Source organism: Macrosteles quadrilineatus, unplaced genomic scaffold (assembly GCF_028750875.1).
Source record: "Macrosteles quadrilineatus isolate MER2022 unplaced genomic scaffold, UCM_ALF_1.0 Scaffold_4__1_contigs__length_99947679, whole genome shotgun sequence".
Classification (NCBI taxonomy): Eukaryota; Metazoa; Arthropoda; class Insecta; order Hemiptera; family Cicadellidae; genus Macrosteles; species Macrosteles quadrilineatus.
The window spans coordinates 35321619-35393707 of NW_026542597.1; the positions used below are offsets into that span (position 1 = coordinate 35321619).

At 35.8% G+C, this 72089-nt stretch overlaps 2 protein-coding genes across 4 annotated transcripts in view; both read right to left on the bottom strand.

Moving 5' to 3' along the window:
• Nucleotides 1-1826: 1826 nt before the first annotated feature.
• LOC128993496 (protein shuttle craft) lies at nucleotides 1827-46453 on the bottom strand. The gene is made up of 19 exons (XM_054417444.1): nucleotides 46344-46453; nucleotides 44507-44930; nucleotides 40159-40464; nucleotides 28670-28778; nucleotides 27805-27893; nucleotides 26689-26865; nucleotides 24206-24333; nucleotides 23349-23458; nucleotides 22381-22544; nucleotides 21859-22152; nucleotides 18788-18951; nucleotides 17038-17191; nucleotides 16317-16516; nucleotides 10939-11160; nucleotides 10134-10309; nucleotides 8600-8798; nucleotides 5262-5414; nucleotides 3463-3572; nucleotides 1827-2441 (listed from the first exon to the last, which is right to left on the bottom strand). The coding sequence occupies exons 2-19, from the start codon at nucleotides 44874-44876 to the stop codon at nucleotides 2348-2350; spliced, it is 3219 nt and encodes a 1072-aa protein (XP_054273419.1). The 5' UTR covers nucleotides 44877-44930; nucleotides 46344-46453; the 3' UTR covers nucleotides 1827-2347.
• A 6970-nt stretch (nucleotides 46454-53423) lies between these two features.
• Nucleotides 53424-72089, bottom strand: part of LOC128993498 (anoctamin-4-like) — a 23089-nt gene continuing 4423 nt past the window's right edge. The window contains exons 5-18 of one of the 3 annotated variants that reach the window (XM_054417446.1): nucleotides 69639-69810; nucleotides 67945-68177; nucleotides 67080-67240; nucleotides 66500-66744; nucleotides 65830-65964; nucleotides 65055-65258; nucleotides 64298-64395; nucleotides 62252-62391; nucleotides 61652-61857; nucleotides 60992-61158; nucleotides 60022-60127; nucleotides 59409-59541; nucleotides 53880-53968; nucleotides 53424-53613 (exon numbers count right to left, since the gene is read on the bottom strand). In XM_054417446.1, the coding sequence (XP_054273421.1) occupies nucleotides 53581-53613; nucleotides 53880-53968; nucleotides 59409-59541; nucleotides 60022-60127; nucleotides 60992-61158; nucleotides 61652-61857; nucleotides 62252-62391; nucleotides 64298-64395; nucleotides 65055-65258; nucleotides 65830-65964; nucleotides 66500-66744; nucleotides 67080-67240; nucleotides 67945-68177; nucleotides 69639-69810 (2122 nt within the window). In that variant the 3' untranslated portion in view covers nucleotides 53424-53580. The other 2 variants (XM_054417448.1, XM_054417449.1) reach the window with 2 other exon arrangements.

A 72089-nucleotide genomic window follows, 5' to 3' on the forward strand; every position in this document is an offset into this window, starting at 1 on the left:
ATATCTTTACCTAATGAAAAAAAGTGATAAGTTCATTCCTCAGAACGTTACGTTATGTTTTAGTCCCAGTATGGGTATTTTTATACAACTCTTTATTTTTAGAAGAGTGTTGACTGGTCTTGAATGTCACTTTGCGTTAGCCTCATCGTATTTCGTTCAAAAATACTTTTACCTGCGTATATTCTACTGTAACATGTCAGAATAATTGAATTCTGGAAACAAGACGTGGTTTTTCTGGTTATTCTTGACTTTGTTATGAGACGTGTGGTTAAACTGCGTCATCGTGTAAGATGAATGAAGAAGGTTTAATGTTTAATTTTAAAAGATTTTGAACATTTTAGCGAATTTCCCATATAGGGAATAAGCTATTACCGTAGTACTCATGGTAAGACCTGGACCCGGGACCGATTTTTTTTTTTCGTTTTGAGGTCCCTAGAGGCCAAAAACACCATCCGTTCAAATTCATATATATATATATATATATATATGTGTCCGTTAGCGCGATAACTCGAGCAAAAATGATCCGATTTTGATGAAATTTGGTATAACCGTGTAAACCTACATTTATTCGAACGAGTTCGCGAACCAGCATGATCGGACCATGGGAACAGGGGTTTATGGGGGCTTTTATGGGGTAAAAATGGGTTTTTCCTATTTTTGACCCAAAAAACATAAAATTTTGAAATTTCTTTCCAAACTATTTTGTAGAGCTTAAAAAAAACAAATAATTTAGTATATTGAAGCGTTATAATGCGCCTAATGGTTACGGAGAAAATTCCAAAAAATTGTTAATTTAAAATTCCCATGTTATTCTTATGGAGAATAAGTAAACCGTTGTAGTGTGCTTGTTTATTAACATATTTTGCCCAAATTTGGAAAATGTTTTTATTTCTTATTAACTATTAACATTTTACATAAAAAAACACTTTTACCCTCCCTGTTGCAGCAAACCTAAGTATGTGTTAAACTGATTCTATTTAAATAGGGAATAAATGTGATATTTTTAAGGAGACATTTTAGTCTAAATCCAATCAGGCAAATGGAAATTCGCTTAGTCTGAAGGTTTGCTGCGGCGGGGGTATTTTGTAATGTTACAATATTAAGCTTGACATGATTTAGCTGTAGCTCTATTGTTATCAGTTACATACTTTTAAAGCAAACCCATATTCGGCTGATCCTCATCCCAGCAAACCTTTTTATTTTATTGTGTAATTTGTATTAGTATATTTGGTCTAAGTGTAACACATAAATTAAAAGTTTTATATATTTTACTCTCTCCCCCTATGCATAGTATACGGAGAAAGTATTGTTTTTGTCAACATTTTTAAATTTGAGTTTTGGGTGTATATAGGCCTATACATTTTGGGTCGTCCTGAACCCAAAAAAGTGGTTTTCAAAGTCAGTGATGTAGTTGTAAAACGTCAATAGTGTGAACGCTCTCTATCATCGGTGAGAGAAAAATTGAAAAAAATCAGTTTTTATCAAAAACAGCCTGAACGATTTTTAGTAAAATTTAGTATTTTATGATCCTTTTAACTCTAAACAAAATGGTACAACCCCTGATGCTGCAAAAATTATGATAATTTGGAAAATCCATTCCGCAACAAAGATGATCTATACAAGCATTTGGCGTGAGCCGGGGAGACCATCCAATGATTGAAGAAATGTTTGTATTGTTTAAAGACAAATAATATCTGTAATGTTTGTTATTGAAGTCTAATGTGAATAATTCTAAGCCTATTTATATAATAAGTTGAAGTTGCAAAGCCACTGAACGCAAAGCTATTTGTCACCTAAAGAACTAGGAAAATAAATAAACATTATACATGCCATAAATTTACTTCAAACCAAAATATCTCTTAAGTAAGTATACATCTAAATAACAATAATACCTTATACCTAAATAAAACCCACGTCTTAGCATGGTTGTAGATAAATCAAATATTACCATATTAACATAAAATAAATAACTAAACAGTTTTATTGTCGCGATCACTTTTCAATCGGAAAGAGACATTGTAAAACTTTATTTTTAGGTAAAACATTACTTTTTAAGTTACATACACCATAATCTAACCGGCTGACTTACTAATTGCAATTCTGAACATGAATTTAAGCCTGAACCATAAAATACCTAAAAAGGAGGCCCAACAAAATTATCTTACACTAGTAAAAAAATTGACAAAAGATTAAAAGTAATGGAATTTTTAAGTGAGCAGTTGCTAACTCCACTGTGCTACCATGGCATAGGATTTCTCAAATATTAGTGTAATAATATGTTTAGTATAAATGTATATAACAATTAAATTGACCCGTATGGATTGCGTCGGGACGTCAGGTGAAGCAATTAACCGTTGTAGTCGAAATAGTCAATCTGGGGAGCATCAGACACAGTAGACTTGGCTGGTTGGTTCAATGCTACTCTTACTGGGAGAACATTGCTGAAACAAGTACAAGGGTAAGAACCATGTTAAAGACAATTGAATTAAACTTGATCTTTCACACCCTGTCATATTGCGTTGAAATAGTTGACCTAAAATCTAATTGCATCACTTTGAGTATTGGATTTTAGATACTGAAATATACATCCAATCTATAATCTTTATGGATCAGCTGTCACAAACGTTTTATTGAAAAGGATCATAGTTCTGTGAGCCAGTCAAAGATTGCGCTAGTGTCTGAAATTCTATTTAATCTTGTTTTATGTTACTGAGATATTTGACGTTACATAAAATACGCTATAGCTTACAATAAGTTTGATTTGATTTAAAAGTCTGCATATTCAAAGGAAATCAGTAATTTACAATCAGCACAATCTGTCGGTGGCTCACATCAACTACCTGTATTTTAATTTGAAACTGGCGACAACTTTAACAGGGAATGGAATTTCTAGTAAATAACGTGATCAGATTCCAGATCCCAAAACAATGTGAAAACTTTAATTTTTTGCTATTGTGATGGGCCAAGGACAATCTAAAATAATTTCTTAAAAAAAAACTCACCAAAAATAAACTTTAACAAGTTTCCGTATGCTAAATGATATTGAATTAAAAAAAATAGAATCAACAGGCAACTACCCAAGCTATTACAGACGTGTAAAATTCCCTTTGTGAAAATTTCCCAATACAGTGGAAACTTGATAAGAAGACCCTCGATAACAAGTCACCCTTGATAACAAATGTCATTTTCACATCCATTTTAATTTGTTTTACCCTTAATCACATGTTATGCAAACCTCAATAAGGAGTCAACCTTGATAACAAGCCTTATTTAATAATCCCCATGAGTCTTCTTATCAAGGTTCTACTATAATTGATTGCTCCGAATAGAAGCCGGCTAGTTATGCTGCAGAATGAAACACTTCATTATATGTTTTTTGTGTAGACTTGCACAGAAAATACAAAGAAGATCCCACTATATATATTTTCTGCCAGAAAGAATTTGTTTAGCAGCAAAGCAAACCTTTGAGTGGTAGTTTTTTGGCTGGAAGAGTTGAGGTTTGGAAGAGGTACCTTCCGCAGCCCCATCTCTCTCTGTAACACTTCCATCAGACTGTAGCTCGGTAGCCAGGCCTGGAACCATTCAGTAGCGTCACTTCGTGACTTCAAAATCCGTGATACATTTGATAAGTTGATAAGGACGAAAACAATTATTTCTCATCATATCTCTATTATTTGCATTTCATGCCTATACAAGGGCATCTTAGAAGAATTACATACCCTGATGAAACATGCTATGAAAACACAAAATCTATAGTAAGTCATTTTCTTCTTTACATTTTGAACTACATTACATTTTAAACATTACAATATTTTACTTCAATTCACTAAAACATCAATAAAACATACTATGAAAACACAAAATTCTATTACAACACCAAAATTTAACGCAAGTCATTTTCTTCTTTACATTTTAAACAAATAACATTACAATATTTTACTTGAATTCACAAAAACATCACCAACTGTAACGATATAACCCCTTTTTCAAATGGATGAAGACAGAATCGTATCATCGCTATCTGTTTTTATGTAAACAAATGTAAATTTGAAAAGGTCCAGATGATTGACAACGGAATCCAGCACAAACTCTTAAATGTAAAAATGTAAAAAGGATGAAGTGCTTTCAAGGGATATCATACAAACCAGCAAAAGGCAAATATAGAGGATAAGAGCTTTTAATTGATACCCAATATGCCTATAAAAATAAATATTTAGGGTTCGATTTGCAGCATACAAAAATCCAACAAATTTTTTTAATAATATGGATAAGCTATAAAACTGTAAATGTGTATACCCAACTGGAGTATAGAAAAATGGCTTGTTAAGCCAAAACCATTGGCTACTATTCTAACTCCAACATTAAATAAGATGGAAATATTATAATTTGCATGCTTGTTCACTTTACAGATAGCAATATATTTGCATTTAAAGTTGAAATAATAGCACAATGTGCATTTTTGCAATTTTGAACCCATGTTTTTTCCATTGATAAATTAAATAGGACCTACCCCCGCTGCAGCAAACCTGACGACTAAGCAAATTTCCATTTGTCGGAATGGATTTTCAATTAAATCTATTTAAATAACATTAGGTTTAGAGAGTACCTAGGTTTGCTGCTATAAGGAATCTGGTAAAGTCCCCACTTTTTACCTTTTTAGTAAAAAAATAGCTACTTCCCTATAGGGAAATTCGTATTCTTGAGAAAATTGAGTAAATTTCTGATGGTTTAAAACTGTACTCAGCTGTTCAGGTGTTAAATAACTGTTCTAGCTAAATAAACAGCTGATTTGTCATCAACGAAGCTACACAGGCCATGTCCACTGAGCTGTAATTATAACTGGAGTCACCACTCAGTGTTTAAAAAGCTTTTGCTGGTTTTATTAAGTTTTTCGTGTTGTTACGTTGGCCTTTAGTTGGTTGGATAGCTGTCAAATTCGAACCAATCAGATGGGGTTATTTTTGACAAGTCCAACCAACCGAGACAGTGTGACCAACAAAACACAGTAACATTATTGTGTTAGCGTTAGCCACTCGACTAATTTTCACAAATAAGCTAAACCATATTCCTTTAAAAAAAATGTTACACAAAAATTCTTATGTCAATGTTGATTGTTCTTACTAAACAGTTTAGAATATAAGAACTTTACTGTACAGTAATCATGTGCATAATCAGTATTTTGCTTTACATCATCAGAGTTTTAAAGAATGTAAGCTCAAACCAAGCTGAAAAATGCAAGGCTATCAATAAAAATTACATACCTTATCTCTCTGAGCGGTTGCAACCACGTTGCGTTTAGGCTCTGCATCGTAAGCAACAGATTCACAACCAAAATGAGTGCAATACTCGTGAACAAACTGGCGCTTCTCTCTATTCATAGTCTCGAACGAATAGCTCCGACTCTTCTGCTTGGACTAAAAAAAACATATTTGTTGTAATATACCCCCGCCACAGCAAACGTGCAGACTAAGCGAATTTCCATTTGCCAGATTGGATTTACACTAAAATGTCAACTTAAAAATATAACATTTATTTCCTATTTAAATAGAAAATTAATTTTTAAATAGCTTTGAGAGAGCTTTGATGTAGTTTGCCATAAGATTATCATTATTTTACCTTATTGTGACACTATTTATGTATGTGTATAGTAGGCCTATATACAAGATAAATCAAGAAATTTGACTATGACTATGACTACGACTAAGTACTTAGGTTTGCTGCATAAGGGAGGATAAAACTGTTTTTTTTGTAAAATGTTAATAGTTAGTAAGAAATAAAAACATTTTCCAAATTTGATCAAAATATGTTCAAGCAAACTACAACAGTTTACTTGTTCTCCATAAGAATAACATGGGAATTTAAAATTTACATTTTTTTTGAATTTTCTCCGTGTGCATAATAACGCTTCAATATACTAAATTATTTGTTTTTTTAAGCTCTACAAAATGGTTTGGAAATGAATTGCTAAATTATATGTTTTTTGGGTAAAAAATGGGGAAAACCTATTTTTACCCCATAAAACCCCCTGTAAACCCCCGTTCCCATAGTCCGATCATGTTGGTTCGCGAACTCGTTTGAATAAATGTAGGTTTACACGTATATACCAAATTTAATCAAAATCGGATGATTTTTGTTAGAGTTATCGTGCTAACGGACATAAATATATATATATACCTATATAAATATATACATATATATGAATTTGACCGGAGGGTGTTTTTGGCTTCTAGACATCAAAACAAAAAAAAATCAGTCCCGTGTCCAGGTCTTACCATGAGTACTACGGTAATAGCTTACTCCTTATATGGGAAATTCGCTAAAACATGGCTTGGATTTGAGGAGTAACATTGTTTTTAGTTTAACAAACCTCTAGATAAACCTTTTGGAGTATCGAACTACACTGATGTTTCTGATTCGCTGCTTTGCTAGGAATTCACACACTGCTTCATCCACTTTGCATAAATCTCTTCATGGGACTACAGTTAGTAACAGAGCAATTATTGTTACTGCCTGTCTTTGGAATGATATTCTATTAAAACCGTTGATAGTTAGTTGTGACTGGTTTGCGATACAGTACAACTATTTGACCTAAGCCAAGAGGCTTGCATAGTTTTACATAGTAGATCTTACTGGGGTAGCGGATTTTTATCCCCCTGGAATTTTACCCCCTGGGCAAACATGACGTCACAAACCAGGGGGTAAAATTCCAGCCGCGAACTTTTGAGTTTCTCGACATCAGCTCGATGGATTAAACGCGGAATTAAACATATATTTACACGGTTGTGAATTTAATCAGAACACATCAAATTATAAAAACCTACCCCCGGAATTTTACCCCCTGGCCAGATATATAAATTAGTGAGAATGATTAATTATCTTCATTCTGTTTTAATTTAATAATAAACATTTTATTACAGTATTAAGTAGCCTATCTTAACAGCCTATTTGTAACATCAAATAATTGAACAGGTTTTTGATTTTAATTTTGGGATTAAAGTATCAGGATTCGATCTTTGAAGCCAACAGTTGATTAATATGACGTATAAAAAAACATCAGAATGGTAATTGATTCGAAGATTTCTTTAACGATTTATTATACAACCGTGGTAAACAATGTTTTTCGTTTGTATTGTAACAATAACAAAATATGCCTTATTGTTTCTTTACGAAGAAATGTTCACCCGATTATCATTTAAATGAACTACTCAGTTTATTTTACATACTTATTAACCAACAGTTGGCCCCAAACATCAAAATTAAACAGCGAATTCTGTTTACTTAGTTGAGATTACAAAATAAATAAATAAAGGTAGGCGACTAAATAAAATGAAATGTTTACAATTAATTAAAAGCAGAAATAAGAAAATCAATCATTCAATTTCTAAAATCGGCCAGGGGGTAAAATTCCGGGGGGTAAAAATCCGGGGGTAAAATTCCAGGGGGTAAAAATCCGGGGGAAAATTCCGGGGGTAAAAATCTGGGGGTAAAAATCCGGCCCGTACATTTTCAGTTGTCTAAACGCTAGTTATATGGACAGGGGGTAAAATTCCGGTTTTTATCGCTAATCTAATTAATCACGCTCTGGCTATTTTCATTAGACTTCCAAATCCGCGGGGGTAAAATTCCGGCCGCAAACAAACTTTTGGCCACTCAGGTTACTACGTCATAGTGACGTCAGCTTTGCCCAGGGGGTAAAATTCCAGGGGGATAAAATTCCGGCGACCCATCTTACTAATATTATAAATGTGAAAGTTTGTGTGTTTGTTTATTTGTTTGTTTTTTTGAAGTTCAATCACGCATTAACTACTGGATGGATTGGGCTGAAATTTGGTATGATGATATTTCACGTTCCCAATTAACATATAGATGTATTCTCATCTCAAAAATTCTTTCGGGCTCCGCCCCAGTGGCTCTAAAGTTTCCCATGTTAACCTTATGAGTATTCATACTTAAAATGAATTAAAGAATTTAATTAGCTGTCTCAACTACATAAGTTGGCTCTATGATATTCAATAGCATTATAAAGTAATAAAGTTTACCAACAGAGTGCAGCACTATTATTTTTTTATTATTTACGACAACAGCTAATTTAAACCAAGCAGCAACAAAAAGCTGTGACACACAATGAGAACTTTACTTTTTTCTATTGTTTAGGTGCAGTGGTAGAACATTTTAGCTATCTTATCTTATCTTATCTAACAGGGGCAGGCCAAGACCTTGAAGCATATTTCATCTGAAAAACAAATTATTGCGCACCCCAGACAATTGTTTTCTTGATGACCTTACAAGTTAAGGCGTCCGATGAGTGTCTGTAAGCTGAAACATTATAGCTATGGTAGATGTGCTATACTAAAGTAAGTATACCGTAAATTAAAAGAACCAAATTTTCTTAAACCGGGTCCTCTTCCATTGCAAACGCATAGCACGAATATAACTGCAATGAATATTTTATACTTATACTCCAACCCTGTACGAAGGACGGGTACTCTTCTAGTTGACTATAATGATAAAATATATTTGTTGTGTTTTTGTATTGCTATTTAAGTTTTAAAAGGACCATGAGACCCTACTTTCCACCTATCTCCACCTATTTTCTTACCTCCTTGGCCAGTTTGACAAGGTCGGTCAGCTTGTCGTGTATCTGTTGACAGAACCGAGGGTCTTTCTTGGCCCAACCTCGCATGAAGTCAGAGTATCGAGGAGTCAGCTTGGCGCTCAGGTCGGGGTTGCGGATCTGTAGACCAATGGCCAGACGACGGTTACGCTCCACCACACGACACTCTTCAGAACACTCCAGCCTAGTGGGGAGATTACATACAGGGTGTAAGGTTTAAGGTAAAGGTTAAATGATTAAGGTGATATCTATATTAGTGACTAGGATCAGCTGAGACTAGTTTCTATTAATGAGTGGCAAAACCAAATCTTGAATAGAAAAAAAAAAAAAAAACAAGTCGTTGAAGGAAGGCCCCACGCTAAGAATTTTATAAATATTAACTTAAAATTGTTAAGGAAACCCATCTGCTAAAGAAATTATTAGGGATGGACGGGATTGAATTTTTAGTTCGGGACGGGACGGGATTTTTATTTCCTTCCCGATTATCGGGACGGGATTTTTTTCTGTACATAAAAAGAAAGTCTTGAGTATTGCAGTTACCAAAAAAGACATACGAAATCAATTTTTACCGTTTGTGGCACTGATCTATAAAAAAACCAAAAAATGGGTAACAATTTACAGGTACCTATCGTCAAAATGACTCGCGGTCACGGCAATATCGTCGGTATGACTCACGATCACGGCACGATCGTCGGCATGTCTCCGCGGTCACGGCGCGATCGTCGGTATGACTCCGCGGTCACGGGGTGATCGACGGTATGACTCGCCATCACGGCATGATCGTCAGTATGACTCCGCGATCACGGCGCGATTGTCGGTAGGACTCCGTGGTCACGGCGCGATCGTTGTTATGACTCGTGGTCACGGTGCGATCGTCGGTCCATGAATCGCGGTCACGGCGCGAAAAAAAAAAAATGACTCCGCGGTCACGGCGCAATCGTCAAAATAACTCCGCGGTCATGGCGCAATCGTCGAAATGACTTCGTCTCCTGCGTTCGCGGACCTATCGCAATAGCGGCGTCATTGGCAATCGCGAAGCGGCAAAATTGCCGACGATCGGACCAAATCCCGTCCCGAAAAATTCCCGAATCAATTGTAATCCCGTCCCGATAATCGGGAATATTTTTTTCCCGAAAAATTCCCGAAATTTCGGGACACGTCCATCCCTAGAAATTATGAAATAAATAAATTATATTTTTGTTATGGTACAAAGATTAAATACTTCCTGTTAAGTCATGTGAACCATTTCTGAGTATCCAAGCAACTCTAGATTTCAATTTTCTAATGCTCTAGATGCCTTTCCACATTATACTCCTACATTAATGTTACTAGTGGCAAAAAAAAATTAACTCATTATTTTATATATTTAATATTAAAAAAAGAAGGTAGTCTATTTAGGTGAGGATTACATAGACGACAGTTAAAACCAGGCAGTAAAATGATCTTCACTTGAAACTCCAATATACATCAGATTTTCTGTAGAATTGATTAATATCCAAGCAAGTAATCTTAATCTTACGTTTTCATGGTGACTTTGCGGGAGCCTTGCATGTCAGACAGGTTGACAGAACGACCCAGTTGCACATCGGCCATCTTGGAGGCCAGCAGGGACGTGGCGATCCGCTGATACTCGCTGTTGTTCTCATAGCAAGGTCGAGACATGCTGCGGTGTCCACACTCACAGGTAACTACCACCTGTTGTAAAAAAAAACACTCAATGTTATTTCATGATTAAATAAATTAAACCAACTCGTACACAAAGTTAATTATTATATTCCTGGATTCATCAAAACTAATACGATGGTAGACTTGTAAAAATTGTAATCATAATAATCTTTAGAGTTGGGAAGTTGCGACAGTTTATGTACACATTTTGGTTTATAAATTTCAGTGTTTCAGTTACCTGAATTGAAACAACAAAACGTTAAGAGAATATAAGAAAACTGAGAGTTTGTGAGCAGATTTGAAAACACACCTGCTTGTAAATTCAAATATTTGTAGAACAATTTTTAATTCAGTTTGTATGCTTATGTGAGGATGAGGCCTAGCGTTTGACTCCGGATTTACCAGAAAAAAATAGAATATGTTTTGTTACGTAGTTAAAAACGACCAATGCTGCTAAGAAAACAAAAGTTTGCGTGCAGATTAGAAAACACTTTTTAAAATTATAATTTTGGCTTAAAAATTTGGTTTAAATGTGGAAAAAAATAGAGGTGAGATGACAGATGGCGGAGGTAAAGGTCCTGTTGAGGGATGGAAGATGCAGAGACCTTGGAACTACGGGAACCACTACATCTAAGAACACAATCTTGTAAGCGACTCACGTTCTGCTTGCACGGCATGTCAGGACACTCTCCGTCGTGACAAGGCTGGTTGCAGGAGTGACCACACAAGTCCCTGGGCTTGGTACACGGCTGACGACAGCTCGTGACACAGTCGCCCCCGTGACACGGCTGTATGCACTTGTGTCGTCCACACGGCAGCGCGCGACCACACGGCAGGCCACACGAGAACTCCTTCATGTGGCAAGGCACTGCTTTGCGCAACTGCAAAATGCATAGCTTGAGTTGTGTGTGGGTTTAAAATTACACATTTATTGCTAAGTCCCTACAAGCAAATAATAATAATAGCATAAGTCCCTAATAATATAAAACAAATTATTCCAATATTTCAACAAACTAAGAAATATATTATCTATGTGTCAGAATAGATAACCCTGTACGCCATATCTTTTGTGTAAAACACAGTTTGTTGTTAGCCTTTGTTGATTTTATTTTAAATAAATCATTTGAATCACTACATAGGTTTAACTCTGCTAAAGGCAGCAAACATATACTTGTTTGTGAATAAATACTGGTTTTTTAAGGTAGCTTTGGTTTTGTGGTTAATGGTGATAAAGATGACTTCCCTGATTGTAATTTTGGAAATTGTTTACGTCAAATATGAAAAGGCAAAAAAAAGGTATGTTGAGGTAAGCTTAGATCTTGGCTAAACCCGCTAAATTAGCATCCCTACCCAGTTAATATTTCTAAGTTTACACTCCTTTTGTTAAGGTTTAACAACATTAGACTATTATTTATATAGACTATATCTGGAAATTAGACCAATTTGTTGAGCGAAGCTCTTATACGGCGACTTTTATGCATTTCGTAATACGCAAACTCCTCCTAGACGGCTGAATCGATCGTTTTCAAATTTTGGATGGTGATAAAGACCATATCGGTGAGTGCCAACATCTATATGGCGTTAAAAATAACTCTCAGGAATCCGCCCCACTGGGTCTCAAAGTTTCAATGTAATCCTTATGGAAGCAGTATTTGACACATAAACAAAAACATATGATCAGCTGTTGACTTTTGAATACAGTAGATAAAGAAATAGCTGATAGCATTATTCCACAGATATTAGAACAAAAACGGTATGAATCATAAATATAATCAAATGACGACACTAGCTTGAGGTCCGTGACGTAGGAAATGCTAAAGGAAGTAAGGGAAGCAAGGAAGTAAGGGTGAGCAGTCTGGAGTGAGGAAACTGTTTATGACGATTAGATTTAGGTATCTGCATTCCTAAAATTCTATGGGAAGGGAGGAAAACGGGTCCGCGACGTAGGCAGTGGTGAAGGAAGTACTAAAGGTGAGCAGTCTGGAGTGTGGAAACTGTTTATGACGATTAGATATAGGTATCTGCATTCCAAAAATTATAAGGGAAGGGAGGTAAACGGGTCCGCGACGTAGGAAGTGATGAAGGTAGTAGTCAAGGCGAGCTGTCCGGAGTGTAGGAACTGCTTATGACCATTATATTAAGGTATTTCCAATCTTATGATGCTATGGGAAGGGAGGGAAACAGGTCCGTGACGTAGGAAGTGGTGAAGGAAGTACTAAAGGTGAGCAGTCTGGAGTGTGGAAACTGTTTATGACGATTAGATATCGGTATCTGCATTCCAAAAATTATAAGGGAAGGGAGGTAAACGGGTCCGCGACGTAGGAAGTGATGAAGGTAGTAGTCAAGGCGAGCTGTCCGGAGTGTAGGAACTGCTTATGACCATTATATTAAGGTATTTCCAATCCTATGATGCTATGGGAAGGGAGGGAAACAGGTCCGTGACGTAGGAAGTGGTGAAGGAAGTAGTAAAGGCGAGCGGTCCGAAGTGTGGGACCTGTTTATGACGATTAGATTAAGGTATCCGCAATCATAAAATGCTATGGGAAGGGAGGAAAACGGGTCCGCGACGTAGGAAGTGATGAAGGAAGTAGTCAAGGCGAGCTGTCCGGAGTGTGGGAACTGTTTATGACGATTAGATTTAGGTATCTGAATTCCTAAAATTCTATGGGAAGGGAGGAAAACGGGTCCCCGACGTAGGCAGTGGTGAAGGAAGTACTAAAGGTGAACAGTCTGGAGTGTGGAAACTGTTTATGACGATTAGATATAGGTATCTGCATTCCAAAAATTATAAGGGAAGGGAGGTAAACGGGTCCGCGACGTAGGAAGTGATGAAGGAAGTAGTCAAAGCGAGCTGTCCGGAGTGTAGGAACTGCTTATGACCATTATATTAAGGTATTTCCAATCCTATGATGCTATGGGAAGGGAGGGAAACAGGTCCGTGACGTAGGAAGTGGTGAAGGAAGTAGTAAAGGCGAGCGGTCCGGAGTGTGGGAACTGTTTATGACGATTAGATTAAGGTATCTGCAATCATAAAATGCTATGGGAAGGGAGGAAAACGGGTCCGCGACGTAGGAAGTGATGAAGAAAGTAGTCAATGCGAGCTGTCCGGAGTGTAGGAACTGTTTATGACGATTAGATTAAGGTATCTACAATCAAAAAATGCTATGGAAAGGGAGGGAAACAGGTCCGTGGCGTAGGAAGTGGCGAAGGAAGTAGTAAAGGCAAGCAGTCCGGAGTGTGGGAACTGTTTATGACGATTAGATTAAGGTATCTGCAATCATAAAATGCTATGGAAAGGGAGGGAAACAGGTCCGTGGCGTAGGAAGTGGCGAAGGAAGTAGTAAAGGAGAGCAGTCCGGAGTGTGGGAACTGTTTATGACGATTAGATTAAGGCATTTGCAATCCTATGATGCTATGGGAAGGGAGAGAAATAGGTCCGCGACGTAGGAAGTGGTGAAGGAAGTAGTAAAGGCGAGCAGTACGGAGTGTGGGAACTGTTTATGACGATTAAATTAAGGTATCTGCAATCATAAAATGCTATGGGAAGGGAGAGAAAAGGCCCGAGACGTATGAAGCGGTGAAGGCAGTAGTCAAGGTCAGCTGTCCGGAGTTTGGGAACTGTTTATGACGATTAGGTTAAGGTATTTGTAGGGATGGTCAAGTCTCGAAATTTCGGGAAATTTTCGGGAAATTTTAAATCTCGTTACACGAGACGAGATTTCTTTTTGGCCAAGATTTTTATCAAGACGAGAATAAAAAAAAAAAAATTAAAACGCCTGCAGAAAGTCAATGCAATACCCGCAATACAGGAGCGTGTTGTAGTTGCGTTTTCATTGCGAAGGCGTTCTTATTTAATTAATTCTTTAATTTTAAATATTACTTTAATTATTTTAATAATATTACTTTGATAACATTTGAGAAGTTTTGTAAAGTGTAAGCAGTGTGAGGAATGTTTTATTACTATAAAAAGTCAAAACAAGTAACTATTTCATAAAAATTAATATTGCTTTTATTTTATGATTTATTTTATTTTAGGATAAGTTGAACTCTATCCTAACTGATATCACTATGTTTCCTAATCGTAGGCATTTTTAATAAGTTAGGCGTAATTAATAAAAATATGTTATGCTGATGTTTTTTAATAAAAGATTGTAAATATTCTTGCCTATTATCATTATTTTTGTATTTAAACAGTCATCTAACAATGTTACAAAATCAGGTAAAAATTTTGAACGTGCATTTCCCGTTGTGTATGAGAAGGGAAATCCCGTCTCGATCTTGTCTCGAAATTTTATGAGAAATAAAAAATCTCGTCTCGTCTCGTCTCGAACTAAAAATCCAATCTCGTCCATCCCTAGGTATTTGCAATCCTATGATGCTATGGGAAGGGAGGGAAAAAGGTCCGCGACGTAAGAAGAGGTGAAGGAAGTAGCAAGGTGAGCAGTGTGGAGTGTGGGAACTGGAAACCGTTTGTAGCAGTTAGATTAATGTATCTGCAATGCTGAAATGCTATGAGAAGAGGATGGAAGCATCCCCTCGACATATAAAATGGTGAAAAAAGTAGTAAAGGCTAGCAGTGTGGAGTGTGGGAACTGTCTTTGGCAATTACATTAATGTATCTGCAATCCTAAAATGCTATGGGAAGAGAGGGAAATAGGTCCACGACGTAGGGGGTGGTGATGGAAGTAGTAAAGGTGAGCGTGTTGAGTGTGAGAATGGATTGATGTATCTGCAATGCTAAAACGCTATGGGAAGAGACTGTAGACTGTAGGTTAAAATGATTACGAAGCACGAATCGATACATATTTCGATACATGCTGTCGTTTACAATAGTAATTTACAACTGAGTTGACAACAGCAGATTTTTACTCCATAGAGGATAAAAACTATTTTTACTTCCTAAAGAGTAAAAATGTTACTTTAGACCCACAACGCATGCATTAAAAACGACTGGTATTACTGCAGTATGACCAAAACAATATAATATAAACCCTTGATGGCTCCGCTCAATTTTGTGGATGCCTCTGCGAACGCCACCTAGTATATACCAAGGCAAAAATGTGGTTGGGATTCCACTATAAACTGTAGGTCCCTTAGTTGCCATTAGCTGTATGGGCTATTAATTAACAGCTGTGTCTAAGGAACAAGTCGGCCTTAGTCACTAACATGACTACAAGATCGCGCCACTCATCCTACACTCAACTCCATTCATACTTGGCTTAAAATACCTACTTTGTATGGTCGCCATTTCATTGAAAAGTATTAAGTATTAACATTAGTGTAAAGTAAAAGCATCCCATTGACCAAACTTAACCCTAGATTTTTTCTTATCAACATTAAAAAACTACAATTAGTGTAAGTTTATGTGGTGGTGTTCCTCTTAAAGGTGCGATTGACTTTACATATTCTATCAAATTAGGCCTAATCGTTGACTGATTTTTAACTCTTGCGAGCAACATACAGTACCTTTTTAGAATCTCCAAACAATATTCTTTTTCCTCCCATTGGAACTTGTGATATTACTTACTTAATTAACAAATATATATTACCTGTACGAACCTATTCCATCTTTATTCCAGTAAAATAATTTATTTCCACATTCTATAACGTAACTAAACAGTCTTAATGATTATAGGTAATGTTATCCCTGGTTTTATATAGTACATTGCACAATTGACTGGCAAGTAAGTAATCCAAATATTAACATTGCGTACTGGCTTGATGATAAATCACGATCAGCTGTATTGAAGTAAACAAAAAGCAGCAGTAAATGGCTTATAATGCTATTCTTATAGAGAACATTTTATGATATATCTCGTTTTCTGGTAAATTTATGGAAATTCTGCTATTTTTCCCCAGTCCATGGGGTCAAGACCTTTAATTTAAGACCTCTCCCACTTTTCTGCGACTTACCAGATGTCCACAATTTTCAGGTAAAAATGTTGTCTTACAGAATTATGTATAAGGATTGATGATATTGTGGCAAAATTTAATTTCTCATATCCGGAATAACAATAAGTTGCTGCAGTATTCCTACCTCATGTTTTCCGTAGCAGTACTTGGAGGTGAGCACTCCGCAGGGAGGACAATCTGCGTAGCTGTGACACGTATGGAGCACGTCGTGATCACATTCGTGTTGTCTGGAGCACGGTTGACTACACAGGGGAGGTCTTGTACCACATGAGATGGGTGGCATCAGCACACTTGTGCCACACTCACAGTACAACTCTGTGAAACCTGTCAAATAAAACCAAATAATTTAAAATTTTAGTATTAGCAAAACACAGAAAAAAACATGTTTAATGTACCATAAGCGGTGACTGATATACTTTGTTCAAAAATTTAGGTGGTTTATGGGGAAGTATTTCTGTTCCCTCTACCTGGCCCTAAAATACAAGCTATGAAAAAACGGTTTTACAAGTTAGGTTTACAGAAGTTAATGAACTGCTCAAAAGATGGCTTTACCTGAGTTTGACATAGTAAAGAGCACTTTGCACCACGCACAAACTGACCTACATAAAATTACCATTGCTAAATAATTGGTCAAGTACCATACCTAAAAAGAAATTATGTATTTTTTTACCAATTGAAGTAGTTTTAGAATTTGCAAATATTGACGATGAAAGAGGTAGAGGTTGAATGGTTATCATTAAATCAAGATTTAAATCTTGATCAAGGATCTCATCAACGTTGTGACTGTCACCCGCAATGGTAATAATATAGCAATAACAGTACCATTACGAGACCAAGTTACATACTGGACTGCAGGCAGGGCTGACAATGGCCGCGATGACACAGCTGTTCACATCTGTGTTGGCCGCAACTCAACATGTGGTTGCAGAGTAGAGGACACACGTGGTCAACGTCAATGCAGCACAACTGGTTACACTTGTGTTTGCCACACGTACGCTTCTGTTAAACAACACAATTACAATGCAGTGGCACAAAAGTAACAAAATGGGCAGTGGAAAGTAGAAAGATCGAGAGAACCCATGGTTGGATCAGTCTTGTTACCTGAGTCAATACATGTCCGATGGTCTGCGGGTGTTATGTAAATAAAAAAAAAACTGTCCCTGTTTTTGGCAAGAGTGGTAGTATCAAGAATGATGTGGAGAGGTGAATTTTGTGGTATCAGGATCAGTGATACTTTTTATATTTCAACGCTACTACATGATCTGTATGCAAGTTTAAGCTGACTTTACAAATTAAGTGTTAGGTAGGTTTGTTAGGAGGTTTATTAAGTATAAATTTACAATTAATTTTGCACAAACCTACAAGTTTAGTAAAGATGATTAGGTGAAAATAGAGTACCGGTATTGACAAAAAACTGAAAAAAACTTTGGCCAAATCCAAGATTATGATGAATAGAGAATTAGGTAGACTAGGAATTGTATACATAATTAAACCTAAACAGTTGTAGATAGAGGCGATCAGGACAAGACATATCATCTATGTACCAGTTGTAGCCAATTTTCCATTCTATCCTACAGTTCAATGTGCTTGCTCCCAGTGTGCACTACAATCAAAATTACAGTTTCTCCCTCAGTTTTTCAGTGGTGGGGCGTAAATGATTCTGCAGATAACAAAAAGTTGTCCTGTTGGTGTAATTAACATTATAGGAGGAGCGAGTCTATAGGTAGAGCGCGGGACCATAGACAAAAAGAATGAAATATAGACTGTCAGCCGTGCTGCGGTTACCATGGTTATCATAAGTTCCGGCGCACACCGCTGTAGTTTACGTAGCGTGTACGCTGTAACTACCGTGGCGATCCCAGCGTTGTGCGCCAGAACTTATGGTAACCGCAGCACAGCTGACGGTCTATTTTTAATTCTTTTTGTCTATGGCGGGACTTAGGTTCCTGAGGTCCCCGGTTCAAATCCCACCTGCAACCACTAGGTCTGGCCTGAAGTAATGAGAATAACTATGCAAACTCCGATTCAGTGCCTTACATCATAGAATAACCAACACAAGTAGACTTCTCATCCCATTGTAAATTTTGAAGCTCGCTTTTCATGTCTAGTTCATGTCCTGACACTGATCGTTAGTGTCGACAAAATTTTGTTTCTATTATTTTAGGGTTAATTTCATGATTTGTGCTTTACTGTTTGGTTATATAACTAGGGGACGAGTTTTTGTTTAAGATTTGGTTAAACGAGGTTTTAAATTACTGAAATAACAAGAAACAAATTGTAAACGAAACACCACCTCCAAAGTCCACCAGACGGAACTAACAATAAAATTATCTTCAGCTGATCCATAAGGATGAGAAATCTAACAAGGGAGTATGTTTTATCTATGCTAACGTCCTGGGAAAAAAAACAGTCTATTTGACTATAACACACTTTGTCAGTGGTTTACTTTGACTATCTCCACTTTTTCTGAATCTGCCAACAGGTCTAGCAAAAGAATACCGTACAATATCTTCTACCAATAGTCAAAAGTAATATCTGATCTAATGATATCTCCAATGTGATATGCACTGATATCAGAATGTAAGGTTATATTACCTTGGTGCATTTCTTTTGACAGCGAGCGTCGTCAGCCTTGGTAGTGAGCTCAGTGCAGGGCAGCTCTCTGTCCATGTAGCCACACCGACATCTCACCAGGGTAGTCTGGTCACACGGAGGACACTGACCTTCATGGCACTGAGCGTTACAACTGTGTGGGCTGCCTGTAGAATAATACATGTCAGGTCAAGTGGCTGGAGAAAAGCGTTTTGGAAAAGGGATTGAGTTCGTTAGCTTACCTGAGGAAATTAGAGTCCAGGGGTAATACATACACAACAAAAAGTCACAAAACATTATTACTGTTGGAGACAGGTACCTAACATATTTAAACTTAACACGTTCGCTACCACAATTATATGGAATTTACGTTCGGATAGACCAGCGACGCAATTGTGCGTCGACTCGTTTCTCACAATAGACCACCGACGCATATTTGCGTCAGCTGGTCACATTGAAATAGACTAACGACGCACAGTTGCGTCGGTGTTCAATGTTAATAATCAGCGTATTTCTTAGCAACGGTCTATTTGAAAGCCCTGATTTTATCGTATCAGTCTAGAGGGATATCTGCCGCAAATGTGCGTCGCTTGGTCTGTGGATATGACGATTGGTTACGTCACACAACAGTTGGCAACATTGTTGTTTACATTGTGTATTCCCCGACATCACAGAACAGATGTAAACGTTATAACCTTTGCAGTTTTGGCTAGTGTTTAGTGGAGTTTCTTTATTTGTTTGTGTAAAAGCTTGAAACAACCAAATTTACAACAACACTTACGTGCGTCGCCTGGTCTATTGAAACAAAAATGTAATCTTTTTAACTGGATTTCATTAAATAGACTGACAGACGCATATATGCAGCATTTTAAAATTTGCTCAAAATGATAAATAAAAACAATATTTATTGCTTACTAATTCACTTAAGGTTAATATGAAGTCAATTAGTCCATTTAAACCATATTTCTCTTTTGGTCTGTCGGCAATGTTATTCCTATATCACTTGGTCTGTAAGCAACGTCATGATCATTCCTTTTGGTCTGTAGGAGTGACCGGACCGACGCAAATGTGCGTAGTGATGGGCGATACGGGTCAATGTATCAATACTGCGTATCGATTCGTATCGGAACGTGGTGTATCGATACGTGTATCGTATCGTATCCTCATGTATCGATTTTTATCTGTATCGGATAAAATATCGTATCGTATTGTTTATTTATAATTTTTTAAAAATTTAAATATCTCAAATATTCAAGCTGCATAGACAAATACTATGTTACTTACAAGCTTGAAAAGAGGGTTAACTTAGTGCTTGTAATCTTACCTCAGAAAAGCCGTTTCCTTCCTGTGTCTTTTTATTTGTATCAAACATGCATACATAACCTCCAAATTCCGGTAGCCTACACCCTCAAAATTGGAAAACATTTTGTTATTGTTTTCGTAGTTTTTACACAGGGATAATTAATTGAGCCAAAAAGTACTAATAATGATGGTGGGTATGCCACTTACACATAGTATAATATGGATAATGAGGGTCCTCACTTCCATTAATGGTGGCCCTAGGCACGGCCGCCTTTAACTACAGGCCGCGGCCTGGTAGAATTGGCAACATCGCAAGTGGTATGTTGTTCAGTGACTGACAGACATCCCATAAGATAACATGACAGACAGGTGACATCAGCTCATTAATTCGCACTTTAATGATTTAAATTTAAATTTATGAACATAAATTTATTAAAATATTGAAAATAAAACATACAGAATTGAAACCCAAAACAATATGAATTAAAATCTATAACTGTACATTTTTAAGCGGAGTCAATATTGTCATAGTCCAGTAACCAATCTTTCGTAAATACACAAATACCATTAGCTACTTCCAAACAAAAACAGCTGTTACAACACCACTTGCGACGTTGCCAGTTCGAAGGCTGCGGCCTGGAGTTAAAGGCAGCCGTGCCCTAGTTTTGAGGTTTTTTGCAAAACATAGCTGAAAATACATGTTTTATCAGTGTTTTTGAAGATGCTAGGGTAAAATATCAAATTTCCACTACTACCTTTGAGGGGAGGAAGATGGGAAGACAAATTTCTTACCATAAAAATAAGATTTATATTCATAAATAAACAATACGATATTCGATACGATATTGGCTATAGGTGTATCGATACAGGCATATCAATACACTCCCACGTATCGATACAAAATATAGATATTTTGAGGTCCTTGTATCGATATCTGTATCGATACGCACGTCACTAAATGTGCGTCGCTCGGTAGCGAACGTGTTAAATAAGCTACTAAAATGTTAAATCTTAATCAGAGTGGATTGAAAAATAACTATGGGTGGTCAAAAGATATATAAATTGGTTGGTTGGTGAATGAAGGATTAGAAACTCAACAATATGATATATTTTTCCTCTCTAAGCTAAATTTGTGTATTACTGGACACATTGTTTAATAACAACCTCTTTTGGTTACTAATTTAAGCACACTTCTGAGCCTACTATTTATTTCCAGAACAATTCTAGGCAATACATTTCAGTAATCTCAATTGCAAACTCAAATACAATAATATTTTCTGCTATCCTCCCACCAATACGACATGCAAAAATATGTCACCATCGATCTCCAATCACTTTTAAGTGAAAAGGTGAATCAAGTGCTTTCACAGAGAGGTAAGGTACGGAGGAAACATGCTTATGGAACGACCACACGCTCTTAGCTCTAGTATGTTGTGCCAGAAATATAGTTGTGACGAGCAAGGAAGAGCCTGAATGGCGAGCACTGTGAGAAACCCTCACAGTGTAGAGGGGTTCTCTACCGTAGAGTTGTAGTACATAAGAGCTAGGGGGGGGGGGGCAATATTGGACTTTGCATTAGACACTAACACTAGTGCTACGCACCATTTAAGTGTACCATTGGATATTTCCTCTGCACCTTTTCTGTGGTGCTTTTGTTTTAACAGTCTTACGCATTACATTTAATTGTTTGTCCAAAAACATTTATACACAACTCTCCTAAAAGGACAATCTATTTGTATTTTAAATAAGTTTTAACTTCCTACTATACATACTCGGCTGGCCACATGTCAGTGGTTTCTCGCAGACCTGTCCGCAGGTCGGGATCTCATCGAGACACGAAGTTCTCTGCTGACCCTCCCCTAGCGGAGTCTTGCCACAGAAGCAGGTGAGCACAAGTGATGGGTCGCGTACACACGTGTCGCATGGCCCCGCGTGACACTTCTGGCTACACGTGTGGTGGCCGCATGACAGCTGCTGGCCGCACAGCGCTTCACACACAAACTGCTCGCCCTCGGCCTGACTGCCATCACACAACACCTCCCTTTGCTCCTTGCCACAATAGCAGACTGGAACAGTGGACATAAACATAATTACTGCACATTCTCAATCATTCAAAACTAAGTGATGGTGTTGGATTAGAGGTAGATAAATAGTGTTGTGATAAATTAATCATATATGTACACATGCCAAGACTTGTCAAATCTCATTTTTCCTAAGTGTTGTCAAAGAAATGTCTACATAAATTCTTTACACATCATAAACTTTGAACAAAGAATAGTCTTAAGAGTCAATACCTTGTTTGATGATGACCTCGCATGGTTCACACTCCCCTACATGGCATTGCTGGGTACAATTGTGTCTGCCACACGACAGTGCCTTGCCACACACAGATCCACACACTAGAGGCTGGGTCTGGCCACACTGTACAGACTGACTGCTGGCTCCACACCCACACTTCCTGTACACAATATGGATAAGATTACAATAAATTATAAAAGGTACATCATACGGTTTTAATTGTGATTGAAATTGAACGCCTTCTAACACAAGACTTGTTAATTTATAGGTGTCTGTCTGTTGATAGACATGGAAACTCCATGTCTATTTGCTTTTTTGAGTAGCAAAATCTGTTAATTTAACGTAACCGGATCACGTTCGCAATTTTGTTGTTACCACGGTTGATGTTCACGATTCCGCCACTATGACTGGGTAAGGAGTTCACAATTTCACCACCATATGGGGAGATAATGCATACTATTGTACAACCAAAATATAGTATTACGATTAAAATTAAAATTCTTTATAAACTCAAGATATTTTTGCAGTAGGCTACACCAATTTACATGGTGAGGAGTTTCATCAATATCTATAACTATGAAACTGATTACAATTGAAGCTCATAGTAACAAGACAGTAAAATTATTTTGTACTGACAATTTGTTAAATTACACAAAGAAATACTAATCTGCTCTGTATCTAATCTGCTACCTAACCTAGAAAAACAACTCAACAGGGCCCAAGTAGTCACCAAGTAGTACACAAAGACAGGTTAACTAGGAGTCCACTGCTCATCCAACCGTCTAGCGTCCCCAGCCTTAGTCGACCCTTTTCCCAACCAACCACGGTGGCCTATATGTATTAACCCAATCAGCTACTGAGTACAAAACACTGTAAGTTCACATAATAGCTTACAAGGTCTTCAACATAGCTCGCCTAGCCTATTATCTGTTACAAGGTTTATTCTGAGGTTATCGTCACTCACCTGGTAACTAAGGCCATGCAAGGAGGACACGGACCCGGATGACACAGCACTGTGCAGCGATGTACACAGCTGTAGAACTGACTGGCTAACACCTTCGGACGGTTGCAAACCTGCGAAGCAATAATATTGTAAACTATAATATAACTCCAACCGCTTTCATATCATGATAAAGATAAAACGTTTTATCAAGCTAATTTCAGAGAGGTTTGGATTTACAAACCAAGGGTTATTTCAGGAAAAATCAAATTTTTTTAATAAACCAACAACAAACAAGATAAGTAAAACCTGGGAAGAGATAAATAGGGAGGCAACCAACAGTCGAGGTGGAGAGGAACAGTCAAAGCCCTATGCTCCAGTTGGGGTCAAAAGGAGTCAAGAGTCTGGGGTAGGCCTACAGAACTTTTTCAGATGGTACAGTATACACATTCTTTTATCTCGGATCTTGGTAGAAAATCAATAAGGTTTAATGTTAATATTTTGTACCGCAATGTGTAAAAACATGGTTAGCAATTCAATTTTACAAACACAATGGTAGAACAGGGTGTTAAACAGTAAATACAACTAGGTGCAGTATAAGCCATTGAAAACATTCATAGGTTTCAGGTACCCACAAGATTAACTTTTGCTACCAGTACCATCATAAAATGTTTAGAAAGAGGACTAGGTTAAGACAAATAATTTTAGTACAATGTATATTCAAACGATGAATTCTAAAAAAAGTTACCCAGATAAGACTAAAGCCTACTTACCTCAAAAAGTCGCTAAGTTAAATCAAAACAGTTATTAATGTTAGGAGTATATTTTCAAAAGATACTATGAAACATAAAGTGAATAATAAGCTAAGTTCAACCACTTACCTCCCCACATGAATGAGCAGTGTCGTTGCGATTCCAGTCAGGGTTGACCAGTTTTCCACAGAAACACAAATATTCTTTAGGCATTGCTACCGTCACGTTCTGACACGCTGGACATCTCCATCCGTTATCTAGTTAAAACAATTTTATCAGTTTTTAGATACGGTAATTATGGAGAAACATTAACCAATGGTAGCGAAAACAACTGAATAAAAAAGGTTATTACCTTAAGTTATTCCAATTTGCTGAAATTAAGCTGCTAAAATCTTCAATTTCGAAGTGTGAGAGTTAAAACAAGCAACACACAATGATTAACAAACAAATAATAGCCAATGATTAACAAACAAATAATAGCCAATGAAATAACAACAAGACTAGACAATTTATTCCAATCCAAAAACAAAAGGAGGTCTCCCTTTTGTCCTATCAAGAAGAAAAATTAGATAATTTTTCTATTAACCCTCCGAGTGTTATGTGTCGTAAAAGCGACTCATAACACATCCGCTGTAGTGTTATGTGTCACTTTTGCGACTCACAAACACTGTTTACGGCGATGGCTCTGGGACTGACTGAATCGGATTGAACTGGATCGAGTTAGGTATAGTTTTTTTCAGCAGATTCAGAGCTTTCTCCTGATGTTTGTTTCTATACGCTTTTCATTTTAGTTCTGAAAATATTGTAGCAGACAGCTGACGTAAGTATTTGTAAACAGCTTGGTTAATCTCGCACCGATGACTGATGTGTTTTATTACGTTTATCATTGTTTTAGTGTTAAAAATCAAAAGTAGTGATATACATGGTGCATTATAAGAAGATTTAAGTGATTTTGAAGGGCTGGTTGTTGATCCTGAAGAAGTAGGTAGTGATATTGATGTAAATTATCAGCCAGATTCCTAGCTATGGTTAGGCTATGCATTCTTAGCTAAAAGCTATGTACCAAAATCCGTTTTTTGTCCATAACTTATTTATTTGCAAACCTACTTCCTTATATTATTATATTTTTGGAATCCTCATAACATTCTGAACAAAGTGGCTATTATTAAATATTTGTAGACCCATAAATTATAACAATTTATTGAGCGCAAACATAAATTTTTTTCATTTATTTTATAATTTTTAAGAAATGTTAACCCCACAAAAATTGTTGAAAATTTTTTTTGTAATGTTTTATATGTTACATTGAAGCCCATAATTTTCCAAACAAAATTATATATAAAACAGTATACTTTACATTGTTTTTAAGTTTCTAAGATACATTTTAATAAAACCCTGCGATTGCGCAATAAATGGGCGAACATTAAGACCAAAACTAGAGACACTTGGAGGGTTAAGATATACAGTTTCATAGAGTTGATTTAAGAAAGGATTACTCTAAAAAATGCAAATATGACTCCAAAACTCACATTTAATCTTAAAGCTCTTAACTATAAGAAAGCAACATTCATTCTTAATAATCAAAATCCGGAATATTAAAAAAAAAAAATGAACAAGCATATCAAGATGCTATCAGCCTACCTATTAAAAATATTCTGTGTTAATTCTGGTACAACAAGGTACTTTGGCAATCACAAACAGTAACCATTAGGGTCCCTAGTATTTTCAGGTCAGGTTGACCAACCAAAGATGACTGTGATACTTTTTGCATGTACACTGCACTTGTTTATATTTTATTGTTTATATTTATTTAGCCTTATTGCCCGTAAGCTTTAGGCTACTATTATGACGTTCATCCATTGCATGTGTTGTACATAGCGTTAACGATGAATAAAAATTCTTGATTCTTGATTCAAATGGATCAGTTCGGGTCAAGCTTTGGTTTAAGAGATCGCAGAAAACTTCTGCAATGATAAGCGATCCAAAATTGATAGTGATCGCAGTTGATATTCATAGCTTTACTGCAATATTGGTGAGAGAAAATAATGAAAACACCATAGCTGGGAAAAGATGTCTTGCAAAGACATTCACGATTTTGCCGTGACTACAAAAGATTATCAAGATTTTGCCGTGACAAAAAAAATTATCTAGATTTTGCAATGACTGCAGATATTCTCGATTTTGCTGTGTTGAGGAAATATGTTGCTGTTACCGCAGCACACATTCACTATAATTTCACTGTGACCACAGATGATGTTCTTGATTTTGTCGTGACCGCAGAAGACGTTAACAATATTGCCAAGACTGCAGAAGATCTTCAAGATTCCACCCTACAGATGTTCTTAATTCCTCAATGAGCTGACTAAATGATTTCACTGTAACTTTGGGGACATTTTAAGTTTCACCTTGAAAGCAAAAGATATTCTCACAATTTTCCAAGGACTGTTGTAGATGTTCTCAAATTTGTTAAGATTGCAGAGGACTTTCACGATTTTGCTGTGACCGCAGATAATGTTTGATTTTGCTGTGGCCAAAATGGTTGACTCGACTCAACCCAAAGTAAAAAACTCTGGCCCACGGACCCCTAGTATTCATACAGACTCGTGTATTACCTGCTTTGGAAGTGTTGGCCCATTTGATGATGCAACGCAGATGCAGGACATGATAGCAGTTGTTGCAGGACCAGGTGTGATCTTGTTGTCTCACCATCTCACAACACACCAGACACTCCAGCACTCCACGGTTCAGCTGCTCAGTCAACCTCTCTCTCTGAGATACGGCTTCGTCCACTATAACATGTTCAGTGTCAATAGTACAAGGAAATATATTTTATCAATTATGAATCATTGAGATGGGGACGCCACCTAGGTGCGTATTTTGACCCAAATATGAGTGAAGGATGAGTGTAGAATGGTGTGTGATGACTTGTGTAGCTTTGTTACCGACTAAGATCAGCGGTTTCATTAATCAGGATCATTTATTTAAAGCCCAATGATCAGGAATAGCTGGGTCCAGTTTCGAACTATCAAAAAGCTGATGACTTTTCTAAGGATCGAACCGGCAACCTTTTGATTACTAGGCGAGCACTATAACCACTCAGCTACCCAGCCAGTCTATACATCCCGAGAGCAAACTGGATTAGTTCATTAACACAAAATAAAATATACATGAATTATCCGTAAATTATGGTCCCCATTTAGTCACAGCTGAGCAAGCTCAAATCTGGACCCAGCACAGTGTACATTTGCATCCTCCACCAATATTCCAGACAGTTTCTACTCCAGTGGAACAATTACCCATTTCATAGCAGAAAGTTACATGAATTAAAATTGATACTCCTGCCAAGTGTGAATTGCGATTAGATTTCTTGGCTTAAGTCATCAAATGCGGAAGTCCGATAGATGTTAATGAAAGTAAAATAATAGAACAGAAAATATGTATAAGTGTGGAGGGAGTTCGGTGGAGTTCTTAAACTTAAACACGATGTGACATTGTTTTTTTTTTCTTTCAACGCCAGTGGCATTTCACAAGAGAGTCACAAGAGAATAAATGTTTTGTGGATGTGCCGGAGATTGAACCCGTCCCTCCCGCACCGAAGTCCGAGACGCTAACCACTAGACTAGCAACACAACCAAACCATGACCGAATTTTACAGTTCATATGTGATAATAGTACAGATTTAAACTTTATCGTATGGTGGGATTAGATAACAACAAAAATTACTTTACCTCCTTTTGTGCCTGAAGAGTTCCGTTCTCTTCGAGGAGATGGCCCTACACGGCCCGATGGAGAAGACCGAGGCTGGTGACGATCTTGCCTACAAACAAAACAGGTTTAGGCTATCCCTTAAATGCTACTGGATTTATCCTTTATAGAACCCTAATTTTTTAAATTTATTCCAATTAAGGTACAGTAGAACTGAAAACGGTGAGCTAATTTGGGAGTGAAACACAAGTAGTGGTTCAAACACCAATTGAATCGTTGAACCAAACTGACTATACTCTTATTTGTAATAAAGCAGTCACAAGTCGCAAAGTAAGTTATGTAGCTTAATGACTGGCTACAATATGGTTACTATATTGTAGCCAGTTGGGTATTAGAATAGCTTCATTTACATACCCAATTTTAGTTCTGCTTTAAAAAGTCAAATCTATTTGTTTTACAAGATGTAATTTTTCTAAGAGATAGTCCATCTAGTTTCTAATCTAGTAATTAAGTAAATCCTAGTGAAAACGGCAGGTAAATAAGTACATTAGGTTAAAATTAAATTTTAGATATGTAAAATAAAGACTAAATTAATTAAAAAGAAATCTTTCAATAAATGAGTTAACTTATTAGTATTGAATGATTACTGTACGAACAGTAAGATTTATTTTGAAAATATAACTGAGTTCTGGTATCCAATGCTTAAAAAACGTTTATTCCCAATATGGAAAATGTTCTAAAAACCTTGCGACGAATCTCTGAAGAATCATATACTTTCTTTAATCCTTAAAATGCAATAGAGCTCCAACCATATAAATCTAAAATGCTTTCTAATAGGTCTTACACGTAGATTATTTTTAACACTAAATAGTTCAGAAAAGAACTTACACTTTACTAGATCGTGAGAAAACCTTGGAGTCCCCGTTGTAATACGTCTTGTTATCTCCAGAACCTCGAGGACGCCATTTTGAAGGTTCATTTGAGTTACTTGTGGTTGCTGAAATGTTCGTCACATTGTACATGGTGATTTTTGTACAAGTTAAAAGGAGTAACAGAAAACAGAAAATAAGTATTTCAGTTGGACCCAACTTATATCAAGAGGAAAAAGTATATAAGCCTAATACAAAATCAATAGGTATTAAAATAAATTCAAATACATACGGTAATATACAGGGTGTCCCGGAACTCTCTACCAATATTTTAGGGCATTGCTCCTGGGTAAGAAACATACCTAATATAATATTTAAATTGTCCGGAAGTCCTTAGTTACTCACACAGCCGCCATTTTGTTTTTTTCAGTTATTATTTTTTTCTAAAGAATGGTTGAACATACGAAATAGAAACTTTGCAAAAACATTTATGAACACTAGACGAAGCCACAAAAAAATTATGACGATTTTTCAAATTCATAAAAGAAAATGGCGGCCGTTTAGAATTTTGTAAAATCAACGGTTTTTGAGTTATTTAAGAAACAAAATTTTAAACAGCCGCCATTCTGTTTTATGAATTTGAAAAATCGTCATAATTTTTTTGTAGCTTTGTATAGTTGTCATATTTGTTTGTGCAAAGTTTCCTTTTCGTATGTTTAACCATTCTTTAGAAAAAAAATAATAGGCCTAACTGAAAAAAAAAAACAAAATGGCGGCTGTGTGAGTAACTAAGGACTTTCGGACAATTTAAATATGATATTTAGGTATGTTTCTTACCCAGGAGTAATGCCCTAAAATATTGGTAGAGAGTTCCGGGACACCCTGTATAACAACTAGTGGCTTGTAGAGGCAATAACCCCTATATTCTAGTAATTATTTTGTACAAATTTTTAGTCTAATGGGTTACCCTACCTTGAATTATCATTCAACATTTTCGTATATTATACTATGTATAATAGTTATTAGGTCTGCATAATGCATTTTGATGTCTGCTCTGTTTAAAATAAAAAATGGACATGCTGTGTGTCATAATACAGCTAAGGAACATTTTCCAATATCAATTTTCATGACTATTAATTAGATCTATATCTAGATTTCTTTAAATATAGACAAATACACTTAGAAAAACACATACTTAGAAATAATGCCATCATCCAAATTGTAAAATACTAATTCTATAAAAAAAATCTCTCTGAAAACAACATTTGTTGTATAGTATCCATTTTGATCGATTCCTTGGTCTTTATTGGTTCATGTACTATTTTAACATTATCTGGCTGCTTTACCCGGCTAAAAGCAACTTAAAGTCGACCATGGGTAGACACTGGGTTTTTCAAATAAATTCCAACTTTTGTGAAGGTTCAGCCTTGCGCCACAATTTCAGCAAATCAAATTGCACAATGCACCACAACGAATGCAACCATCGTTCATTGGTCCTACGCTGTGTAATAATTCAATCTAATTTAAAAGTGGTAATCTATACACAGGAATAAATTCATGTTCATCCGATGCTCATTTATTCTTCTTTCATTAATATCGGGCCAAATCTCATTGTTCAGCAGTTCCTCAACAGTTCCTGTTGTTCTCATTTCGAGGAACAAAACCTATGCGTGGTGGCCTACCTCTGCATGGTGGTCTTCCGGCATTATACATTATTACTGTGCAAAAGAACAATCCATTGTAATGTATTAAGTTTAAAAGTATAAAATTGTATGTTCAAAATATTTTATACTTTTAATCTAACTAGTTAACCGCCCGTGCTCCGCCACGGGAATATTGTCAGCAATAAATGAAATAATAATTAACAAATACTGTTTATCTTTGTATTTTATTTAGGGGTTGTTTAATTTTTTACATGAAATAGAACTGATAGTTTGCCTGTATAAACTATTTTATGTTAATCAAATAACCGATATATTATTTTAACCAAATGAATGTTTTATAATTCGAGAATCAGTTGAAAAATAAATAGTATACCGGTACGAACTGGACACTGATGATAACCTAATAAGCAGATATTTTGGATATTTAGATAATTTGTTCAAGTATAGTCCTATATTCGTCGTTTTTTTCATTACATTTGTTGTATGGAATAAAGATAGTCACTTAGCCTACATGTAAATCACGCATCAACAGTTGGTCGCATTACACGAATCTTTGACCCATACTGTGAGTAAATGCCGTGTTTACGTCGTATATATAAATTTGGTCATACTTTGTTCAATGTTAGAGGGTATTAACGGTTCAATTTGATGGAAAAGGAGTTGTGGATTTTAAAACTATTTAAACTACCACTACCAGAAAGATGTTGATTCAAGTGAGACTTAGAACTCATGGAATCTATTGTTCATGGAACAAATCTGCCATTTCAAATGCAGATTTGTATTATATTTTACTCAAATAGTTTTTTTGTCTCTTTTGACCCTTAATACTTTTTTTATAGTCCCTGTTGATAAGATCTTCCATAAACTCAAAATGTTGATAAGGAGTTCATTTTACCTTCCCCTTGTGACAACATAAGGAAAAAATATTTGTGTCCCAGTTAGTCTGTTCTGACTCAAAATTCATAGATTTGCAGTACTGACAAATCCAATCTAACGACCCCAATTAAAACAAATTGGTATTTTTTAGAAGGGACTTCCAGAGCACATTTAACACCATCACTGCTCTTTACCTTTTTAGTTCGATGGTTCTCCACATGTATTTTTTCGTTCTGTATGTCTCTTTCTTTACGCCCGGTTAATGATTACCTTTTCTTTTTTTTTTGTACTTTTCACATCCTGGGGTTAATGATAAAGTTTTATAACGCTATAATGACCCGAGACAACTTTGCCATTAAACATCAAGTCAGATACTTATTCGCCAGAACCGAAATCGTAAGCCACAGTTTCTCAAGCAACTTCCCTGTGTAGGCATACTCGAAAAAATATAGTTAGGGTATAGTTCACTGATAAATTGTAGTTCCAAATATCCCAGCGTACTCGCCATCTTGAGAAGGTAAAATTTGGACGTCGAACACTGATCTTGAGTAAGATTAATCACTTACGATAAAATGTTTGTATGTTTACCAATCATTAGCAATAATCTGTACAACTTGCAAGCGGATTGTTCTAATGGCTATAGAGAATAAATTATAATGATCAAAACAATAAGTTTCCGTCCCCTACTATGGGTAATATTTCACATTCCATACTCAAACTTAAACTCAATTACCGGTTTCCTTCGGATCACTTTGCAGGAAAACTAAAACATTTTTGTGTCCCAGTTAGTCTGTTCTGACTCGAAATTCATAGATTTAAAGTAGTGACAAATCCAATCTAACGACCTCAATTCAAAAGAGTTGGTATTTTTTTGTAGGGACTTCCAGAGAACATTTAACACCAACACTGCTCTTTACCTTTTTAGTTCGATGGTTCTATATATTTTGTTTCGTTCGGTATGTCTCTTAACGCCCGGTTAATGATTACCTTTTTTTTCTTTTTGTACTTTTCACACCCTGGGGATAATGATAAAGTTTTATAACGCTATAATGACCCGAGTCAACATTGCCATTAAACATCAAGTCACATACTTCTTCGCCAGAACCGAATGGTAAGTCACAGTTTCTCAAGGAACTTCCCTGTGTACTTGAAAAAAATTCACTGATATATTGTAGTTCCACGTATCCCAGCGTACTCGCCATCTCGAGAAGGTAAAGTTTGGTACCACTGAACGTACTGATCTTGACTTGAGTAAGATTCGTCACCTACTATAAAATGTTTGTATGTTTCCCACTCATTAGCAATTACATGTACAACTTGCAAGCGGATTTCCCCATGATTATTCTGGTGGCCGTAGAGAATAAATTATATTGATCAAAACAATAAGTTTCCGTTCCCTACTATGCGTATCATTTCACATTTCATACTCAAACTTAAACTCAATCACCACTTTCCTTCAGATCACTTTACAGGAAAACTAACACATTTCAAAAATAAGTTAACAAATACACTTTCCTTGATCAAAATCGTGTGTTTATAAACAGAAACTCCAAGTTTAATAATTGCACACTGAAAGTGAGGTTATAAAAATAATAACAAATGTCTGACAAACATTAAACAGCTGACGAATAATTTATAAACTGTGTATTATATTCTTCAATAAGAATTGTATTGACTCGACCTTAAAAGGGCTGTAGGTCGTAGCCCTTAGAAAAAACGTAAATTCCAAGGAAGTTCGGCAAATCTACACACTATCCCCTTTAATTTGAGACATAAATCTTGTAAATCGGTCCAGTAATTACTGAGAAAACAGTGTTACAACTGTGTATTAAATATATAGATTTTCACTTTGTGCTGTTTACTACTTCACTAACAATTTTACAATACCTACACAATAATGCACAGGTGTGGTTAGCCTATAATTTTTTCAATTTATATAATCACAGCTGTGTTTACACTATCTATATAATTAATACGCTACATGAAACTTTGTCGGTTGAACTCCTTCGCCATTTCTTAACCGATTTTATCCATTGACGTCTCATTGGAAAGAGCGTGTCGCGTAGATTTGCAAACTGGCCTTACATTTCCGAAAAAGCCCCTTGGGCTCTGCCCCAGTGGCTTTGAAAGTTCCCATGTTATCCTTATGAAGAACATAATTGTTTACATTTTGATCAGCTGTATAATTTAATTGCTGTTATTTATTTTCCAATTCAACGAAACGCATAGGTTACATTTACTGATTTGGTTGAAATTAAATATTTGCTACTTTAATTTACATTCGTACTTTATTCCAATGTAAAAAATCGAGAAAGCCTGGGCAATTTGATATATTTTACCAAAAAAGAAAAATTAATTGACAGGGCACTGAATTTTTGAGCAATAATTGAAAGAACCGATTATTTACCATGGAAACATAGGAGTCATAGAACACCACCAAGTAGAAAAAATAGAGATTAAAAAAAAACATTTACTATCGTTATCATCCTAAATAATGAAGAGCACTTACAAGATGAAGATTCCCACAAACAATGAACAGGGATGTTAGCCAAAGTGTTACTATTTTGTAGTAAACACTGACTTAACTTTATGATGATCGGCAAAGGAAAACACTCTAGGGCTGACTTAAACTGGTACGGCAAGGACATTTAAATATATGTTTTAATAAAAGTCAAGTGATTTTAAAATAATATGACTACATCCAAGAAACCTTAATAAAACTTTCACTGAAGGATTTGCATTATTCACATTTAAGGGAAACAAAAAACCATCTGAACGACATTTGGCCTTTCAATTCTGCATTTTTTTCAGGTAAATATAACTTACGTTATAACAGTAACTAGGTAGCCAAATTAATGCCAATTGAAGCAAATAAAATTATGACAGAGAGGTTATGCAGAAAAACAGGCAGTTCTTAAGTAATGTAAACAAAATGTCATCGCTATAAAAAATTACTGAAATTTGTAAACATACTAGCGACAACGGGTAGTACTATGCAGACTACATTATCATTGACGAAGATCAACCTGGACCACCTAATGCGGCTATAAGTGGGAAAGATATGTAGAATACACTAAAAAACCAGATCAGCTTTTGAAAAATGATCAAATATTTACTAGAAATGTTGATTATGGGTCGGTTTCACAAAATGGGATAATATCCACCATGACAAAAAATTAAAATTAACTTTAAGAAAAAATTTTCTTTTTTAGCCTAAACAATGAATAATGATCCTATGATCACTATGCAAAAGCAGCAGAACTGAATATTTTTTTGTTTTTAGGAAATAAGAACTTTTGTTCCTCCATGTCACTCAAAAGTACAAGTCGCTCACGCTATTTCGGAGTGCCATAAAATACAATAATTTTAAACATAACCTCAAAATATAATTTTAATATAACTACAAACACCTAATCCACTGATATATTGAACATAATTTGAATTATTTCTTAAAATAGCGAATATTGTGCAATTTATCATGACAACTTCAAAGTAATATTATGAAACACTTTCTAAAAGTCCCATTAATTACCATAAACTTCAAAGTTATTACTTGCAACTACCATAATAGGTTACGGTGCAAGGTTTTACTATCACAGACATCCAAAATAACCATTAGAGTTATTTCAAAAATGAAATATGGCTATATATGTAAGCGTGAACGACCTTGTTCTTGGTGTGAACGACTTGTCATTGGCGTGAACGACTTGTGACCTCTGCCAGATTAACATTCAGCAAGACTATAAACAGAAGAGAACTGCCGTTTTAACTGATTATTTGTGTTTTATTTTTCCTTTTCCCGTCCTTAAGTGTGCATAACCAATAAATTGTGTTTATAGTAATAAGTAAACAAAATAAGAAATCGTTGCTGCATGTTTTAACTTTCAGACCTACAGACATTTTGTGTGGAGAGTGGAGAATAGAATGAACACTCAACAATCAGTCAAAGAACATCGTTTATTACGCAAACGAAAATAACCAAAGACAACGAAATAAAAGAAGACATTATTACAAATATAAAACTAACATATATAAAAATGAAGTACCAACAATGATCAAATTCAGCTTCAAGTTTCGAAACCATCTTCATTATTTTAACTTTCTACCTTTTTAATTAATTATAAAAATGTTATGGGGGGCTAATTAATAAAATAATCACTCATACATCAGAGATTGTCGCCAAAAAACTGAAAAAAACACATAATAAGCAAACTAACTTGTAAAACAAGGTATGGCATAATACAAATGCAAATTGACACAACAACAACAACATAACAATAACAATAGCAACATGATAAGGGTAATATAGAACAACAATAATAAATGGGCATCAAAAGAGATAATACCGAAACTGTAGTCTTGTTCAGGAAAACCTTTAGTTTAGCTTGTTACATTTAAATTCATTAACTTATAAAAAACCCTGGTGCCCTTAGAAATAATTTTCGGATTCAACTTTTGAAATATTTCCGATTTGTGGACAGAAGCTTTGTCGTTTTCATTCACAAAGTAGAGGTTGTTGTCTTTAGCACATTTTCTTAAGAACATCACCTCTATTAGATCGTCCGACATGTTGCCTTGACAAATTCCAACGTACTGCTTTACATTGGATTTCTTTTTTTGATCTTGGCCGACGTTATATTTGACCAACACACAATCACCAGACTGCAAGTTATCAGAAGAAATGTTACAATCTGCTTTCTGAAGAACACACGAAGAAGAATCTTCATCACTCCAATTTTCGTCTTCATTTTCTGAGGAAGTGTAGATTGCATCCACGGACAGTTTGACTTTTTTTGGATATGATTTAGATGAAGGACCAGATTTTGCACGTCGAACCTTTTCTTTACTATTAAGTTTTACGCTATAATGGCGACAGATCTGGGGAGGAAGGCATTGAAAACATGATAACTCACGAGCATCGTAAATTTGTCCTTCAAAATACACAAACTGGTGAACTTTCATTATTCCTTTAATCGGATCAATTTTCAAGCGCACAAGTTTGTCTTTATATATCTGAACGTCTTCGGGTGGCACTTCAATAATGAAGATCTGACAATCTCCTACAGCTTCAATAAAGTCATGGGCGCACGTTATGTCAGCCCCATATGATACCTTGTGGTCCGCAAGCCTCTTTAAAGTCCCCCCTACACCATCCATAGGGCCTTTTCCGTGCCCGGCCTCTGTGAAATTCCATGTCATATATTTTACCTTCGGGAAAATGTGGGGCAACATCTCTTTGAACAAATGTATGTTGTATCTGTTCCTATATTGGTTCGACGGGCTATCAGAAACTATATGGATTTCAGTGGTGTTGGGAAATTCTTGGGCCGATTTTTCTAAGATGGGTTGCATGTGTGCCCAGACTGCATGGGCTTGGTGGTCGGCATTATCCGATACACTGGCAAAGCAGAAAGCATCGGTGACACCTTCATCTGTTTTGGAGTATCGAACACCCGTGTTAAGGCATAACTGGCGCTTCGAGGCACCAAAATGGTATGATTGAACTTCTTGAGCCAGCTTAGCTACATAATTTTCCGAAAAATCGATTCGAAATATCAACTCATTTGACTTCATTGTTTCAACTTTCGATTTCACGGTACTAATCTGGTGTCTAGAATAATGAACATGCTTTTTAAATGTAGCTAATTCATGAACAAATTCAGCTTCAAGTTTCGAAACCATCTTCATTATTTTAACTTTCTTTGTTCTCTTGACTACCTTTTTGTTCCCCTTAATGACCTTTTCTTCACTGATTATTTTCCATTTATAATATTTTAACTTGAAATCTTGTTCATATGAAAAGAAGACTTTTTTCTTATTGCAATGAGCACATTTACCTATCATACAACTTTCTTCAGCTTCAGCACAGACGACAGACCTCAAAACTTCTTTTGGGGACTTTTCTTTAATGAGTTTATGCTGCTTTAGAGCAGAAACCAGCAGCTCCATGTTTGCATGTTTCATGCAAAGGCATGTCTCCCTGTCACACTTTTTAGGCAGAGACACCCAAAAAGGTCTGGCTCTAACAAAGGTTGTGAACGAAATGTTGCAGTTAATTTCGTTTTTGAACATTTTATGAAGTTCTCTAAGTGGGTGTAACAGTACACGGCGTTGCTTCTTTATTGATCCTTTGCGTACAAAATCTTTTTTTCCGGGACACATGCGGCTGACTCTATCATCTTCATAAAATAGTTCTAGTTCAGTACTGAGTTTTTTTCTTATACTGTCCTTCTTCTTCCTGGAATATTCTTCCAATGAGCCAGAATCATTCAATACTTTATTGCTTTTGTAAGGTAGTATGTCACGGAAATGTCGTTGTATCCTGTATTTCTTCAACACTTTGTTGCCCAGATACTTCCGTAAAAACTGCAATTTTTTCTTGGATCCAGCTACCTCTTTTTGTTGGCTTTTGACTTGTTTTCTCAAAGCGAATCCAAACAATAAATTTCTCTTGACTGCAGGTGAGACCCTCTGGGTTCCGAGAAGTTCCTTCACCTGTTTCCTAGGCGAAGGTGAACTTGGATTAACATTTCGTTCCTGTTCCCTTCTAAGTCTTTTCTTATATCTTTCTAATCTCTTCTTTAGACTTTCAATTTCTTTTTTTTTGCTTTTTTACAGTTCTATAAACTTTTGCTCTTTCTCTTCGGACTTTCCTTCTTCCCCTCAGCCTCTGAGGGGAAGGTTCAGCCGGTGATGGGGGTGGCGTATTTTCCAATGCTTCTTTAAGCGCTTTTTTTTTAAAGCTCGTACTTTATTCCTTTCCCGCCAATACTTTTTCATTTGTCTGTGTTCTCTAGAGGTCATGTCTTTTACTGATTTGATTTTTTTTTCGGCTCTTAGTCGAGCTCTTCTTTCTCGATCATACTTCCTCTTTGCTTCTAATTCTTCATCTGTCATTTTTGCTTTCCTTCTTCGTTGCCGCTCACGGGCTAGTTTTTTTTGGTGTTCATATTTTTCTTTATCTGAAAGCTTTTTTGAGCGGGCCATTTCACTCCGAATAAGTTAAAGCGTCTGTAAAAAAAAAAAAAAAAAACTATCACTCTGATTTCTCAATTATGGTTTTTATTTTCTATACTTATTTCGTCCTTAATAATTTTGTCACATTAATTATTATTTTTGGATATAACATAGTAAAATAAAATAATAATTTAAATAAGATAATATGTATTATACTATAATACATATTACCGCACATAGTACCATTGACTATACACTACGGTCGTGTATAGTCAATGGTACTACTTTTTAGTATTCATAGATAAACATATATATATAAAAAAACCCAAATGAAATGGGTTTTAAAAGCAATGGATGACGAAATAAATTTATAAAGTACCAATACTACCACAATAAAATATTCTTTTGAACGTTTTAGTTTATGAATTTAGTAGCCTAGGCTATTTGAAAAAATAAATAGACTGCCTTAGAATGAAATACAATTTAATGTTTATTTTAGCTCAAACAGTAAAGTAATTCAAAATAGACATTATGCTCAAAGGACGTAATTAATTTTTTTGAATAAGCAAAATAAAGCTAAAGAATCATTTAGCTGTTAAAATGGACTTATTATGTATATATTATGCATATTATTATGTTATTATTATATTATTGTCTTTACAAGTGCTGAATTGTACAAGTCGCTCACGTTTTACCTGGTCGTTCACGTGAGCGACTTGTCCGTGAGCGACTTGTAGATTTCCCATATAGCCTAGGATAGCTACTCTGTCTGAGCCTCGCGGCAAACCTACTTTTGAGGTGGGTAAAGAGCATCTTTGTTAATCGTTAATTGTATAACTTGTTGGATTTGCAAACATATTTTAATTAATGTTAGCGTGAACGACTTGTCACCTAATTAAGGTACGCATAGTGACTTACCTCTTTATTTGTTATTATTTGGTGAAATTGACGAAACTTTACACATAATTAATCAACCACAACTTGTAACACTCATTTAGTAACATAGAAGACCGATTCCCGCCGAAACCACCTAGCGGATTTTTTTTTGGTGACGTTCAACTTTAGTAGTCTTTGGTGAAACGATTCTGGGGGACAGGGATCAAAGACGGCAAAAGTACAATTCTTTATAAGTTTTCGTTGTAATGTCTTTGGAGTTTCTTTAAAACTGTCTTGTTGTAATCGTCTAGCTATCAAACAGCTGACATTTCCAAAGTTATTTATGTTTTGTTGATGTTCGTCTGCTCAGCACAGCGGTTGGGGACAGTGAGCGACCTTGTATTTTGAAGGTTATGTGCCATTAGAACGATGTCTTAAATTAAAAAAGGTACCTTAAATTATTTGGATGTTATAATAAAGGTAGGTATAGAAATAAAAACATACATTTTAGTTGAATATTATTATTTTATTGTTGATATAACTTACAGGGAATGAAATTGTCCCATTTTGTGAAACCGACCCTTATATGTAACTGTTAGTCACGTAATCTATGAGCTGAGTCTATTAAACTCATCGGAAATTATGACTTTTATTTGCTTTTAAATAAGTTAATTATTTGTTTTTAAATACTGTAACTACTTTACTTCTTTGCAATTGCTCGATTTCGAGCAACATGTACACTAGTTACTAAATAAAATGACATAAAATATGGGAAGTTTAACTATTTAAATGTGAATTATTTTATTCCGTAACAACCATTTGGTGCATAATTAAAAAAAAATGAATAATTTCCCCCAAAATTTCATGCCCAGACCTTTAAAATGAGACCTCTCCCAGCTTTCTACGGCCTCCCGTTCGCTCACAATTTCATTGTAAAATTTTGGTCTTACGGAATTAGATATGGCATGGTAAACCCTTTGATTAGGCTGAAATATCAAATATAGACAATCAACACGGATAGATGTTTTAGACGATTCTAATTGGCAGGTAGAGTAAATTTGCCTAGTTTGCAGGTTTGCTACAGTGGAGTATTTTCAATCTTTTATCCTATTTTAAAAAATGTTTTGTATCTTACCTCTAGATGGACCTGAAGCGTCTTTCTGCTGAGCCGAAAACCCTGCCGCTTCAGCGAGTAACTTTTTCCGCCCTTCGGCTTTAGATTGCTCAATATTCACTTGCCGGTTTCTGTTATCACCATTGTAGTTTTTCCCTTTGTTTGTTGGCTTTTTTTGAAAATGTGATGCATCTTTAGTACCATTACTGGACGAACTACTTTCACCAGCAAATCCGTTTGATCTAGAGGTCCTATTGTTTTTATTACTATTGGTATTTCCATTGCTGTAATTGCTTGGTCTACTAGTTTGATTATGCTGTTGAGGATCTGAAAACAAAAATGTTTATGGATCTTTCATGTAACATGCAATGATGGTGGCGACAATAGATTAAAATAGTTAGATATTACATTAGTACAATTGAGAACAGATACGGTATCAGTATTTTTGTTAGTTGCATTTATATTATAACTAGCTGTACCCGCAGGCAGGGCCGGCGGGGCCGGGGCGGTGGGGCCGGGGCGGCGGAGCCGGGGTGGCCGCGGCGGAGCCGTGGCGGGGAAGCTGGGGCGGTGGAACTGGGGCTGCAGAGCCAGGGCAACAAACAAATTTTAGGGAACAGTAAATTTTTAATACGAATAAAATAATAAATTCATTAAGTGAATGTGAAGAGTACAATTATCTATAATTACATTTTACGCAAAGAACAAGCCTAAGAAGATAAACGGCAATTCAAACATCGATTTAAAATTATAATTTAAGCCCAAATATAAAAACCAACCACTCGGCTTGTGTATCGAACAACTGTCGCCACCACGTTACGACGTTACCCAGGACGAGTGACAGCGTCAAAGTAACATTGCAGCGGTTGGGATTGACCTCGACGTATTCCTCTCTCTCTCTCTCTCTCTGCCCCCTCCCACGACGTTTTGTTTACTTTATTATTGATTATTTTGGTAGCATGGGCTTCCCTTCCCTCCAAGAGAGAGGAGTTGCAAAAATATTTTGCAACTTTTTATCTTAATAAACAATGTCGTAATTTGCTTCAACAATTAATAACATTGCCGTTTTGGGGGAAATCCAAGATGGCCGAAAGTCCTGCCGACTCTTAGGTCAGATTTTAAACAAAAACCAAAAAAAATAATTGATATCTGCAACTGTAAACATAAACCACCTTATGAAATGAAAATAATTTTAAAATGTGCAATTTACACTTAGAACCCTTAGTACATAATTAAGTTAGAGTTAAGGGAGACACCATAATTCGGCAATCGCTCAAGAAAAGGGTGGAGCCCAGGAGTAAACAATTAGGCGGGACAGTGGCATAGATACGGGGGGGGGGGGGGGATCAGGGGGATATATCCCCCCTTCAACCTATAATGGGTAAAAAAATTGTAATAACATTTAAAAAATAATGTTTTAACGTATGCAATGAAATAGTGAACCTTTTTAATTTTACTTCTATTATTGTATTAAGCTTGTTTTTCGAAAGTATACTTTCAATATCAATAAATCGTAAATAAACTGCAATGCCAGTGAAAGTAGTATGGTTTTTGCGCACAAAACAGAGTACAGGCACAAGTCACGGAAGGTCAACAGCCTTAGCCTATCCACCCCTCCCCCTACCACCACCACTTCACCTTTTACACCTACCTGAAATTAATCGTTTTAACGTGAGCAATAAAATAAATCAAATGTCATGCCTATTGTACTAAGCTTGTTTGTTTGTACGTATACTTTCATTATCGATGAATAAATGGTAACAGATAAACTACATGCCGGTAGCCAGTAGCAGTGGTGGGGTTGGATATTTGCGCGCCAAACAGACCTGAGTCACAGGACGTTCCGCGTTCAACCGCCTATCGACACCCTCCTCCTCTACCCCGTCACCCATACTACGCTTGATCTGTCGTCTGGTGTTAATTATTGTGCCAGTGAGTTTTTATGATTTTCGTATTCCGTTGTGTCTCATGAGTGTTATTTTATGTCGAAACAAAGTAAACTGATCGGGTTTTTCGCCCCGAAATGAAAGATTTGATGGCGTTAGGTGTGGCAATGGAACAACAAAGTTAAGTGATTTTATTACTCGCCTTTGAAATATTTTTTTTTTATTAGGCCAAGTCCCGTTAACATATTAATCAAAATATTCAGTGTTAAAGTGTTACAAAATTGCACAAAATTGTATTAAGTATTAACACCAGATTTCAATTCCTAAACGCTTAAAAATAGTGTTTAGAGAAAGGGGCGGCAGTCCCGATCTCGCCCAGGGCGGCAAAGTCCCTAGGGCCGTGCCTGCCCGCAGGATTTGCCCCGTTTAACTTCATTAGTAAGCTCGTTTGCATGGTTCAATCATGTCCTGGTTGAAGTTCGTTTGCAACGCTCACTCACCTTTAGGTTGGAGCTCGTTCGCTGCGCTCACTTGCCTTCATGTTAGCTTGTTCGCTACGCTAACTCGCCTCCAGGTTGAAGTTCGTTCGCTACGCTCACTCACGTTTTGGTTGCAAATTAGCTGTTGTCATAAATAATAAAAAAAATAAAGTGCTGCACCCTGTTGGTAATCCTTGTAACTTTAATGCTATTGAACATCATAGAACAGAACAAACTTGTTTAATTGAAACAGCTGTTAAGAAATTCCTTTTAACTTAGGCCTAAATATGAAAAATCATAAGGTTAACATGGGAAACTCCAGAGCCACTGGGGCGGAGCCCGAAAGCCTGATCAGAATAAAAACTACTTAGTTTTCCTATTTAGTGCCCAAAGAATCGGTGTACCGAATTTCGGCCTCCTAGGTAAATGGGAAGTGGGAGAATTAGTGATGAGTGAGTGAGTGAGTGAGTGAGTCAGTCAGTGAGGGCTTTGCCTTTTATATATTTAGATAACCAAATGTTTTGAACTTTATTAGGTACTTTAAATCCATGTGACATATTTAAATGTTTTCAAATGATCGGTCAAAACTTTATTTTGAAAAATTCGCTTACAAAAAATGTTAGTATAGGCTTATACCAATTGTAAAGAATGAAAGATAAAATCTCCTCTAAGAAATAGGCTACCAGTACTCATAAATTATTCTTGATAGTAAATCGTTCAAACAAATATATTTAGGCCTGGTGGGATAACTTTTATAATCCTGCTAACAAAATCATAAATAGAGTGCAATACAGTTACTAAGAGAATCCAGCTTAAATCCACTCAACAAAAAGTCTCTTTGATGGATGACAGTTAATAATTAATTGTGACTGTAGGCCTTACTTGCAAACCAGCTGCACACCCTTTTGTTTGTAGGCCTAAATTACATTGCATCCTATTTTTTATCAAATCCTAGTGTACTGTGTATTGTTTCATGAATTTGCAGTACGCCTACAGCCTACTGTGGCTGCTCTAATTCATAGCTTAGGCGTAAGATTTTTTTTCTAATTTGGATTGTGTCAGAACTTTGACATATATGCTGAGTAATCATAATAAAACAGGAGAAACAACAGAACAGGAGAACAGGAGAGAGCTGAGAATTACGATTATGTGATCTATCGTAGCCTTTAGTGTGTGTGTATGGTATTGTCATAATCATCATTGTGGTATGGGTAGTATATTAGTTGCAGTTGGTGCGGGTTCAGGACGATCAGCAAGTTAGTGTGATCATGTATAGTGAGGCTTGAGCGGTTGCAGGGTTGGTACTAAATTTGATAAATAAAATTCCCTGACTTTTCCAGGTTTTCCAGACTGATATTATACTTTTTCCATACCGTTAGTCAATATCAACTAATCATAATCAAGAAATAAAAAAATAAAAAATGTAAATAGGCTATTTAACTTGTTTAATCACTCCCAAATACAAAAGTTGTTTCAAACTATATAGGCCTATATTGATTCCTCCCCCGTACTGATAACTAAATATCAATATAAAAATGTTCATCAGTGCTTATGTTGTTCTTTTTGCCATTAGTCATCACCCTGACAAAAACCTGTTTAGAGCAAAACGTAGCATATCTGTAAAAAGGTAGTCTTTCAGGAGAAATTCTAGAATTTTTTCATAACTCCCTGACATTTCCCTTACTTTTCCAGACCAACAAAATACCCTTACTTTTCTATGTTTTCCCTGACCGTACCAACCCTGGTTAGGGAAGTAAGAGTAAAACTATTTAGCAATGTTCAGTGACATTGAAAGTACCGGTATTTTATCAGATGATCTAAAGTATCTAGGCTTGAGGGGGGAAATTTGATATGATTTGTAACTTAGGGCCTACATAAGAAATCTAGATGCATAACAACTTATATTCAAAACAAACCATTAAAATAGGCTATATATTATTATAACTATTCATCAGTTTAATGACAAATCTCAAAATAGATCAAGTTTGTTAAAATTTTACTCACCTGCTGGCGTGTTAGAAGATTGCTGGTAAACGGAACTAGGTATGAACTCTCCGGCTGTGGGAGTTAGCTGAGAGTTGGCCGCTCTCGCCAATATCTCACTGCTGATTTCAACGTTGTTGTACACGGAAGGTTGGTATCTCTGAACTGTATATGGGAACAAGTTTTGGGTTGATGGTAAAATGGTAGGACCAACACCGTTGGGTGAAAAGCTCAGCGAATTTTGGCCAAATGATTGGTGAACACTATTGGTGGAGTAATTCTGCTGTTGGGCACCATAGTTAGCATAGTGCTCATACGGTCTCCCATGTTGATAGTTTTGGTAGGAATTTTGATTTCTGTTTGAGCCGTAATTCCTACCCCAGTTAGCCATGGGGATCTTTGGGGGTTGGGGAGACCCCCTGTGAAGTAAATCTACTGATGCTGCCTGAAAAAAAATTAGGTAACAGGTTTAGGTAGAAACATGAACTATGGTCATAAGATTAACTTCCTTAGTCAGTAACTACTGAGTATGTTCCGGAGAGCCCTATAAACCCTTCAAGGCGGATTTTGTATGCGTACAGGACCCTGCCACGGAAGTTTTTTACTAGGCCAACCTTCTGTTGGGCAAAGTCCATTTCTTACTCATCATTTTCCCCGGACCTAATAGGCCTAGGTTATAATCTAGCCAACGTTCTATTTGGCCAGAACTTACCATTTATCTCACAAATTAAATTACCCTATCAAATCTGACTACTCCCTAAAGCAAAATAACCTATAACTACTAGGCCTATAACCTGACACTCCAACACTGTATATAATAACTATAACACATTTCACACAAACTCACGACACAATGCACATTTCGAGGCTAAAATGAACGAACAAACATTGTGTTTTACTAACAATAAACTTCAATTTGAATACGAGAGGGTCTCGTCAAACCGTCTTGAAGGGTTAAGATTGGTAACCTGAAAACCACTCTAATTACTTCCCTAGCACAGTTAACTTAATATCTAGGCCTAAGTTAATTTTAACTTTCATTAAAAACATCCTTGATAAGAACTGACAATGAATGACCACCAATTTTAACTCCCGTCTAATCCTCAAGACGCACCACAATGACTGATTCATTTCAGTGGGACCTGGCCACCAGTGACCAGGCTGGCCTGCGTGCAAGTTTCGCCACCGGTTCTCGGTGACGCACTCAACGTGTTAACTGTGTGTTTAACCATAAATGTTAGCCATTTTGGAGTTATAACTTAGGCCTACACTAATGATTGAGAAAGTTTTGACTTATTATTTTACAAAAAACCAAGCCAGGTAAAATATTTGGCTAACAAAAATGGACCATCTGAGAATTCTTTGGCTGCTTAGATGATTTGCTGCAAATCCTTTTTGGTCTTCACAAAGAAAAAGGGTAAGTTTACCTAACTTGAGGGCGAAATGTATGTGTGATGTGATAGGCTAGTAGCCTAGGCCTAGTTGAATTGAAACAATGTCGAAAAGCTGCAGTAGTAGGCTATAGGCTAGTAACATAGACCTTATTACAATACAAGCAGTCCTATCCCAACTAAAGACACAATCAATCAGTGCCTAGACCTATTATATGTTGGCATTCCAGCATGTTTCAGATACAGAAATTGCTAAATATCTAGCAAAATATGTTGAGATAGCATGTTTAAACTCGTCGTGAACCTCAACGTTTGTTGAAATGAAATACTAGGCCTATTACGAAAGAGAGCAAGTGTAAAATATAAAAATTGGTTTCTAACCTCAAATAGCTTATTGATATGCTTTGAATCTGAAGTCATTAGGAAAATCGTGTTATAAAACTATTTCATTAGATTATTTGACTTACCTTTTGACTATACAAAAATGTAGATGAAAGTACAAATTTTATCAACTAATTTTAAAGCTGTTTGGAAATAAGTTTGGTTTGTATGGATGTCGAGAAGTGTCGACTGTTCAGTGTTCTCCTCCTCCTCCTCAGTCCTCCCTCAGTGTTCGTGTTCAGTCAGTCCAGTCCAGTGTTCACTGTTCAGTCTTCTTCGCAGTGTTCTGTTCGTTCGGGTTCGGTTCGGTTGCGAAAGAAATAACTAGTCCAATCCATGGTGGAAGGAGTATGTTTTATTGAGGCTCACTTTCCCTCACTTTGTAACTTCTTTGAAAGGGCATCAGAATGTAATGGCTTGACCAATTGATATGAAATTTGGCCAACAGCTAAAGAATACTGAACACAATGTTTTGGTAAAATAATATTTGCAAATTTCCTTCTGGATTTTATTTTACGGGTCACGCAATTTCGCTTGTTATTTTAATGTAAGTTGAAAGAAAAATTATATTGGGTTTATGACATAAGGGTTTATCTCGTTTCATTTAAATAAGATAAACATATGTTAATGTTTGTAACTGTTTTGTTTACATTTCAATGTTTACTTTCATTCTAGGTTAAAGCAAGGCCCCACTAGAAAAACATTTTTCTAGTGGGGCCTTGGTTAAAGTTGGAATGTAACAGTTTTGCTATATTTGTTTTGAGCATGCCTCAAAGGCCACGTCGTAATATTGGTCGTCGCACCAATAATGCAAATATTGTAAGAGAGTGGCGTCGTGAACAAGAAGAACCAGATGAAGCAGTGGCGGAAGAAGTTGATAATGATAGGCAGTTAGCTAATCAATTTCAACATGAATTAGCTGTTACCTATGAATGAAGGCGAAATACCTATTGTTATCCAAAGCGCAAGTTAAAAAAAAAAAACCAACGTATCTTGTGTTTTCCACTCAAAGTAGCGTATGCATTAACAATACATAAAGCACAAGGTATAACTGTGGACCAAGCTGTTGTGGACATTGGATCTTCAGAATATGGCTTAGGTTTGTCCTACGTAGGCCTATCAAGAGTTAAGACATTTGAAGGCCTGCTTCTGGATCCATCATTTTCACTAGACCGATTGATGTTAATTAACAGACACGGATCTTGGGCAAAGAAGAAAGAAGCTCTTGACCGTTTAAACGAAATGTCAAATACACATGTCTAATAAACTTTTATCAATTCTTATTCCTATTCTTAACTAAATAAACGAGCTATCGGATAAATTTGTCATTCTTTAGAACTTAAATAATATCGGGCAAACAAACGGTGAATCTGTTGAAAGGGAACATATTGTAGGGTTAGCTGCTTTAGCCATTGACAATCTTTAAATAACGCTTCGCTCATTTATGCGTCTAAAATGTAACGGCAGACCACCCTAGTCTATGGTGGAAGTAAATAAGGTGTGCTACTCAGCCGGACGAGTTTGAGTGAGACGTCCACGTACACTACACACACGACACGCCTGTAGCGGCCAGAGTCCAGCTGTTACTCACGCAGACGACGCCCTGCTGACAGCGACCTCCACCAACCTGAGGATGTTGCGGGTCTGTACCTACTACCTCCAATGGGCAGCTGGACCTCCTATTACAACCTTGGCTGACTAAGTAGAGGGTAAAGGTCAACGTGGACAGATGTGATGCTATAAGATTCATACGCCGATACGCCCCAGAGGAGACAGGCGGACGGCCTCACAGTCCTATGGTAAGTACTAAGTAGATAAGAAAGTACCTGGGAGTCCATTAGGGGTTGTACCATTTTGTTTAGAGTTAAGAGAGTTGTTTAGGATCAACATTTTGATCAAAATCATTCAAGCCGTTTTTGGAAAAATGTGATTTTCCAATATTTTATGGGTTTTTATGGGGAAAATCCCCTTTAAAAAATATGAAATGAAACGTCTGGAGTAACCTTGGATTAGTACACACAAAGTTCTATCAAAATCACACCAGTCATCACTGATTGTCTGTAGCTCTCTACAGAACATCCACTCCACACATACAGACACTCACGGAAATACCTTCGCAAAACCCCTTTTATGGGTTCAGGTGGACCCAAAAAGGATATTTTCACCCAAAAATTAAACTCGAAAATGTCGACGAAAACAATAATTTCTTCACATAGGCTATTGAAGGATGTAGATAAAAAATTACTTAGATACAGAGTTGTAGGTCACAAACAGAAAGAACTAGATTTACATGTTTTACCTTTGACTATTGGATACTGATTGTTGTATTTTGGAATGTTTGGAATGTACAAGGACTACTTACTTACTTACTTACTGCTGGGGCGCTACAAATCGCAGTCGATTCTTCGCCTCGTAGATCAGCCTCTTCCACGCTTCTCTGTCCGCTGCCATCTCCACTGTCCCTCCACACTGACTCACATCTCTCTTAACTTGGTCATACCATCTCATTTTTGGTCTACCCAGTGGACGCTTTCCAGTTGGTACAGCAGAACATACTTCCTTCAGTCTTGTTCCTTCTTCCCTTCGCAATACATGACCTAGCCAGCCTAATCTTTTTGCCTTTATCAAAGCTATTATATCAGGGTCCTGGTATAACGCTCGTAGCTCTCTGTTTTTTCTAATCCGCCATTCTCCTTCTTCGTTTACTGGGCCGAATATTTTTCTTAGGACCTTGTTTTCAAAAACAATCAAGCGTCCTTCATTTCTCTTGGATAGGACCCAGACTCTTGTACAAGGACTAGCAAAATAAAAAGATAATATAAAATCACTGAGCTAAAATTATAACTGGAGGTAGCACTGCCATGGCAGAAGTCTGTCAAAAGCGAGTCGCTGATTTTGTTAGGTTGGTATAGCAGTAAGTTTTCTTACCATAGCAATAACATGGCTTCTTATAACTAGGTTGGTATAGCAGTGAGTATTTTTGTCATACTTGAATACTTTTAATACTTTAATAATTTTCTTTGAAATGGCGACCATACAAAGTAGGTATTTTAAGCCAAGTATAATAATAGTTATAGCAATAATATGGCTTCTTATGACACCAGACTCACGCAAACATGGCGGCTGGCGGCACGCATCTTTGACATTCAGTGCTACCTCCAGTTAGAATTATAGCTCAGTATATAAAATATTTTGTACATTAAAATGGTACATGTATTAAAGTATTATACACTGTTGTATCTCTATGTTTCAAATGCTATGCATTTAATTATTTAATCATATGTTATTTTCAAAAATGTGATTCAATTGATATAAATAAACTAGTGACAAAATAAGGCTCATTTTTCATCCTACATTTATTTAACTATTTATTTCAAATATAAACTTACAATACACAACAGAAATGGCGACGAGGAGAGCCTAACGTGTTTTCTATTTGTTTTAAAGTTTATTTTATATACTTGTTCCATTACTTTTTGAAATATGCTGGGTGCAGTCTTGATTCCAAAAGACAATCTGTTGACTTTGTAAGTACCTTTATGGGTTGATATTGTTTGAACACAAGCACTTTCTTCATCGACACCTATGTGTAGGTAAGCTTTAAAGAGGTCGAGAGTACAGAAAAACTTGGCGTTTCTCAGTTTGTGGAGTGTTTCGTCGATCCTAGGAATCGGATAGTGTGAATCGTAGAGTTGAGGGTTGACTGTGACTTTATAGTCTGCGCATAGCCTAAGTGTACCATCAGGCTTAGGCACTACAACTAAGGGTGAACCCCAGTCGCATGATTCGATTTTAGTGATGATTTTGTCTTGTTCGAGTTTGTCAAGATCATGTCCCACTCTATCCCGGAGTGCATACGGTAAAGGTCTAGGTTTGAAAAATACTGGTTTGGATTGAGGTCTTAACTTTAGAGAGCAGGTGACATTAGGAATATGTCCTATTTCTGGTGAAAATATTTCTGGAAATTTTGATTCTACTGCAGTAACTAGTTTGTCTGTGTCACTGGAAACTAAGTTTACATAGGTATCTTTTGGTATCGACACAGCACTGAATAAAGAAGAAGATGAAATAGAACAGAATTCAATCCTTCAAATCTCATCAATCAACATCACGAGTGATTCAATTTCAAAAGAAACTGCGTACGATCCAGGAATAAAAGATCTTATGAAACAAATAAAAGAAGGTGCAAATGATCCAATCTACTCAACCAATCAAGGAATTGTATTCAGAGGAGAACGTGTATACATTCCAAGATCACTACACTCTCATGTTTTAGAAGAGCTTCATGCAACACACATAGGAATGGTAAGAATGAAGCGACTCGCAAGACTCCACTGTTATTGGCCTGGAATTGACAAAGACATTGAAAATAAAGTTCGATCATGTGCAGCTTGCGCTTTACAGTCAAAACAGCCAACAAAAGTTTTTCACCCTTGGGAAATCCCTAAGGAAAACTTTGGAAGAGTTCACATGGACTACGCAGGACCATTTAATGGACACCATTTCCTTAGTGATTGATGCAAAATCTAAATGGCCTGAGGTTCGAATAACCAAAAACGCACCATCCACAGCTACGACAATAGAATTTCTAAATGATATCTTCTCTACACATGGATATCCTGCTGTACTAGTTTCTGATAATGCCACTATTTTTACTAGCCAAGAATTTACAGACTTTTGCCGACAAAGAGGCATATTTCAAAAATTTATCGCCCCAGGACACCCAGCAACCAATGGGTTAGCGGAACGCTATGTGCTAACGTTAAAGATATCTTTGAAAAATTGTGCTGAAGATCCTCGAAAGAATATTAAATCACAAATTCAAGACATACTGATTCGCTACCGAGCTGTACCTCTACAATGCGGACAATCACCGGCTGAACTGTATTTAAATCGAAAGATCAGAACAAAACTAGATGCTCTCAAACCCCCTAAGAAAAACACATCATTACATCCAGGTTTTCAACAAGTAAGCCGCTCATTTAAAGTGGGGGAGAGAATATTAGTACGTTCCTTAGACGGCTGGAATTCTGGAAAAGTTATTTTTCAACTTGGAGCTCTGCACTACAAAGTCAAACTGGACAACGGTTACATTGGCAAGAGACACATCGATCAGTTGAAGAGAACATCAGTGCCAGAAACAAAAGACAAAACACACTCCAGCTCATCCTAAAGAAAATACCAGTTTGCAACAACAGAACGTGACATTCAAGGACAATGATCTGGAAAATATAGAAATCAGGCTTCAACGCAGAGAAGATAACAATGATCAACTTAAAAATGCAGAAATCAGGCTTCAACCCAGTGAACATAATAATCCTCAAACAGATGACAATGCTTCAACAGATGTTCCTCGCAAATCAGCCAGAACGAGAAAGCAACGGAAAAGACTGGACTGATGAATCAAATTTAGTGGGGAAGAAACTGTTGTATCTCTATGTTTCAAATGCTATGCATTTAATTATTTAATCATATGTTATTTTCAAAAATGTGATTCAATTGATATAAATAAACTAGTGACAAAATAAGGCTCATTTTTCATCCTACATTTATTTAACTATTTATTTCAAATATAAACTTACAACACACAACATACACGTAGCAGAATACAGGTTGAATATTTATGAAATGAAAATGTTAAATACAAATAATTGTAGTAACATACTACTGGTTCTATGAAATATAAGCTGTTTCAAAAATTTAAAATAACACTCAAGAACTGTGTGTTTAAAACTGTGTAACTGTGTAAGTATTAAAAATCATACTTCATAGATAATGTTAAATTTAACCTAAAACCGTTAGTTCCAAGTCATTCTCTGATAATGCCATGATTGTTAACCAGTGTAACAACTCTGGAGCATTCTTATTCTTATAAATTACTTCCTTTTAGCGAATTTTCCATAGGGAATAAGCTATTTCCGCAGTACTCATGGTAAGACCTGCACTCGGGACCGATTTACTTTTTCGTTTTGAGGTCCCCAGAGGCCAAAAACACCATCTATTAAATATTAAAGAAATATATATATAGCACGATAACTCGAGCAAAAATTATCCGATTTTGATGAAATTTGGTATAGGCTAAATGTGTAAAGCTACATTTATTCTTCGTACGAGTTCGAGAACGAGCATGATCGGACTATGGGGACAGGGGTTTATGGGGGGTTATATGGGGTAAAAATTGAGGTTTCCCATTTTGAACCTAAAAGATACAGTTTTGCAATTTCTTTATTAACTATTTTGTAGAGCTCAAAAAATAAATAATTTGGTTTATTGAAGCGTTGTTATGCACCTAATAGTTACAGAGAAAATACTAAAAATTGTAAATTAAAAATTCCCATGTTTTTCTTATGAAGAATAAGTAAACTGTTGTAGTTTGCTTGTTTAGGAACATACAGTATTTTGATTTATTTCAAACTAAACTATTAACATTTTACAAAAAAACCCTTTTTTACCCTCCCTATTGCAGGAAACCTAAGTACTTGTTTAACTAATGCTATTTAAATAGTGAATAAATGTGATATTTTTAAGGAGATATTTTATAGTAAAACCAATCAGGCAAATTTTAATAAATTAAATTATTCACTTTTTCCATTTACAACTTTTTTAACAAACTGTGCTCTCTTCCCTTCTGTTTTCTGAGCTGCAAAATAAAATGTTTGATTGTAAAATTTTCTACAGAATAACTTTTAACAAAACAGTATTAACTTAATGTACATCTACTTTTGATCGGTGAACTAATTTACACATCAAACATCGCCATATACTTACCTACTGTATTACTCAACTAAAAAACATAATTTGTTTAATTTTCGAATTCTTACATCAATTTAAGATGTATTTCACCAGTTATATTCATATAATCCTATATATTTTGTTCTAAGAACTTTCAGTGAAATATCGGCTTTTATTTAAGCGATTAAGATACCGTACTCAATCAAAAATCATAATTTGATTATTTCTCGGATATTATATCTATTTTAACGCTGCGGAGCAGCATGGGTCCTCAAGCTTAGTCTGAAAATATTTACTTAGTCTGCAGGTTTGCTGCAGTGGGGATATTAAGATTTTACGAAAGAAATAAAAGTATATTCAACATAACTTTAAAATAAAAAACAAAAAATATTATTTACAGAAAAAAACTCTTATGTAATCATATATTGGTTCACACGAAAAATTGTATTACGTTAAAATGATTCATAAAACTTTGTCAAATAAAAATATAAAATTTCAATAGAAACCCAAAAGGGTAGCGGTTGGTTTTGGGATAGTTCAGTCTCAACTCTAAATTAAATTATTCACTTTTTCCATTTACAACTTTCTTTATCAACTGTGCTCTCTTCTCTTCTGTTTTCTGAGCTGCAAAATAACATGTTTCATTGTCAATTTTTTTACAGAATAACTGTTAACAAAACAGTAGGCATATTATAATCAAGAATTTTTATTTCTACAAAATGCAATATTACATTACTGGAAAACGTCAGTACAACTACAGCACAAAAAAAAATAAAATAAGAGAATTGTACAAGGTTTCTCACCAAGATAAAATAAATTTCTGAAACTCTCCATGCAGAGAAAAAGAAAAAGCTCACAACACTCGGTTAGAAACTAAAAAAACTACTTACATATTCCTCTTTCAGATCAAAAAATTCTTTAAGTTTGTACAAAGGGTTTGCCAAAAGGAGTCCCATTCCTTCTTGATTTTGAGCAAAGACTGAAAAATATAGAGGTTACAAACCACCATTATCTCGGCTACAAATATGGGTTTACAATGATCCGAGTAATCAGCACCACTACTCTAACAGTTAGAGTGTTAGAGTCTAACTGCTTTCTTTTAATAGCGAAGAACTCTCTTAATTGACCCCAGAGGTGGCACCCAGGAGCCTTAGACCATATTATAAAATACTCCGAAAGAAAGCAATATAAGCAGTTTTCAGCCAGTCCTTTGGTACAAAATATCTCAATCTTCTGAGTAGACACAGAGCTCTGGAAAGTCTAGCACAAACATGGCTAATCTGGTCATCCCAGTTTACTTTATTGTCAAGATGTAAGCCTAGAAGTAGGTTTAAATAGTCATTGCTCTTGGCTAGGCCTAGGTATAAGCTGAGAATGGGTTTCTGCAGAGGACCGCTTCTTGGTTTGTACAATGTCATCAAGTTTGTTGTTTAGTTCGAGGTTATTTTCAACAACTCCTTTATCGAGAGATATTAAGTTCAGGACAGTAAAATTTAGGTTAATAAATTATTCAATATTACCACCCGTCTGCAGACTTTTGAGGTTTAACATCACAGGAGTCAAAGAACAAAGAACCACTTAAATTTGTCCCCTTATTTCTTTACCAAGTCATATTCAACTGAAGAAACATTTACACAAACAATGTAGTACCATTTGGATAAAAACCATCACATTACAATTATTTTTAACAAATTTAAAACAAAAGCCGCAGTTAGGATCACCTTGACCATCCGCCATGACACTTGGGAAGTCATTAACTAATTAACTCAAAAGAATTATCTTAAAGCTCATCTACTTTTGATCGGCAAACTAATTTACACAAAATTCAAAAGGTTAAAGCACAATTGACAACAATGGAACATTCTTATTCTTATAAATTAGTTCCCTTTTAAGAATTTACAAAAGGAATAAAACATGCTAAACAAGTTTATTCAACATTACTTTAGAATAAAAAAATAAACATCCATTATAAAAAAAAAACTCCATGTAGGCTAATCATATAGATTCAAAAAATAATTGTATTAGGATTTTATTATATGTAAGACATAGGTATTGTACGGTGACATGAACATATAATTTGGAATCTTAAAAATAATTTATTACATTTTTGTCAATTAATGAATATAAGTTTTCAACGGAAACCCAAAGGGGTACGTGGTGGGGATGACGCTATTCAGCCTTATCTCTAAATTAAATTAATCACTTTTCTATTTTTTATTTTTTTTTTCAATTTTTGTATCAGACTGTGCTCTATTCTCTTCTGTTTTCTGAGCTGCAAAATAAAATGCTTGATTGTAAAATTTTCCACAGTAAAACTGTTGACAAAACAACAACCCAGTAAATTTAATGAACATCTATTTCTTGATTGGCAATTGGCAAACTACTTTACGCCACACTCACAGAGCATGGCCACACAACACTGTTTACTGTTTTGACGAACTTCCCACGCAAGGAAACAGTCTAGAAAAAATAGCTGTTTGCCTTGCCGCCAGCTTAATCAAATGGGGTTTCATTACGTTCTACTGTACTGTAATGAGTTTTACCGGACACCAAACAGCTGATTATACTGTATTTGGCAATGAGCCGTTATAAATGACAACATAACCTCTCTTAGAGGTTATAACTAGTGATTGTAAGTCCTTAAGGTGGTGGTAATATATAAGGATTTGTACATATTTATTAGTATGGTGTAGTAGCTATTTACCTTACAAGTGTAGTAAGAGCGTTTTTACATCACACAGTGAATGCATAATTCACCCTAGTGATGTAAACACGCTCTTGAGTGAAAATTTAAAAACGTACGTTTTCATGTCCCTGGCCTTTTACTTCGTAGATACTGGATTTGTAGTTTATTATTATGTGTTTTAATATTTTTTGAGATGGGGGCAACATGTTACACACATTTATTTAGTTTTAAATTGGTTCTAGGTATTTTTTTCGTATTTTTAAATTCCCAAAATTCACGACCATGACGTGTCCCTAGGGTACATTTTCCAACTTTCACACTGTTTTTAGACTAATTATTCATGCTGAAATATATAAAGCCATATTTTTATAACATCAATAGTTATTAAACTTACAAAAAAGGAGCATATTAAATTTTTATTGTCATTGCAAACTGACTACCATGACAAAATAAGTCTGTCCCTCAATTTGGCGTCACGACCATTTGGGAAAAATTTTCAACTTTGGAGCACGACAGTGGCAATCCTGCCGTCGATTGTGTCAGGACAGTTCGTTTTAGAGACTAGTTCGAGGTGTACGTCAAGTTTGTAGTGCCGGTCGTTTCGAGTTGAAAGGAGGAATTACAAGATTAATAAAGGCAAATTTGTGTTTTAGCGAATTTCCCATATAGGGAATAAGCTATTACCGTCGGTCTCATGGTAAGACCTGGACCCGGAACCGATTTCCTTTTTTGTTTTAAGGTCCCCAGAGGCCAAAAACACCATCCGTTCAGATTCATATATATACTGTATATATATATTTATATCCTACTAATATTATAAATGAGAAAGTTTGGATGTTTGTGACAAGTGAACACGAAAAATACTGGTCGGATTGGGCTGAAATTTGGCATGATGATAGCTCACATTCCCGATTAACATATAGGCATATTCTTATTTCAAAAATCCTTTCGGGCTCCGCCCCAGTGGCTCTGGAGTTTCCCATGTTAACCTTATGAGAAATAGAATTATTGAATCTTAACAGCTGTTTCAATTAAACAAGTTGGTTCTGTTCTATGATGTTCAATAGCATTAAAGTTACAAGGATTACCAACAGGGTGCAGCACTATTATTTCTTTTACATTTATGACAACAGATAATTTGCAACCAAAAGGTGAGTGAGCGTAGCCAACGAACTTCAACTTGGAGGCGAGTGAGCGTAGCGAACGAGCTAACCTGAAGGCAAGTGAGCGCAGCGAACGAGCTCCAACCTAAAGGTGAGTGAGCTAGCGAACAAACTTCAACCAGGACGTGATTGAGCCATGCGAACGAGATAATCTTGAAAATTAAGAAGTTAAACGGGGCAAAGCCCGCGGGTTACAGCTAGTGTTTATATATTTATATCTTACTAGTATTATAAATGTGAAAGTTTGTGTGTTTGAAGTTTAACCATGCATTAATTACTGGATGGATTGGGCTCAAATTTGGCATGATGATAGCTCACATTCCCGATTAACATATAGGCATATTTTTATCTCAAAAATCCTTTCGGGGCTCTGCCCCAATGGCTCTAGAGTTTCCCATGTTAACCTTATGAGTACTCATATTTAAATGGAATTAAAGAATTTAGTTAGCTGTTTCAACTAAAAAGGTTGGTTCTATGATATGCAAAGGCATTAAAAGTTATAAGATTTACCAACAGGATGCAGCACTATTATTTTTTTTCATTTATGAAAACGGCTATATATATATATATATATATAAGTGTCCGTTAACACGATAACTCGAACAAAAATTATCCGATTTTGATGTAATTTGGTATAAACCTGTAAAGCTACATTTTATTCGAACGAGTTCGCGAACCAGCATGATCAGACCATGGGAACGGGGGTTTATGGGGGGTTTTATGGGGTAAAAATGGGTTTTTCCCTTTTTTGACCCTAAAAAGATAAAATTTTTGAATTTTTTCTCAACTATTTTGTAGAGCTTAAAAAAAGAAATAATTTAGTATATTGAAGCATTGTTGTATGCCTAAGGGTTACGGAGAAAATTCAAAAAAGGCAAATTTAAAATTCCCATATTATTTCTTATGGAGAAAATGAAAACTCTTGTAGTTGACTTGTTTATGGATATATTTTGATCAAATTTGCCAAATTTATTTACTTCATACTACACTATTGACGTTCGATTAAAAAACACTGTTTACGTTCCCCGTAGCAGCAAACCTAAGCACTCGTTAAATCTAATGTTATTTAAATTGGGAATAAATATGGAAATGGACTATGGAAATATTTTAGTAAAAATGTAATCAGAAGAAGTTGAAATTCGCTCAGTCTGCAGGTTTGCTGCGGCGGGGGTATTTTGTAATGTTGGTGTGTCCATGACCGTACGCAGTCATTCGATAAAGTAGACACGGTGTTAATTTTTGTTTATGAGATATTTCAATTGCTAGATTAACCTAGAAGTCCACTTTGTATCCTCGAACATGAGGTGCAGGGCTACCTCCAGAACAGAGCCAAATAACAAGTAATGTCACGACCAAAGTTTCACGACCATCGCGGGTTTTTTCACAACCAATCCAGTCTTATGGATTATACTGTGTTTGGTCGTGACAATAACTTAAATATCATTGTAAATTAAACAGTTTAGTTCAATTGAAACACATATTTTGTTATAACTATCAGTATAATTGAAGGATTGTTTAGAAAGATTTAGATTATTCCAGACAATTCACGACCGTACCGCTTGTCCCTGACCATCACGTTTATGATTTTATCATAACAATTTCAAAAATTAAAATATCATCATATTTCAATGTTTTATACACAAAAGAAGCACACCTCTATAAAAAAATAAAGATTTTTCGGGTCTCAGGTAAGTTTTTTCAGAGTTATACAAACTTATAAAAGATTTTATTAGCTCTTTTCAAATTTTTTAATTTTTTAAATTTTTTTCTAGAAAGACTAAATATACTAAAAGCTTAGTGAGCTGTTTATTGTATAATGGCCATAAGAGTAAATTAATTTATAGCAAAACATAGTTATAAAAATAATATTAACTATTTTTAATATGCAGTTTTATGTCCGTGATGGTCGTGACAAAATTTCGTGTTTTTCCATCAAAGATGCTCTATTAATAAAAAATTACCAAAGATATTGTCGTTACCATGGACATTTTATGAAACTTCAAATGTCAATGAAATAAAAAAAATAAAAAAAAGTTTCAAAAAACAGAACAAAAAATGTTAAAAGTGCTTTTCCTGAAAACGTACGTTTTTAAATTTTTACTCTCTTGCATAACGTGTAACGTTCAAGATTTGACCTGACCCGACAATATACAGGGTGTTACATAAAATATTTTTCATTATCCATTTCATTCATCTTCTATCAGTAACGTTCTTTTGCAAACAAAAGCTAGGTTAGTATAACTATGGTATAACAATAAAATTCAAGCGCACAGCTGATTTCTAGCGTTGAACGATGTTGGCTTTATAGAGGTATATATTATTAAGTTGAGCACTCAATATTATTTAAATGGGTTTTATTACTTCACCGAGTGAGTTTTTGAAACTTTACTTCACGAGTGAAGTAAAGAAGTTGTATACATCACGCTTGGGAGGGAAGTTTAACATATTGCGGGTTAGGTAAAATATTGTACGTCAATTTAAGTATGGCATAGGCCTACATGAAATAAAGAGCTTTTGCACCATTATAAAATAAAATATATTTTAGAATACAGTATTACTTTAATACTTACATTTCTGTTTAGATTCATGACTGATAATCATTTCATTGATCAAATAATGCTTGCGTCTCATTTGCCACTTAACAGTCTGAGGAATATCTGGTATGAGCCATTTGACCAACATCACTGCCATCATGATCATATTCTGTTAAATCATAACATCAGATTTAACATCACCACTGCCATCATGTTACATCACAACACCAGATTTACAAGCACCACTGCCATCATGATCAGATCATGTTACACCACACCACCAAATTAACCAACACCACTACCATCATGATCATATTCTGTAAAATCATAACATCATATTTAACATCATCACTGCCATCATTATGGCTTGATGCTCTTTTCATAGCTAAATATGTAGACAGTTCTTTAGAGATCTTTGAGGATTGGAAAAAAATAAATCTAAAATGTAATATATCCCTGCCTCATTATAGATTTAAAATAGTTTAAAAAATCATATTTCAATTACTGTTACATAAAGTATAAAAAGGGTTAAGAATGTGTTTGCCTATAGATCTTATTTGTGTTAGATTTACATACAAGGTTCGTGGATTTAAACTCAACATAGCTATTAAATAACTTTCAGTGTACAATTTAAATACAGATGAGATACCTCAAACACAATGAAAAATGTAAGACGAGCAGCAAGCACCATCCAGTATAGCTTTGTTTCTTCATATTTGTTGTCAGACCACGGAGGCTCTCTATAATCAAAATACCTGAAAGACATCATACATTTTGACAAACAAACTTAACTCAATGAAATATTTGTAGCACTGGTAAAATAAATATTAAATCTCCTTATGTTAATATGAGCGACTTCCATCATGAATAAATTATAGTTGATTTTATCCTGTGGTGTCCAAAATATATTAGCCTATTTGGCGAATAAAAAAGATAAATTATACCTGTTGTTGAATTGTGGTCCAAGTTTTGTACTTAATGGATTTTCACATTTCGACATGAATGCCATTGTCAGATCTGTACATGAACTAAGATCTGTACATGCACATAACTGTAATGAACTTCAGTCCCTGAGGTCCCGGGTTCGATCCCCGCCAAGTCACCAATGGATTTTATCTAAGTGATAGTGCCGCAACCCCTAGGTCTAGCCTGAAGTAATGTGGAAAACAATCCCAGGCTCGTGCCTAGCGTCCTTAGGACAAAAAAAATCGTGCCTGTTGAGGTGTGTCGATAGTTCACAAATAAAACACATACTCAATTAAAACACTAGTCGTCTTTTATTTAACCTGGTTTTTTTCGTTACACGTGCACAGGGAGGACGATATAGAGGCGTCACAAAAGAAAAGCGTTGTTAAATAACAGAGTTTTGTTCGTAAACTTTCAATACACCTCTTCAGTGAAGATTAGTTTTACTACGGATAGGATTCTGGTGTTTGCACCGAAATGCCCATAATCCAAGGCCAAAACTTGGACCACAACGTGACAGCAGGTTTTTTTATCTTTATGTTTGTCAAATCATAGTTGTCACTGACATAGATGAGAGCAAAATAAAATGAAACAAAAACTACAACTAAAGCTAACCTACAAACCTTGCTGAACAATGAAAAGTTTGACTTCACCTGCAATACTCCAAAGTGGTGTTAGGTTTCCCCACCATATCCAAGTCCTGCAAAGCCATGTAGGACAAGGAACGGTTCAGAAACCCCGCCGTTCCGTAGTCCTGGCTTACAGCAACCCTGTAGACCATCCTCGGAATAAAGTTGGATGTGAATGCAATGATAAACCCCTGTAACCAAAATAGTTAACTCTAGAGGTATGGTTCTAAACTAAAAACAAATAAAATTCTGAGTTCACAAAACATGTCCTTGACAAGATTCCTATATTTTAGGTAACGGATACCTCTCCATTTCTTGTGGGGTTCTTTTAAAATTACAGTATTACTCTTTCCTGTGTGTAATACATTTAGGTTTATCTAAAGAAATAAGAGTATGTAGTAAGCTAAAATTAAGGGCTAAACTTCGTAATGAGAAATCATAAATACTTTTTTGTACCTTTACTTATTTCGCTTGAGTTTCTAAAACCAGCAGTCTATCGATGCAACAGGAAGTCAAAACGCACATTGCATCATCACGCCCTGGTCACTTAAACCAACATGAACTTGTTGCAAGTCTTATTACTTGAAAATCATTCAAGATCAAGCTAAACAAATAGTTAAGATACATGTATATCTATATAAGATAGACACCTCTAGTTATAACACAAAATGAACTAATTCTTACATTTGTAAAAACAGCCAAGTGGGAAATATACTTTAAGATGTCAAACCAAATTCCAATGTCCTTGGTGCGTCTCAGCGTCGGACGCCGATGATAGATGAGAAGTTTTTGCGAGTCGATTCTGATTTCAAGAATATTGTTAATCAACGCAAACAATGGAGCCAGGGGGAAAGCTGACACAAAAATTGTGACGAATCCGTACTGAAGAACTGCAATAGGAAAGAAATGTTATTGGATATTTTCTAAAATAGAACAAATTTACATCTTCATTATGTATTCATAGTGTCAACAATAGTACCTAAAGTCGGGACCACGTAAGTTTGCAGTTGGTGGCAGCCAATCACAAGACAAGGCTAGTGCAACGTTGCCACATTGCCCGTTGACAACACTAATTGAAGTATACTAAGCAATATAAAATCAGCTGGTATTAACAGATTTGGCAACACCGCATGGTTCTCATTGGTTCATTCAAAACCATATGGTAAATAGGCTCCTCCCTCAACTGCAAACTTACGTGGTCCCGACAATAGCGAACAATTCTATGGATTGGCAGGATTTGACAACTTTTTTTGTTTGTAACCAACCATCACAAACACCACTCACCCATGTCCAGGTACTCGGGGAACAGAGTCCTGGGTCCTCCGTCAGTCAATAGGAAATCCTTCTCCCACTGACTTATCTCTCGGTCGTCCCAGGACCTTCGGAAACTACTGAATCTCTTCCGCCAAAACAGGGTGATGATTCTGGTAGACAGTTTATTTTTTAATGCATTGAAATATAAAAATATAGTACTTTTCAAAGGATTTTTCATTAAGAAAGGGATGAATCTGAGATTCCCTGAAGAAATTAGTGTCCAGAATTTAATACATCCTTTTTCAAATTGCATAAAACAGATACTTCGACTTGTTTAAGTATCCCCCATAGAGGAGATTGATGACAAGCATATAATTTTTTTTAATAAACTCAGTCCCTGAATTCTTATTCAAATAAAATATCTAAACTAAATCACTTTCTAAGAAAATATCATATTCAATCATTCAAACATGTTCATTTTTATGTAATCCTATACTCTAATATGAGCAATGTTTGCTTGTATGTATGTATGTATGTTTGCTCAAAGATCTCGAAAACGGCTTCGACGATTTTCTTTAAATGTTGTAAGTAGTTTATTTCTGGCCCAAAAACGAGTTTACTGCAGTTAGAATTGTGTGAAGGAAGTAGTAAGGCTAGGAGTGCAGAGTGTGGGAACTGTGTTTGGCAATTATATTAATGTAGGCTATCTGTAATACTTAAATGCTATGTGAGGGAGGGAAACAGGTCCACATTGTAAGGAGTGGTGAAGGAAGTAGTAAAGGCTGGCTTTGCAGAGTGGGAGTGGGGTTTGTGCAGTTGGATTAATGTATCTGTAATACTTAAATGCTATGGGAGGGAGGGAAACAGGTCCACATTGTAGGGAGTGGTGAAGGAAGTAGTAAAGGCTGGCTTTGCAGAGTGGGAGTGGGGTTTGTGGCAGTTGGATTAATGTATCTGTAATACTTAAATGCTATGGGAGGGAGGGAAATAGGTCCACGTTGTAGGGAGTGGTGAAGGAAGTAGTAAAAGCGAGCAGTGTGTGAAGTTTGGGAATAGACCAATGTATCTGCTATACTAAGACTGGTTTCAGAGTAGACTATTGATTTTCGCAGAGCAAGGCTTGGTCCCCAGGTACTGGTACAATGAACAGCATCAATAAATTCTAACGCTAAAAGAAAGCATTTGTTTAAATAACACGAAGGGTAGAATAAAAAGCAACAGAGGATTACAAAATAATAATTAATACATCTAAATTACTTGAGGTAGGTGGGAAATTCTTCTATGGAATAAACAGGTAGGTTTGAAATGTACTCTTGCTTGGGTTGGGTGAGAAAAAAAAACTTAGTCGATGGGGTTGTGCTACTTTTGCTGGGAAAAACTACAAAGTTCTTGGATGATTTGCCATTTAAAACAATTTACCATATTAGCGATAAGGAAAATAAATTAAAGAAGTTGGAAGATTTATTATTTAGAAATATTTACAGCTAAAGACATACCACGTGTTTTGCTTTTCACTTTGTCTCTCAATACCATGACGATACACTTTACCTATTTTTGTTACTTTTCTGATATAAGTGTCATGCATTAAAATTAGTGGTTAGCAGAGTGGCTACCGTCTGGAGTGTACCACTTCCCTTTATAGGAATAGTTTGTAAATTTTGTTTTAAAAGTATTGATTCTGGTCAAGTTGTCAATGAGATCCTATTCATTGTCATTCTAGTCTCTAACATCAGATTCGGATAGTTGGCTGAAATTATTTCCCCTAGTTAGGTTATTAGTATCTAAAATTATATTTTATACCTTACTTTTTCGCTGACCATGTTAATGGGTAATAACAGTTGTATAGCTCACCATAAGTCATCCCCTAAGTTTGACTTGGTAAAAAGGTTTGTGTATTCGAAAGAATTTAGTAATTTAGATCAGCTCAATCTGTCGTCGGCTCTCATAAACTATGACTATATTGATCAAAATCTGGCTACAAATTTAATATGGGGATGGAATGTCTAGTTGTAATTAATAATACTAATAGTCAATGATTGTTCTATGCTATTTATAGGACAATAATATGAAACTTACGGTCGTAATATTTGACTGAGTGTACGGAAAGCTCGTTTGCCGATCATTATCACAGCCAGCTGCTGTGACAGTTCTAGCATACAGCCTCCTGCACCACACTACAAGAAAAAGTAAACAACTCTGTAGAATATGTAGAAGATAAGCAGTTATTTCTGTTTCATCAGTAACAAAATGGTTGACAATCTTAATGATCAGCTTTTACATTGGTAGATTGGCTGCATGAATGTAGAAGCATCAATGAAATGGAAATTCATTATTGAGGTTATTGCACCTCAAAGTCCATTCTTAGAGCTGACCTCTCTAAAGACAAGGCAACAATGAATTGTTTTTGTGTTGCGCTTGTATAAATCCTCAATCAGAAATAGTGATTGAGCATAAGGCACTTTAGAGTCATGCCTTCATCTCAGAAAGTTAGAATGAACAAATATTAAAAGTAAAAAGAGATAAATAAACGCCTTAAACTGCTGAAATCCTTAATGTGACTAAATCAAATCTCATCTATATAAATTTGAGAAAAATCCTTTTCATCCATGAAACTAGTGAAGAGAAAACAGTACACTATAAATATACACCTTTAAATACATCAATAGCTTTAACTGATAACTTATAATCCAAGTTAATATCAACTTTGCTACCAATCTTCAATTTTATAAAGTTAAACTTCTGGAATGGTTCCTCTCTAATAATTTTGTACAAATATTAACGAAATATTCCTCAAATAGTAACAATTTGATATATTTTTTTAGTTTTTACTAACCTCTAGCTGTCTAAATCCAAAAACCCTAAAATAACCAGAAGGATGACCAGCGAATTTCCCTTTGAAGAAGGCGATGTAGAATATGGACGAGTAGTGGTTTATAAATTCCAACATGTACATTTTTAGAGTCAGAGAACTGTCAAATTCCCTCTGTGTGCGTGGCATTTCCATTTCAGTCAGAAACAGTGACAGTTTGCTGTAGATCTGTGAATAAAATTTGTGATCAGCTATGAATCGTAAATCAGTCCCGGGTCTATGTCTTACAGGCATTGACTATTAAGTCAATGATACAGGAGACATAAGGCATAATGGTAAAAGCCTACTTTCTAGTGTACAAAACATCTGTTTAGAAAAAATCATATGGTAAAACATAATGATCGTAATAAGACCAATAATTAAATTTGACTTAAAACTTCAATAATTGGTTTAATTTGCAAGCTTAGATTTCTAGAATTGGAGGTATGGTGCACAAAACTAGGAACATCTTTGGTTCTTCTACATTATCTGCAATTCTTTTAATTTCCTCTCCTATAGTCAACTGTGCATTAGCACAACCGCAAACGCTTGAACCAGTTACACATATGGAGTTTTATTCCAGACAATAAAAGTATGACTTAAAATGAAACCTAAAAATGTTTACCCTCTATACAGAGACATCCCGGAATGCTAATCCAAGGGACGAATAAAATTCTGTGTTTGCTAAATTTTGTATACTGTTTGCTGAAGACTCTACATTACATTTGAAAGTACACTACCCTAAAAGTATGCCACTTACGGGACTGAACATCAAAATGCAGATGAGATTGAGGCAAGTAGCAGATATGGATGAGATGATGCCGAGAGGTAGAGCAGTCAACGCAATCATGTGGTACAGAGTAACACCGATAACAGCTGCTACAGCCAGTGAAACCTGACAGGAACAGTGAGTACATCAACAACCGAATATGTCCGTGACTAAACTACTTATAAAAAAGCAAACACTCTCTATTATCCATATAGTTATTCTCTATGACTATATAACGTACTAGGAAGCTTACAAATACACACAATGCACAACATAATATTTCAAAATAACTTTAGTAAAATCCCATCACATGTATGTAAACAAGTATTTATTGTGGTTCACAAACATTCAAATTGTTTTAACCAAAGAAATTAATCCATCTGTAAACTATTTCTTTTACTCTAGATTTATAACCCAAGAGTAAAATCACTTACAAAATCTACATAGAAAAAGGGAACAATTGACATCAGAGTACTAAAACAAAACAGGACCTGAAATGTTCATCAAAACCGGCTTTATATTTAACTTTGATGAACTTTTCTGCACTAAAGTGTACACAACAGTAAAGTGTGTAGGATTTAAAGACCATGTGGTAAAAAGTGTTAATGTTTCTGGGTTAAAACTTCAGAACGGAGATCTGGGTTTATGGCTGAACTCTTACCAGCAATAGCACTGTAGTGATGCTTATCACTTTTCCTGGGAATATCATCCAAAAGCTCAAATTGGGCTCACTAGCGTTTGTAATAAAATTCAGCTTATGGCTGACTTTTTTATCTGCAGCTAGTTTGGACAGCCTTGCGGCATATTCTGGACGAGGGTTTTCATCTCTGTCGTCAAGAGATGTCAGATCCCAGCGGAGGGTTATTTCCGCTGAGTATCTCTTCCAGCATTCAAGAAAGATTGCAGCTGGAAAACATTAAAAAAAAAAACTAAATACTTGGTTTGTTTAGGATTACACTTAGTAAATCTTATATTTGTCCAAGTCTGAGGCCCTTTTTTCTAATGGAAGTAAATGGTTACCGGTACTGTACCATGTTTAGTCTGTAGATTTGAAGAAGAACATTTCAACCTCCTTCTAATCCCAAAATTTTGCAATTTTTTCATCAACATAACTAGAGCTTAGATTATTGTGATTTCAATTCACTGAATGATTAGGACTTATTAAAAAAATAACAAGCTTTGAAATTATTAGATTCCTACTTATTTTCTAAGTTTACTTAACAGAAACCATTTACACTCACCCCAAAAAGAAATAAATACAGCAAAAACTACAGTAGTAGAATTGTCGAAGATGTAGAGTATTTCTGTTTGCAAGCAAGTGTCTGAAATGTTCACAAATTTGCAGTATCTGTCACACAGCGGACACATGACGTCTTTTATTGCTCCATCACAAACCTCATCTCTGAAATACATTTTTAAGGGTTTACTTTAACATAGTCATAAGAATCCCCTTCAGGGAGTCAAAAGTGGTGGTTAAGTTTTGAGGATTCTGTTGTTCTTTCTAAAGAAGTTTGTACTTTGAGCTAAAGATTTTATTGAAAATTAAAAATTGGGTTGTGGATGGATTAATTTGGTAGAATAAAAGACTTATTATTATGATGGGGAATACAATATGCAGGTTACCGTCCAAACTATTTAATTTCAAATAAAACTTACACAAACAAGATAACCTATATATAACCTCAAAATAAATCTCAATTTCCAATAAACTTCTCTCTATTAGACTTCTATTATTCATAGTCCTTTCACAATATTTAGGCAGTTTGAGGGGAAGTTCCCCCACCGCCTTTTGTTGCTTAATGTATGTTGCAGCTGATTGACGTTTTGACAAATCTCAGCTGTTAGGATCAAGACGTGGAGGGATGGATTTCTTCCCCTTAAACCACCTACATTTTTTGAACGGAGTATATAACAAACTAATAAGATCAAACTCAAATTTTATTACTAACATTATTCATCATAGAGTTAGTTCCTAACATTGTATGCTAAAGAAAGCAAATAAACTACCAGTTTACCAATGTAAAGTTCATACCAAATCTTCAACTGGGATCATTAACAGTGCTTATCATTTTATTGTACATCTCATCTAAAATGTGCAATGCTTACATCGTTACAGCAGAGGGTAATAGTAAAATTGACGTAACGAAGCAAACAACAGCGACAATAGATGCTGGAATCAGCATTTTAGTGTAGTACCCCAGCCAGAGGAAATACAACGCAGTCTTGACTCCAAAATATTGCCTGATATGGTCAGCTGGTTGTTTCTTGTACCAGTTCTTGAAAGATGCCCAGTAGTGGTAAAACCTGTAGCGCAAACTACCCGGCGTCTCTAGATCACCCTAAACAGAAATGGTATTAATGTTTCAAGATGTAGGGTGCGTACACAAAGAACGCCGGTTGCCGGCGCCGGCAAACCAGCCGCTGTAAGCGCGTCCCGGCTCGAGAAGAACTTAACATGGTTTCAAGTGTGCCCGTACACAGTAAACGCCGGTGCCGGCTCAACAAGTGCAACAAGCGCGAGCTGCCGGCGTCAACCGGCAAACAAGTATGAAGAGAACATTCTTATAAGCCGGTTCAGGCAACCGGCTCAGTCCGCGAGTCGTCTCTGTACTGTGCAGTTGGTGGGTGTCATAGCGCGATGGTTGATACAGATGATTTAATTTCCAAAGTTTATCAAAAGAAGGCGATTTGGGATATGACAAAAATATATGATTACCTCAAAAATATGACAAGACGCTCTTCTGGTTCTATTGGTTGTTTATGCCAGTTTGACCACTTTTTAACCAAACGTCCTTCAATGTTTCTTAATATGTAATCGAAAGTCGCTAGCTCCATTCTCATGTATGTGTAGAACCATTGTGGGTCACCTTTTAGTTGCGGAAATAAGTGATGGTATTCACCAAGTTTCTTCCTATGTCTATTAATAACATGAACACCGACTTTCCTCCTTTGCAATAATTTTACATGAACACTCTCCGCCAAAAACACATCATCACTAGACGAAGACATCTTTGACACTGCTTAAAGTGAACTGACTTGTCGCGCTTGTTACCAGCAGCTTTCTTTATGTACGGCTTCAAGCTTTTGCCGCGCTTATAAGCACGAGGAGCAAGCTGCCGGTTTGCCGGCGCCGGCAACCGGCGTTCTTTGTGTACGCACCCATAGGTACTGACAGCACACTATGCTTTTCTGAGAGACTGAGATGGTTGTACAGGCTCAGAAGAGTTTTTATCAGGGACAGCAAAGTTACAGCTAAAGCAGTCACTTGTTCTGTCAGTGTTTACCTCATGTTTGGAAACAGTATTTCTGAAAAGTAAATGTACAGAAATCCTAATCTTTAAAACTCCTCTACTTGCATATTTTTCCTTATGAGTTTTGATTATGTTTCTCACTTGGAAAAGCAGCCAGAATGATATTAATGATTGTGTTTGTTTGGCAATGGCATGCTGCTTAAGTTTCTTCTCAAGCAAGAACCCCAGTACTTTAATGAGAATAACTCTTTCGTGCAAAGGTTTTTTAGCTGAGTTTTTACATAGAGAACTTTTTTAAGTGAAGTGTAAATGAAGCATTTGTAACTTTTTTATTTAGAGGAAAAAGATTACATATTATTATAATTGAGATTGTAAAAGTGCACATTCATTTAGACAACCCAGGAAATGTTAGTACAGTACCACTCTATAACCTTCTTACTCAATGTTATGTATATTCCTTTGTTAACAATACGACTTTCATTGATAGTTATATTTGGAAAGGAGTAAGAATATTTTTTTACTAATTAAAGTGTGTTTTAAATGGCTTACATCATGTAGTGGGTACGATGCGGTGTATACTCCATGCAGCACCAGCCTATTGATTCCAAACTCAAAGACATTTATCTTGCCTTTTTTTGTGTAAAGTGTTCTTTCCAAAATGAACTGAACAATCCTGGATTTCTGTGCTGATGTGAAAAAGCCAGGAGATCCCACATCAAATCTGAAAATTAAGAAAAGAAGAGATTGGGCAATTAAGTGTTTCCAATGCTCTCATATTATGGAAGCACTCAAAATTATGTAAAGCCCCATTGCAACCCATATGTAACCCATTGCATACCTTCACTAGGAGATAGTTTTAGGACTTAAATTTAGTTAAACACTTCCGTAATTTCATCAGTGTAATATGATTTTATTTGAAATGAAAATATTTTTTGGGAAGACATATTCTAATTTCAAAGGGAGGTATATCCGTTTCAGTGTAAGTTTGATTTTCCTTCGTCGTATATGATAAATACTTTAATCCTTTAATACGTTTTTTATGGCGACCATTCATAGTAGGTGAGCCAAGTATGAATGGAGATGAGTGTAGGATGAGTGGCACGATCTTGAAGTCTTGTTAGTGACTAAGGCCGACATTCCTTGGATACAGCTGTTAACTAATAGCCCATACAGCGAATGGCAACCAAGGGACCTACAGTTTATAGTTGAATTGGAACCAAATTTTTTTTGCATTGGTATTTATGAATTGGTATAATTATCAGGATAGCACTGCGGGTAGTTGTAGTACTCACTTGTGCGGACGTTAATCCACACCAGGGAGTATCGCATCCACAGTGCATTCCTATAAATATCCACAATTCGTGACCTAGTAGCTGGATTACAGGACGACGCCACCCGTCCCAGTCAAAGGATTATGTGATCTAGTTTAAAAGGAATATGACCTTTCTGTCATGACAGTAGCTGCTTAAATTGTATTTTCTCTTTGTACCATATTTTACAGCCAAAATTTCGTGTTATTTTCAATAATGTTACAAATTCGGTGCGCCAAAGTCCGTAATATAGGCAGGTGCAAATAATTTGTCAAGATAGGTACCATTTTAGGCAATATTTCTAAGTTTGGATTTTATTAGACACAATAAGAGCAGATATTTCTACATAAATATTTGATATTTTGTAGAATAATAAGTTAAAATGTAGGCAAAAGTGGCGAAAAAGGCACACACCAACCCGTACAATAGATATAAGATAGTTCAATAAGAAATAATTTAAGAATTGCTGTGATAAAAGGATTTTCCACTGATTTCGTAATGGAACGTTATATTGCAAAACATGGCATGATAAAGAAGAAAATCAATTTTAAAATCAGAAAACAACATTGCAAATACTTATTTGGTAGAATTCAACTCCCAATAAATATGTGTTGTTTGAAATACAATTTAAAAATGAACAGCTGTTTCATTAAAAAGTATTATTCTCATGGCCAAAATGTAAACAACTCTGTTGAGGGATCTTTTAAGGCTTCTGGGGCAGAGTCCTAAGGGATTTTGCTTAGTTTTTCTTTTGATAACTCATCCAGTGGCGTAACAGAAGGGCCCGCAGGGCCCGGGAGCTGAGGGGGCCCGCGAACCGGTGAGCGGGAAACGGTGAGCGGAGAGGCCCGTGAGACGAGTGGGGCCGAAAAATTGGAGTTCATTCATTCAATAATTGTATTGAACAAGTAATAACATTGATGTTATTAATAATATGTTGTTATCAGTTATCGTTTAATTTCGTTAGGCCTCTTCAGTGATAACGAACTAGGGTAACAAATTTAACATGTTATAACGTGGGTCTTTGATTATTATGCAATCTTACTTTCGTCACCGAGAAATATTTTACTTCTCGGTGATTTCGTACACTGCTTATGTCGTCTGCGATCATTTTGTTACTTTGGAGCCTGGAGTCATGAACGTTGGCTGGGGCATTTAATATTGTATTATTTTACATTTTAGCTTTGTCCTAATATTGATTGTGTTTTGTTAAATACAATATACTGCTACTCTACTGACTGTGTTTGTTAGCCCCACAATTAACCATTACTAAAGACATTAGTTGTAAGATAAACGCTTACAACATAATAAGACGCTTGAAATCCATACAAAGATAAAATAAAAAATGCAATAGGCTATTTTAGCCTGTGATTATAGTACGTCAATCTATTAAACTAACCAGCTTTTAGTGTATGAGTTAATTATAACCAAAGAGTTACACTAACCTAATAAATTAATACTTTCTCATCCTTCAGTCATATTTGGGTTTAAATACTCACATATTGGCGTCCCCATCTTAAATAATTGATTGATTGACTTTAATAATTTACTTTGAAATGGCGACCATACCAATGTAGGTATTTTAAGCCAAGAATTAATGGAGATGAGTAGCCCAACTTTTTAGTGTTGAAAGGGACTAAGGCCGACATATTCCTTAGACATTAGACACAGATGTTAATTAATTAGCTAA

What these genes read in the sequence shown, in the direction of transcription:
- LOC128993496 (XM_054417444.1), bottom strand. Translation starts at nt 44,876, where the DNA reads ATGGCTAACTGGGGTAGGAATTACGGCTCAAACAGAAATCAAAATTCC. An exon ending in CGCTTCAGGTCCATCTAGAG is followed by an intron (nt 28,779 to 40,158) that starts GTAAGATACAAA and finishes CGAACATTTCAG; the next exon opens with CAACCACAAGTAACTCAAAT. An exon ending in CGCAAAGTCACCATGAAAAC is followed by an intron (nt 8,799 to 10,133) that starts GTAAGATTAAGA and finishes TCTCCCCACTAG; the next exon opens with GCTGGAGTGTTCTGAAGAGT.